The sequence below is a fragment of the Chenopodium album genome, chromosome 13 (genome assembly GCF_948465745.1).
Source record: "Chenopodium album chromosome 13, dcCheAlbu1.1, whole genome shotgun sequence".
Classification (NCBI taxonomy): domain Eukaryota; kingdom Viridiplantae; phylum Streptophyta; class Magnoliopsida; order Caryophyllales; family Amaranthaceae; genus Chenopodium; species Chenopodium album.
The window spans coordinates 14,361,599-14,433,687 of NC_137846.1; the positions used below are offsets into that span (position 1 = coordinate 14,361,599).

The 72,089-nt window shown below is 34.4% G+C and overlaps 5 protein-coding genes across 6 annotated transcripts; 2 read left to right on the forward strand and 3 right to left on the reverse strand.

The window, feature by feature from the left end:
- The first annotated feature begins 5,735 nt into the window (after positions 1 to 5,735).
- LOC145575260 (uncharacterized) lies at positions 5,736 to 6,769 on the forward strand. The gene is made up of 2 exons (XM_081633151.1): positions 5,736 to 6,048; positions 6,306 to 6,769. Exons 1-2 carry the CDS (start codon positions 5,736 to 5,738, stop codon positions 6,767 to 6,769), a joined length of 777 nt encoding a protein of 258 aa, XP_081489277.1.
- A 12,607-nt stretch (positions 6,770 to 19,376) lies between these two features.
- On the forward strand, positions 19,377 to 24,700 carry LOC145576373 (low-specificity L-threonine aldolase 1-like). Its single transcript, XM_081634142.1, has 11 exons — positions 19,377 to 19,393; positions 19,611 to 19,640; positions 21,079 to 21,532; positions 22,051 to 22,162; positions 22,671 to 22,721; positions 22,968 to 23,039; positions 23,140 to 23,272; positions 23,387 to 23,445; positions 23,758 to 23,858; positions 23,952 to 24,018; positions 24,457 to 24,700. Exons 2-11 carry the CDS (start codon positions 19,616 to 19,618, stop codon positions 24,496 to 24,498), a joined length of 1,116 nt encoding a protein of 371 aa, XP_081490268.1. The 5' UTR covers positions 19,377 to 19,393; positions 19,611 to 19,615; the 3' UTR covers positions 24,499 to 24,700.
- Positions 24,701 to 35,089: 10,389 nt separating this feature from the next.
- On the reverse strand, positions 35,090 to 35,848 carry LOC145575261 (uncharacterized). The gene is made up of 2 exons (XM_081633152.1): positions 35,618 to 35,848; positions 35,090 to 35,503 (listed from the first exon to the last, which is right to left on the reverse strand). Exons 1-2 carry the CDS (start codon positions 35,846 to 35,848, stop codon positions 35,090 to 35,092), a joined length of 645 nt encoding a protein of 214 aa, XP_081489278.1.
- Positions 35,849 to 35,913: 65 nt separating this feature from the next.
- LOC145575263 (uncharacterized) lies at positions 35,914 to 38,036 on the reverse strand. Its single transcript, XM_081633153.1, has 3 exons — positions 37,409 to 38,036; positions 37,116 to 37,302; positions 35,914 to 36,379 (listed from the first exon to the last, which is right to left on the reverse strand). Exons 1-3 carry the CDS (start codon positions 38,034 to 38,036, stop codon positions 35,914 to 35,916), a joined length of 1,281 nt encoding a protein of 426 aa, XP_081489279.1.
- Positions 38,037 to 42,414: 4,378 nt separating this feature from the next.
- LOC145574619 (serine/threonine protein phosphatase 2A regulatory subunit B''beta-like) lies at positions 42,415 to 55,259 on the reverse strand. 2 transcript variants are annotated; one of them, XM_081632450.1, is made up of 13 exons: positions 54,634 to 55,259; positions 51,965 to 52,207; positions 51,741 to 51,846; positions 51,565 to 51,664; positions 50,143 to 50,248; positions 48,877 to 48,967; positions 47,340 to 47,481; positions 46,411 to 46,558; positions 46,181 to 46,290; positions 45,651 to 45,807; positions 43,330 to 43,455; positions 43,064 to 43,214; positions 42,415 to 42,896 (listed from the first exon to the last, which is right to left on the reverse strand). In XM_081632450.1, exons 1-12 carry the CDS (start codon positions 54,781 to 54,783, stop codon positions 43,074 to 43,076), a joined length of 1,620 nt encoding a protein of 539 aa, XP_081488576.1. In that variant the 5' UTR covers positions 54,784 to 55,259; the 3' UTR covers positions 42,415 to 42,896; positions 43,064 to 43,073. The 2 variants fall into 2 exon arrangements, with proteins under 2 accessions (XP_081488576.1, XP_081488575.1); XM_081632449.1 differs by having other exon boundaries at positions 51,565 to 51,667.
- Between the last annotated feature and the right edge of the window lie 16,830 nt (positions 55,260 to 72,089).

Here is a 72,089-nt window from a genome sequence, read left to right on the forward strand (position 1 = left end):
GGGATGAGGTGGTTTCGAGGGTTGGGGTTAGTGTTACGGGTGGTTTCGGGGGTGGAAGGAGGAGAGTGGGAGGATTTCGGGGTAGGTTGAGGATTTTGGTTATGAGTGGCGGTTTTAAGGCGGGGGTTTTGGCTATGGCTGGTTCGGGGGTGGAGGGATTACTGCAGAATAATCAAAAGTTGAGATTATTCAAAGTAAATTAAGCGGTAAAGTTAGGATTACTAAAGTGTATTTTTTAAAAAAAAAAAATTAAAGCAAAAGTGTTAACCAAATAGGAAAAAAATATATATATATATTACAAAACAAGCGAATAATCAAGCAGAAGAGGGATAGGGATATTGAGGATAAGAAGGTGCAGTGGAAAGGGAAAAAAAATAATAAGTGGGATGATAGAAATGATGTTACATTATTCGCTTGTTTTGTATGAACTAGGAATTCAATTGGGATACTAGTAAAATTACTTAGCTATCCTTTCTCCTCTCCCCTCCTCTTTCATAAAGGTTAAAATTATCTTTTACATTTCAATTTTTATTCCAATCCTTATATGCTCGCTGCCCCCCTTTGTTATAGAAATGATAAGGCAATGTATGTATAAGCCCCTATTCTATCTCCATCCATTTTATATGAGATAACATGTATTCTCTCAAACAAACAGGGATAATGGAACATGAGAGATTTTAAATCTCTATCCCGTCAATAATCCCCACAAACAAACGGGCTGCTAATATAAAAGAGGAGGGGCGTTGAAGAAGTATTGAAACTTACCTCCCTCATGTCTCTAATTTGTTTTTCATAACGCTACACGATATGGTGCTACGTAATAGTAATACGAAAAACTCTTTTGTTTTGAAAGTTGTTCTTATATTTCACTTTTACATAATTTTTATTACTAAAAAACAAAGATAACTATCTTTAAATATTTACTACTAGCCTTATACACACTTTGTGTGTTAATTTCGAAAATTGACAATTTCAAAATAATGACGGAATAATATTCCCAAATTATGAAAATTGATACACCGCATAAATAAAGAATTTAATTACGTTAGAACTTAAAATAGCTAATCATGCGGTGATCAAATCATATAACTAATATACTACCTCCGATTCTTATTACTCGCAACAAACGAATACTTCATGTCTCACAAATAATACCCCTTTGTTGCAAGTAATAAGAACCGGAGGTAAGAATAAAAAGTAAGAGTCCCTCGCCTAGGGTCTGCTCTCGTCCCTCGACTAGGGCTTTTTCCGTTCAGTCAGTTTTCCGGTGGTTTGCCCTGTTTTTTCGACCCAATTCTGCTGCTTTTCTCGCCTGATTCAATTGATTGCCCTATGGAGTCGAAAATACTAGTGGATTTAGAGAACTTGAGTTTGACGGAGGACGAAAACAAGGTCTTAGGAGACAAAATTGCTGATGGTGTTGACGATGAAACGAAAACCAAAATTTCCTTGACACTAGTAGGGAAGCTATTGAAAGGGAGGCCTTTCAATGTTGAAGCCATGAAACGCACCCTGCTCAACGTGTGGAAAATTCATGATAATGTTGCGATTAGAATGGTGGAAACCAACCTGTTTGTTTTCCAATTCTTCAGCGAAGACGATAAGAACAGAGTTAAGGATGGCTGCCCATGGTTCTTTGACAAAAAATTGCTGATTTTGACTGAAATAGGTGGAGACGAGCAACCCTCTGAGGTCTAATTTTCTTCGTCCCCCTTTTGGATTAGAATCAGGGATGTTCCTTTCAACAAAAGATCAATTGACTTTGCATATGAGATTGGGGAACATTTGGGTGGCTTTCTTGATTTCGATGATGCAGACCCTCTAGGTTGGGATGAATTCATGAGGGTTAAAATCCTTGTGGACATCAGGAAGCCCTTACGCAGAGGAGTCAAGGTCGTTAATGGTAGGGGGTCCTCGAAATGGGGTAGTATTCAATACGAGAGACTCACTAATTTTTGTTATTATTGTGGCCGAATGGATCATACTGATATAGAATGCCAGCATGTAGAGGAGGAGGAGATCAAGAAGGGAGTAGTCTATGAATATGGACCTTGGCTAGGAGCTTCCTCGAAAAAGCCAACTCGATATTCGATCTTTGAGCGCGAGAAGGAGAAGTCATGGCTATCAAAGCTCAAAGTTAACCACCCCACGAAACTGCCAGGATATAGTGATCCTAGAGTCATTCGGAAAAGGCCTCCTAGTGTTGCCCGCAAACTTTTCGATTCGCTAACTATGACTTTGGGTAGTGATTCTCTGGTGAAGACCCCTGCTTTGGTGCATCAGGACATGGAGAGGGTTACTACAAAAGAAGCCGAAGTGAGCACTAAAGCTGCTCTTGCGCCCCTGATTACCTCACAGCAACATAATGAGAGTATTATAGAGGGTCCTGGTACCTCTTCTTTAATTGCAGATCACTTTCCCTCTGTGATCTCTCCTTCAATTCCCTCAGTCTTAGAGGGAGATGACTCTCTAAAGAAAGGAAGAACAGGACCTATGGTGGGTAAAACTTGGAGACGCTATGACAGGGACTTTGATACTACTATGGATGTACTACTTGCTATTTCTGGCAAAAGGAAGCACACAGATCATGCTGATAAGGTGGAGTCGAATGAGACATCTCTTGGGAAGCGACCTAAATCAAACCCTGGGGTGACTGTTCAATCTTTCTAGTCCGGCGAAGGTTGACATGGATCAACCCCGCCCCTCACAATGAGTACTTTATGCTGGAACTGCCGGGGCCTTACTAGTTCTCGTGCAGTTCGAGCACTACGTAAGTGGTGCACGTCTTTAGTCCGTGATATTTTATTTTTGTCTGAAACAAAAATTAATAAAAGTTTGGCTGAAAATAATAAAATTTATTTTGGTTTTTCGTATGCTTTTGGTGTTAGTAGTAATGGTAGGTCGGGTGGTTTATGCATGTATTGGAAGGACAATATTGATTTTTCTCTAGTTTCTTTTTCTAATAATCACATTTGTGGGGATGTGAAGAATAGCTCGGGTGTGTGTTGGCGCTTTGTTGGTTTAGATGGCTGGCCCGAAGCTGGTAATAAAGACAAAACTTGGACCTTAATTAGAAAATTGTGTGACGGTTTTGAAGGACCAATCTTGTTTGGTGGTGACTTTAACGAAATTTTGTCCTATGATGAGAAATTGGGAGGGGTTGACAATGAAAGAAGAGCAATGTCTGGTTTTCGTGACTCTCTCCGAGACTGTGACTTGTGTGACTTAGGTTATGGTGGCCAGTGGTTTACGTGGGAGAGGGGATTGACTCTCAAAACTCTCATCCGGGAAAGACTTGACCGTTTTGTGGCTAATGGTAAATGGTTTGATTTATCTCTTGAAATGACTGTTGAAAACCTTGCTCGAGTCAAATCGGATCACTCACCTATTTTTCTCAGTTTTGGGTCTCATAGGCGGAAAAAAAAGAAAAATAGATTTCGGTTCGAAACTTGCTGGCTTCTAGATGGTGAATGTGAGGCGGTTGTTCATGGAGCCTGGAGGGATTCTTTAGGTAGTGTGGAGGATTGAATAAAGGTGGTTGGTGATCTTCAAGCATGGAGTAAAACTAAGTTTCAAGGCTTAGAGAGGCAAATTGACACTCTAGAATGATCTCTCAAGGAGGCGCATGAAGAGGAGGTGTCAGATGAGTCTTTAGCAAGATGCTCTGAGCTGGAGAAGCAACTTGACAATCTCTATGATAAACAGGAGGCTTATTGGTATTTTCGGTTCCGAGCATCAGAGATCAAGGATGGGGACCGTAACACCAAGTATTTTCATCATAAAGCATCTCAACGGAGGAAGAAGAATGAGATCGTGGGTCTCTTCGATACAGATGGCATTTAGCGAGAAGAGGTAGAGAACATTGAAGAAATCATTCAACATTTCTACCAAAATTTATTCACAGCAGGAACACCCTCAGTCGAAGCCTGCAATTTTGTTCTTGATTCCGTTGAAGAGGTTATTACTCCCGATATCAACGCAGAGCTCATGCGCCCTTTTTCGAAGGATGAGATCTTTGCCGCTCTTTCACAAATGCACCCCTGCAAAGCCCCGAGACCAGACAGTATGCATGCTATATTTTTTCAAAAATTCTGGCATATTGTTGGTAATGATGTTTTCAGGCTCGTTAGTAATATTTTACAGGGTAATGAATCTATGATCTCTGTAAATAATACTAACATTGTTCTTATCCCGAAAGTGAACTCCCCTACTTTGATGACTGAATTTAGGCCTATCGCTCTCTGTAATGTATTGTATAAAATTGCTTCAAAGGTCATTGTGATGAGATTGAAATCGATTCTCCCTGGCATTGTATCGGAGAATCAGAGTGCCTTTATTCCGGGTCGGCTCATTACTGATAATGCTCTTATTGCTCTCGAATTATTTCATACAATGAAGTCGAGAAGTAAAGGTAAAATAGGTACAATCTCTTTGAAGTTAGACATGAGTAAGGCCTATGACAGAGTTGAGTGGAATTTTCTTGAAAAATTACTCCTGAAAATGGGGTTTGCTAGTGGATGGGTGGAGACAATTATGGACTGTGTGACTACAATTAAATATTCCTTTATTGTCAATGGTAATGTGTGTGGGGCAGTCACCCCCTCTAGGGGTCTTCGACAAGGGGACCCTCTTTCCCCGTATCTTTTTATTCTGGTAGCTGATGCTTTCTCAGGACTCTTACGGAAAGCATTAACCGATGGTTTGATTCATGGAGCTAAAGCTAGCCGTAGAGGTCCTATTATTTCCCATCTCTTATTTGCAAACGATAGTCTTCTTTTTGCAAGAGCCAACTGAAGGGAGTGCCAAAAAATTGTTGAAATTCTCAACACATATGAGCATGCCTCCGGTCAGAAAATTAACTATGAAAAATCGGAGGTCTCTTTCAGTAAAGGAGTGGATGTCGTTCTGCAAGAGGAATTACTTGGAATTCTAGATATGCGATGGGTTAACAACCATGACAAATATCTGGGTGTTCCCACTACTATCGGGAAATCGAAAAAATTAATTTTCGCAACTCTCAAGGATAGGATATGGAAAAAGCTCTCCGGGTGGAAGGAAAAATTATTATCGAGAGCCGGGAAAGAAATTTTACTCAAGTCTGTGATTCAGGCCATCCCCACCTACATTATGGGTTTGTATAAAATCCCGGCCGGGGTGATTGATGATATTCACTCTATGATGGCTCGTTTTTGGTGGGGACATGATGCGACTAATAGAAAAGTGCATTGGAAAAGTTGGAGTGATTTGTGTACTCCAAGGTGTTTGGGAGGTTGGGATTCAGGGATTTAAGAGTCTTTAATGATGCCCTCTTGGGACGTCAAGCTTAGAGATTGACTAGCAATCCGAATTCCCTTTTGAGCAGAGTTCTGGGCGCCAAATATTATGCGGGGAAGAGCTTTCTTGAAGCTAATCTGGGAGTGGGAGGAAGCTTCTCTTGGAGAAGTATCTGGTCCTCTAAGTCACTAATTATGGAGGGGTTATTATGGAGAATCGACAATGGAACCTCGGTTAATGTTTGGAACGATCCTTGGGTTGTCTATGGTGATAGCTGGTTCATATCTACCCCAAATAATTCTGGCAATGTTTCTCTTGTTAGTGACTTAATTCTCCACTCCTCTTGTGAATGGGACATACAACGTGTAGAGAGCTTGTTCAACAAAGATGATGTCCGTAGCATTCTTGCAATTCCCCTAAGCTCTACTCCTTGCTCGGACTCCATCTATTAGGCGTTCTCGATGGATGGAAACTACTCTGTCAAAACAGCCTACATGTTGGGGAAATCTTGTAATTTGGACAATTTTCATAAAGCCTGGGTCGAATTATGGAAATTGGATGTTACCCCGAAAGTCCGCCATTTTCTGTGGAGAGTTTGTACTGGCACCCTTCCAACTCGTTCCTACCTGAACTACCGCCACATGACGGAGGAGACGGACTGTCCGTGGTGTACAAGCTGCCCCGAGACAGTAGCTCATGCCTTGTTCGAATGTCCTTCTGTGCGTGAACTATGGATTGAGTGCGATTGTGTCGAAATGTCTTTGTGGCCTTCAGGTATGTCTTTCCTTGATTTAATCGAGTCTTGGGGAAAACTGGACTCGAAAAAGATAGGTAGGGGAGCCATTTTGTTATGGAATATTTGGTGTAGAAGGAATGACATGATCTTTAATGGAAAGGAGACTTACCATCCCGTGCTTATTGACTGAGTTACCTGTCTAGCTGCTGATTGTATCACGTATGCTAGCAGAATATATGGTAGAGTTAGGATGGCTGTCAGCAAGAGCCCACAAATTTGGAAACCCCCCCTGAAGGTATTATCAAGCTTAATTGTGACGCTTCCTTGAGAGAGGATGGGTGGGTTGGACTTGGCGTTGTAGCAAGAGACTCGAGTGGAGATGTTATTTTCACAGCCAATCGTCGCACCAGAGCTTACTGGCCTCCTATTGTAGCAGAAGGGAAGGCGATAGAGCTGGCAGTCAAGCTAGCTAAGCGTTTCGGGTTGACAAACATCATCATCGAATCGGATAATCAAGTGCTTATAAACCGTCTAGGCAAAGGCTCGATCTTCTTCACTGACTTGGATGCCATCTTAAATGATTTTTTATTTTCTTGTAGCTACTTCAAATCTGTTTTTTGGTGCCATGTTAAGTGGGAGGGCAACGTTGTTGCTCATAATCTTGCCCGTTTAATTCCTTATGATGTTGAACAAGTTTGGGAGAACCATTGTCCTTGTGATGTGTCTCCGTATGTGTTGATGGACAAATTATCTATATAAGGCACCGATAACGTTTCCTCAAAAAAAAAAAAAAAAAAAAAAAAAGAACCGGAGGTAGTATAAAGCTAAACTTTTAACCAGGTCACGAGGCAGCGACACTTGGCGTTCCAACTTTTCGCCAAGTGTCACACCACGTTGGATAGATTTAGATAGACTTCATAAGATAAAAAAGTTAGTTTAGAATTCTATTTGGATAGAATTTTAGGATAAAATTGTTAGTTTAGAGTTTTATTTTTGATAAAATACCAATATTTCAGATGTACAAATTGAATTATAATTTTATTCAAAAAAATTATTAGATTATAATTCTTAAAAATTATCATATAAATTTATTTTTTTTATCATAATATTTTTTGGAGCGAAGGAAGTAGTTCAAAACGTAAAACATCCATTCATAATATATACTAATCGGTTAAAATAATATACTTCACAATCTAATAGAATTTTATTACTATGTAGATCTGTCAATTATGGTCGGGTCATGATTCATCTTAGATTGGGTTTCAGGTTAAGAGTCAAGAAATGTTCAACCCTTGCTCAAAGTTTTGGGTTCGAGTCAACCCAACGAAGGACTTTGAACATTTATTTTATTTAATTTATTTTTTGCTAATTTATTTTATTTTTTTAATATATTAAATCAAACATTTCCATCAACATTATTATTAGTCATTACATGCCAACTAGATACCAAATTGTCACAAAAGCACATCAATTCCTAACTAATTTTGTATTAATGATATATTTTAAAATTTGAAATATAGATTAAAAATTTATCTTAAAATTCAATAAACAACCCAAATATCGCACGGGCACAAAACTAGTAAACAAATAGAAGTTAAGGAAAAAAAAACTTTGCTTTAAAAAAAAAAAAAAAAAAGAGAATGTATTCTTCACAAAAAAATAAAAAAATAATAAAAAAAAAGATAGATTGTACCTCTTCATGAGCATTTAAGAAAATAAATTAACAAGTAAAGGGTTTCATAAGAAACTAGTATTCATCCCGTGCGATATGATGCACAACTTAAATTTGTTTGTAATTTTTTTTATGGGAGGATTGATCAAGTTATGTATGTCTTTAAAAATAAAAAGAGAGGAAAAAAAATTAACAACCAATGTATTTATGAAAAATAAGTCCTTAAAAACAGTAACAATAATAATAATAATAATAAAATTATATCAAATACAAATATTTTCTTGTAGAGTAGAATATTAAATTTAGAAAACATAATTATTGGAAAAAAAAAAATCAAACCAAGATTAAAAAAATATATATATATAGATTATTGGAAAAAAAAAATAAAGCGAAGTCAAACAACAAAAGTTTGGATTAGAAAAGTTTGGATTAGATCTTAACAAAAAACACTCAATAAAATTTTCAAAACCATAAACTAATAAAAAAAACTAATTAAAAATTATTTTTTTTTTTCAAAATTCATAAAAATAGTTTGTTGACCTAATTCAAAATAAAACATAACAATATTACGCGTTAAAAAAAATTCTGAAACGAAAATAACAAACAAAGTTTTTTTTTATGATTTTTTTATTTTTTTATACAGTCCTAGGTAAGAAAACAATAAGCCATAAAAATTTATTTTAAGGAAAACCATATAAAAATTACAATATTAACCTAGATTTTCGAAAAAGCAAAACGAAATTATAGAAGAAATTTAGAATTGAAAATAAAAAACAAATAGCAAATCTTTAAACTTAGAAAATCTAATACAATATATATAAATAAACTAGGAATTTTTCAGGAGCATTCGGCGCACCACATAATTCAGTAAGGTATTATTACGACCAATTAAAAATTAGATTGTATTTTTGTTTTAGAATCAAAAAATTCACTCGACACCTAAGCAAAAGTGACTAATGAGAATTAAATTTTTTTTCCACATAGGTAGTAACAATTAATTTATTAGGATTTAAATTAATTAAACTTTTTTTAAAAAAAACTAAAAATTATTGTTAGATATTAAGATTTAAGTTATTTAAAAAACTATTAAATAAATTATATTTTAATATTAGATTTTAAATTATTAAAATAACTAAAAATTATGTTTTGATATTAATGAATGAGATGATATATTCATAAAAAACTTAAAACTCATAATGCAAGAAAAAACTTTACCTTCTTTAAATGAGTTAAGTATAATACAAGAACCTCACTTTTACAATTTTTCACCTTTAAGGATCTCTCACTTTTTTTTTCACCTTTAAGGACTTAACATTTGGTTTCCGGTGATGATTTATATTTGTTAATCCAAGTTGAGTTAAACAAGAGTTTAGCTAACATAAATCATAATGAGGCGGCTGAGGTGGCATGGGTAAGCGTACAAGTTATAAAGAAAATACCCCATCTTCAATTCTTCCTCCCCTATTTATTTCACCATTGTTTGAAGAAAAACCATGGCTCCAAAATTTACTCATTCAATTCTCAACTCCTATAAGTGTATCACCTTCTACTCAAATCCCCATTTCTTTTGAAACATAATTGGCTAATTCTATCTCTTCATTTTCCACTTCTTGACCTCTAATTTCCTATTTATGCTATTGTTGCAATTATTCCTCTAATTCTTTTTCATCGTTGTCACTGTTGCAGCAATTTTTGGTGGTTGCTGCTCAATAGGTTGTAGATTAATTTTTTTTTCCGACTTCATTGTTTTCGACGTATTTTTCATGGACAAGGATGCTATATTTCTCTATTAACTTTCAATCCACTATTTTTTTCCCCAAATTTCGATTGATTTTATTCCTAAAAATTTGATTTGTGGGTATATTTTGAGAATTATTGTTGATAAGATGAATAATGTGAGTTTATGTAAATCATCTTGTTCCTCGGTTATTTGCATCTTGTTCTTACTCACGAGGAAAATTATACATTTCCATCATCCATGGGAAAATCATCCCCTATTCCTCGTTTTTTGGTAATGCACTAATTTATTTATTTATTTATTATTATTATTATTATTTTAATATTAAATACTCTGAAGGACTTAAGATTTCATAATGAAGGGATTAACATTTTGGTCGGAGCTCAAGTGAGTTAAGTTGCCGGAATGTTAATGTAACACCCTAGAAATTCCTTCCTTTTAAAATACCTGATTTGCCCTATTTAAAACTTTAAATAGAAAAATCTAAGACATTACCGCCACCGTGAAAACAGCTAAGGCAACTATCAAAGGCACACAACAGAAGACTCTCCTTTAAAATATTTGAAACGACTCAACTTAAAAAGTCCACCAGCAAAAGTAAAGTCAAACCAAAGTAAAACAAAGTCAAACCTACAACTTGGAACCATTATAGGCCCTTAACAAAACCAAACAAATTTCAAAACCTTTACGTTAGTCTTGCAACAATAATATTATAATATAATTAAAGCAATAACACATCATAAACTTATGGAAACTAGCATGATCCGCTCTTCACTCATACCCATCATGAAATATGCTTCATCACCTGAAAAGCTTCCCTCTACTTGTTTCCACTACTCTCCATTAAAAATGGGTCATCATAGGGCCAAGGTAAAGATAAGGCTGTAGACACCCAAATGTGTCTCCCTAAAACCAAACCCAGTGATGAATACCTTTCACGTCATTTGATTATCGAACGAGGTGAAAAGTGTGAAAAGCCTAGTGATATGGATGTTTTTATTAAAATATCTTGCTTTCTGTTTTTGAAAACATTTTTTTTCTTACTCTATTTATGAAAATAGCCAGTACAATTAAGTTTGGTCCATGATAAGGGTCCAATAATGGTGTTGTTGGGTTGGTCTTGAAAAGACCTTTCCAACGATATATTATAAGCCCAATTCCAATGAATAATGAGGAAGTTATGGCCGAAATACTAAACTAGGCCAAAACCAGATTTTACCTACGACCCAATGATCATGTGGAGGGTCTAAAGGTTTAATCCTATACCTAAACTAATTAAGATTTATTAGAAGCTTCTATGAGTTTCTAAAAGATCTTAATTATCCTTTTTGAAAAGATAAAATCAAAGAATTTGAAATTGAATAAAACTTTCCTTTTTTAAATCCTAATTCTATTCGAATTTAAAGATGTTCAAAGACAGTCAGATATTATTTTTGTGTCTCATAATATTTATCCGAATCTTATATTTTTGGATAGATCTTGAAATTATCTTTCCAATGATATATTATAATATTAATTCCGAGCTATAACGAAAAAGATATGAATGGAATACGAAACTCTATCCAAAACTGACACCCTTCCACTATTTCGGCCATATCTTTTAACATACAAAATATTTTAATCTGATTCTAATTGGGTTGGAAATTAGATTTCAAGAGCTTTCCAAAAACATATTATATGATTTATTTGGACTTCTGGATCAAAAGATATGATAAAAACAAAATCCGCAAAAAGTTGTCCTAGCGCCAAACGTCTGTCGCCTGGCGTTGCTACCTGTCGCCTGGTGCTGCTCCTGTCGTCTGGCGCTAAATCCTGTCGTTGACGACATGAGGTTTTTTATTCCAAATGGGACTCGGACTCTTTTCTTTCGATTTTCGGGCTATTTTTCTATAAATATGGGTCGTATCTCCCCGTTTTTATTCAATTCACAACAATCATCTCTTCTCTCTCTAAAAAAGCTAGAAGCTTCCTCTTTCTATTCTTTTTCTAAACCTTCCCTTTTACAAAATTCCACATACATTAGTTCTAGACACACCTAGCCAAGTTCGAGGTTGCCTTCGCCCTAGCCGTGAAAGGTTGAATATTTCTGAGGGTTTGGTCCCAAATTCCTATTTCAATTATTTAATTTAATTGTTTGATTTTATTATTTTTCCTTGAAGTTACTAACGTGTGTATTTTGTTATTAGAAAGAGATACGAGGCATCCAAGTAAGTAATTTAATTGTTATTCTTTTGATATAGAAAGCATGCTTTGATTATTTTGTTGATTCCTAGTATCATGTTAGGATGTTATATTGCTTCCTAGTATCATGTTTAGGGTAATAACTAAAATTTCTAATATCATGTATATTATTATGATGCTTCCTATTTCTTTTCTAATAGCATGTTAGTGTCATGTTAGGGCTTTGATCTTTATTGTTTAGTGACATGCTAGGGTTTGTTATTAATCTTATTAGTATCATGCCTAGGATCTTGCTAATATTATTATGCTTTGAGATTGAGAATATTATTATTATGATGATGATTGTTGTTATTATTGTTGCTTGATATTATTATTGTTATTGCTTGATCACGCCCTCTCTTGTAGGTTTAAAGGGAATTTGTACTTGTAATCATGCTTAATAAGATAATTAATAATCTTTTTTAGGCTAATATGATTATAATTCAAGTGATCGCCAATAATAGCTTTGTTTGTGCATTTTAATATTCAACCAACATAGATAAACAGGTTTAGGGTTAACTTATTGGTTGCATGTTAGTCAGAAAGCGCACATGAATACGAGAAGAATAAAGTAGAGGCCTATTTTTAGGGCAGGTTCAATCTCTTTTAGGTTGGATTTGTACCTTCATCCCCGAACTTCCAGTCATGGTTCCAGACCTATTGGAGTAAACGATCTCATGGATCGTTAAGAGGTGTAACCTTCATCATGTGAACGGTTTACAAGTTCCTAAAACTTGTTGGCGACTCTTTTACTCTAGCTTCCTTCCCTTTGGACGCCACCATGCTTAAGTGTATGATCACAGTGGGGCTCAAGTGTGAGATGCTTGAAATATTCCCTACGAAGGCCAACAAACACACAAACACACAATCAGCAAAGCTGAGTATATAAGCGTAATTAAACACACTAACATGCTTTTACCTATCAACACACAATTTACCTTGTTGCACCTGTTTTCAAGCACACGACATACAATAAAACTTCTCAACTAAGTAACTAAATAATTTATTTAGTATTGATTACGCATCGAACGGGTTTTCCCCCCTAACTTGCCCCAATAAAGGGGTACTAACACGGGAGCTAACCGTGCCAGTATAAAAAAACCACTCGTAAGTGGCGGAATTCCTGCGCATAATAATAAAAGGAAAATACAGCATCCTGTACTCCCATTAGAAGTTATGGTTAAATATAAAACCCCATAACTCCCCCCATATGTTCATACTCAAGGTATATATGTTCCAAGAGTTTTGGTGCGTAATCTCTTTCACTTTACGTTATTTACATATTATTAAACTTGGTGATGACTCTCAAACCATAATCATACAATCATAATAATTATTCAAACAATTAAACACTCCAATTTAATTCTTGAATAATTAGTGACCACATAATATTTAATGTTGAACCATTTTAAATCTACCTCGATGTCAAAGACATCTTAAACGCTTAATGCGCCAAAAATCCTATCCCTCGGTGTTAAAAACACCTTAAATGCACTAAGACACCAACATACAATTTATTCCTCGTGTACATAGACACTTACATAGCTCCTTTCCCATTCTTATAGCATCAATAAAAATTATATGAACCATAATAAAATTCCTTTTTAATATTCCAAACCAAATTAAACATTTAGTTTAATTAAATATGCTTTCTATCATGCCATAAATAAAAGTGTGGTTCATATTCAACATGCCAAACGATTATTTCCAAATCAATAATCCATCACCAATAAATCATGCTTCATAATTCAATCACCAATAACAACCAAACCACAACTTCCAATCATAATCTAGCATGATACTATTTGGAATTAATTAATCACATCTAGCATGGTACTACATCATCAAAAATATGCTAAGTACGCGAACGCACCTCGAATACGATCTTAATATCACCACGACTAATAGAAATCATTCACTTCAAAGTCTCCTACAAATAAAAATCATAATAGAGCATTAAAATCCACTCTACACAAATTTCCAGCAATATATACTCTTATTAAACCACTCATAAGTTAATTAAAATAAGCTAAAATTTTATTTAAAACCTCATACTTTAATCCCAATTAATGGGTAATTAAAATTCTTTCAAGAAACTTGATTTTTAACATACTACCAAAAAATTCCAGCAATATATATTAATAAAAACTTGCTGTAATTATGTTTTAAAACCCTTAAATTAAAGGTTTAACCCACCCTAAATCATATTCCTTCAATAATCAATTATTTATGAATCTAGGGTTTCAAAATTGGGGCTTTTTATTAGAATTAAAATCTGAAAATTTATTTGCACCATACTTAATATCAATCATCATAAAATTAACACAAAACCCATAATTTATGATTAGATCTAAGGTTTAAACAAAAATAAAAACAAAAGATTAATTTTTTTTTTTCGAAGAGGAGGTGGCCTGACAGCAGACCGGCGCCACTGCCGGCTGCTGCCAGCCTGTTGGTGGTCGCCGCTGTTGCCGGCTAGTGCTGGTGGTGGCTGGCAATCCACCGTGGGTGGTGGTGGCCGGCGGTGGTGAACCGAAAAAGGGGAAGGGGATAAAGAAAGAAAAAGAGAGAAAAAAAATAAAGGAGAAGGGAGAGAAAGTTTACCTTGGGTTTTCTCCACTCTAGCCAAAGTTTAATTTGCCCAAGTGTTGAATATTTATATCCCTTTCTCTAGAAACCCTTCTTACCTAAACTTTCCCTTTTTTATCTTTCCTAATCCCTTTTCTAATTAAACTTTACTAAAATAAAACTTTCCTAAATTAAATTCCATCTTAATAAAATAATTAATTAAATAAAACTTTTCTTTTTATAAAATATTTCCAAACTTGTTTAAAATAAATAATTAAAATATCATAAATAATTCATTTCAAATTATTTATATACCCCACAAAATACTTATTTTAAATAAAATACGTATAAAAATACGGGGTATTACAGTTAACCCCAGGTCCTTAAAGGTGAAAAAAATGGGAGGTCCTTATAGGTGAAAAATTGTAAAAGTGAGGTCCTTGTATTATACTTAACTCTTCTTTAAATACAAAATGAAGCCCGTGTGATGGACGGTCTGTTTGTATTTTTTTCGAATAAAATATTTTACTAATATATATTTATCTAATAAACTTTGTGATATTCACTTGCTTACTACTTGAATTTTTTTTATTATAAAATGAATTATTAATTTTTTTTATTTTATTTAGATGAAATTCATAATATAAAAAAATAATATTTTATTTGACAAAGTTTCGTATATGGCTGATCACACCATGTGGTCAGGAGTACTTGGTCGGGAGTTACTTGGTCGTCAAGGATTACTCAATTGATCAGGGGGTACTCAGACGGTTAAGGGTTACTCGGTCAGTGTTTGACTGTTTGGGTGTGTCTCAGTCGACTACACGATATGGCAATCCACACAAAAAATGCGCTGAATTATTTTTATAATTAATATAAAATTTTTGATCTAAAATAAATTTCAATTATTTTCTTTTATTGGCTAAATATAACATTTCTCTATGTGACACTTTAAAATTAATCATACGTGGCATAATCCTATTTTAGCATTTTAAAATTATTAATCCTACGTGACGATTTTTTTTTATTATAATCCTATGTAGCGCTTTAAAAAAACTATCTTACGTGGCAAAATCATATTGTAGCGTTTTAAAAATATCAATCTTAAGTGGCGTTCTAAAAACTCGGGAAAAAACTCCCATATATATATATATTAGTTTATTTTTGTTGGAGGGGATTGAAATAAAAAATAAATAAATAACTATACTTCAAAAAGGTATGATTTTTGTCAAAAAAAAAAGGTATGATTAACATATATGGGAATTGGAATGGAAAAGATATTTAATTGAATTTTTGTAAGAAAAAAATAATAATAATAATAATAATAAATTACTCCATATTTGAAAACAAGAAAAATACGAAAAGGACTAGTGTCCTTCCAACTTCTTGTTTTAATTAAAATATAAGTATTGTTTAATGAGTTTTTGTTTTCTTCTTTTATCCCCTTCGTTTTTAAAAATGCTTTAGTTTGACTTTTGCACTCTTTAACATGTTATGTTTGACTTTATTTTTTTTGTTATCATAAGATAAATAAATATTATCATGAGATTCGTCACAATATTTACTTTCATAATATAATTTTGTTACAATTTTTTTTTACTAATAGACAATTAAAGATATTAATGGTCAAAGTTACTCTTGACAAATATGTCGGTCAAAGTGGTGCATTTAAAAAAACATAGTGGGAGTACGAAATTGTAAGAAAATTTATATACATACAGGATGTAAGTGGGAGTACAAAATTGTTAAGAAAATTTATATACATATAGGGTGTAAGGTGCACCCAAGTAGTTTTTTTTTTTTTTTTTAACTCATTTTTTTTTTTTAATTTTTGGTGTAAAATTTGCCCTTGAATGTACCTACCTCTACGTACACCCACCAGGATTTTATATAAAAGGTGTTGTTGAATTGTCAATCATCGCAACACCACTCCTATACTTTTGAACACTCGGTAAAAAAAATGAACAACTACAAATTTCGAACATTTAGTAAAAAAAATCCGAACATCATAAATTTTTAACATTTAGTAAAAAAATCTGAAGCGCAAATTTTGAACATGTAGTATATCAAATGAGATTTACCCATATTAAAAATAACTCTATATAATAAACATCAATTTTTGTAAAGAAGTTTGTTTGACTCGTAATAATTCAATAGTTTTGTAATAATATAAACTGTACATTTACAGCATATAAAATGAGCATTTCTTTATAAAATATGACATATAAAATTGGATGTTTATATTCGTTTTTTGTTACGTGTTCATAATTTTTTTTATTAAAGGTTCAAAAGTATAGACATTATAGGTGCACCATGTTGCACATAATAACTATTGATCAATCATACTTATTTTTTCTATTTGATTCAGATCATACCTCTAAATTTTCTTGCATGATGTCATTTTGAAATGAAAATTAATTCAATAATTTTAAATATCATTATTTGATTTATTCGTTTTGCATCAATTGTTCCCTTATTAATCAAACCCACAATTAGATTAGGTCAAAAAATAATTAAATACAGTTGATAATTCAACCTTACAATAAAATTTAATTAAATTTGGATTAGAATTGAGTCAAATTCAAGTCAGATACTAAACTTTCATCCCTACATTAAGGAAAATTTGCAAATTACAGCCATTTAAAGTTTATATTTTGCAAATTGCAGGCATTTAAAAAAAAAATTGCAAATTGCAGCCCAAATGTTCACATAAATTGTAAATTGCAGCCCGATTCAACTTTTTCATCGGTTTACATGTCGAAAAATCTTTGATTAAGGTTTTAGAGGCTATTTTAGGCCTTAGGGATCCGAATTGAGCTCGGAATCAGCAAAAAAATAACGCAAGTGCCTCATTTTGGTAACAAAAATATATCGATTTGTGGGAAACTGTAAAAATGACACTTACGTTATTTTTTTGCTAATTTCAAGCTCAATTCGGACTCCTAAGCCCTTAAATGACCCCTAAAACCTTAACCGAAGATTTTTCGACAAGTAAACCGATGAAAAAGTTGAATCGGGCTGCAATTTACAATTTATACGAACTTTTGGGCTGCAATTTGCAATTTTTTTTTAAATGACTGCAATTTGCAAAATACGAACTTTAAATAGCTGCAATTTGCAAATTTTCCCCACACTAAAATAGGATTATTCCGTACAATTCAAACTTTTAGCATCCCAACCATAACCTTTCCCAATTTGCAAAATAATTGTCAAGTTACGTGGTAGATAACAACTTTGCTTTTCCCAACTTTATTTTCCTGGTCATCAATGACTCGCACAATGAATCTTCTCCTAATTGGCATTCTTACCCAAATAACATTGGCCATTTTATACTTATATTTCTTAATTGGCATTCTTACCCAAATAACATTGGCCATTTTATACTTATATTTCTTACTTTTTTCTTAAAGAACATGAAACTACGTTTATGAAATAAAATACATTCATCCATTTCGTCCATTTTCTATGGTTTAAGAATTTATTTTTACTTGTGAAAAGAGTGTTTACTAATTTGAATTTGTTCAATTTACTTACTAATTTAAATTTGTGTTCAATTTATTTGATTGATTCAAATTTAATTAATTGGAGAAGTTCAGCAGACAAGAAAGAGTACTCTTCCTTGTTGATTCAAATGGGTACGTATTTTACCTCCTTCACCTTTATTCCATTGTTTGAGAATATAATTGTACTACTATGTAATTGAGTGAATATGGATACATTTATTCATTGATCTAGTTTAATTGTGTTGATGTTTTAACGACTAAGGGCCTCTTCACTTCAGCTTAATTTCAGTTCAGTTCACTTCAGCTCCAATCAGTTCAGTTCAATTCAATTCAGCTCCAATCAGTTCAGTTCAGCTCAGGTCCTAATTTCTTTCTCTCATAAAATATTCATTTCATTTTAGTTCAATTCAGCTCCAATCAATTCAGTTCAGTTCAGTTCCAATCAGTTCAATTCAGTTCAGCTCATTTCAGTAAATGTCAACAAGCCCTAAGGTCCTGTTCACTTCACCTTAAAAAAATAATATTCAGTAAAAATAATTTCAGTTCAATAAAAATAAGTTCAATTCAGCAAACATAATTTCAGTTTAGTAAAAAATAATTTCAATTTAGTAAAAATCAGTAAATATAAAGAAGAAATATAATAGAGATTCAGTAAAAATAATTGCAGTTCAGCAAAAATAATTTCAATTCAGTAAATTAATTTTAGTTCAGTAAAAATAATTTAAGTTCAGCAAAAATAAATTCATTTTTGTAAAAATAATTTTAGTTCAGCAAAAATAATGTGAAGTGAACAGGACCTAAATCAATTGGTATGATTGATAATTTAAACTACATATTATTTGTTGCTTTGGAGTTCATGTTCATTCCTTTTAACTTTAAACAATATTCTTTTAGGATTTATGTTCATTTGTGTAAGCCTTTATTTTGACACTAATACCCAAGTCCACGTAATATAGCTTGAGGCACGACTACTAATGGGATGAGACATGACATAAAGACTCAACTTAATTAGTGGGCTATGAGCCCCAAAAATTGCATTTTGGGAAGCATTGTTAGATAAAATCTCTAATCAATCAATTTTTTGAAAAAAAAAAAGAATCTAACAATTTCCTAAATGCTTCATTTTTTCCCCCTTATATATAGAGTATCAATGAATACTCATTGTCAATGTTTTTCACTCTAAATTGAAATATATTCTAAATTATATGATAACGATCAAAATGAAATGGATAGAATGTACGACAACGACTAATGAGACACTTTTACAAGTGGGTATCCCATTCCGATCATAGGATAAAAAAAAATTAAAAAAAAAATGAAAAAAAAAATAAAATCTCATGCAATTGAGTGTGACAAATCATAATTTTAAGGTTGTTAATTAAGATAAAAACACATGTTTGGTGCATGCAGAAATCAATTAATACCATAACCATACGTGGAATCCTTACCACTTTTAGAATTTTTAGACCAAAATTGAATGAAATTCAATTGAAAGGTGGGGAATTTGAATTTGTCCAAAGTAGTTTGATCCTTTTATTTTGGGCTCACCAAATTTATTTGTTTGTTTGTTTTGATTTGTTTGTTTTCTACTTTTTCACTGTCACACAAAACTTCTGTTTTTGATGTGGCATCCAATTTGTCCACATTTCTTTTTCATTAAATTTACGTGTCTTCTTATTTTGGTAACGCCTTTGTTCTCTCTTCCTTACTTCATAATTTCACTTGCATAAATTCTTGGTTTTTTGTGTTTTTTCATATTGCTCAAAAAAAAAAAAAAAAAAAAAAAAAAAGAGATCAAGAAATCAAATTTAAGGGTTTTTCAAGAATTTAATCTTGAAATAAAACCCACAAATTTGTTTTGAAAATTTTGAAATTTTATATTTTTGTGTGAAATTTCAGGTGAAATGGGTGAAGTTGCATCTCAAAACGGTAATTCTTTCTTTCTTTGATCGATTTTTTTTCATAAATTTTTGCATGCGTGATTATTAAGGTTGTTTTAAATTATTGTACTGTTATAAATGTGTGATCCTCGAATCATAATCCTTTGGTTGGACGTAGAAAGTTGTTGGAAGTTGATTTTCCTTTGTAGTTTTATTTCTTAGGAAGTGAATAACGTTGTTTGGTTGATCGTGGGAAGTAACGAGAAGTTCTATATAGAATTCTCTATTTTGTGGGACATTTTTCTTGTTTTTATCAACCAAATTAGCTACACTGTTTCTGCTTCTCATGAAACTTCTCATGTATATTTATGTATACCAAAAAGCATTAAGTAGGGTTAATTTGCAAATTATGGGGTTAATTCCTTTATAAAATTTTTAGGGGAGATTTCTTCTTATTTCATCGGTTTGATTGATAGTAAAATTTGTAGTGAAAAACAGAATTGCTATTTTTATCTATTACTCTATATTAAGCTTTGAGAATATTGTCAATTCTCTGAAATTGATGATTCTGTCAAGGAAAGTTAGATTCTATAATGTGTAATACTAATTCAAAAGACAATGATATAGACGAGATTTCATCAAATTTCATGTGTTGTATAGATCCGATAAACTCCTAACGTCTTGTTTAATAGCCAGTAATAAATTGTGGTAATGGGAATGGATTTTCATTGTAATTTAATATGGGAAACAACCTCCATGGGAACATAATCTCATCCTCCAAACTAGTGTTTTTTCTTCATGTTTTTCCATTACCATCCATTACCATCTGAGAGAGGTGGTATTAGGTGGGAATGGAAATATTTGAAGAAAAATAGACAATTGGGAGTTGTCTTGAGTGATCATGGGAATAAGCATGGATTTTCTTTCCAAATTAACATACAAATCCATTCCCAGTTATAATCAGTTACCTAAGGGCAGTAAAAATCGTTCCATGCATCCGTTAAGTTAGTTAACATCTGCACTAACTCTGCATGTTTAACACTATGAATCATAACTTATCTTTGTCAATAAAACTTTCCTTTTGTTTCTTTTTCTTGCCTTTCTTTTGGGTAGTATTTAGACTTTTATGTACATAACGTGGAACGCCAATAAGAAATCTATGAAGCAGAATAAACAGAAGAAAAATGAACAAGTCACAAACATTGCAACTCTTCATAGTTTCTCAAGCTATGTTGATAAAATCAATATTGACAGATTATAGAAGTTGTGTTATGAGTAAAGTGGTAAGAAAGATGAATCTTGATCATCAGATATTCTTAGAGTGCTTTTTTGTCTAAGATGCTTAAAGTTGGGATTATATAGTCCACTTCAAATAATTTTCTTGTAGATAGATACAAGTGAAAGTAACTGTTGTATGTTAAAAGAAACAAAATCTCTATGAAAAATATAGTAGTGAGTTTACTAAATATTCTTTCTGTTTTCTTTAGATAATGCCGAGATGGTAAAAAGGGTGGTGGACATGAGATCAGATACAGTTACCAAGCCCACCGAAGCAATGCGTGTAGCAATGGCAAATGCTGAGGTTGATGATGATGTATTGGGTAACGATCCAACTGCTCTCCGCCTCGAAACAGAGATGGCAAGAATCATGGGCAAAGAGGCAGCGCTGTTTGTTCCTTCTGGGACTATGGGTAATCTCATTAGTGTGCTTGTGCATTGTGATGTTAGGGGAAGTGAAGTCATTCTTGGAGATATCTCTCATATCCACATTTATGAGAATGGTGGTATTTCAACTCTCGGAGGGGTCCATCCGAGAACGGTTAAGAATAACAAGGATGGGACAATGGATTTGGATTTGGTTGAGGCTGCCATCAGAGATCCTAAAGGAGAGCTTGTGTTTCCCATCACTAGACTTATTTGTATTGAAAACTCACATGCAAAGTAAGTATTCTTCTTTGATACATTTGCTATGCTTTCTTAATTATTTGCATAGATTGGGTGTTTTAGTTTTGTTATACCTTTTCTGTTCTAGTTTTGTTATAGATATTTTCTTTAACAAAAGGACTTCTGAAACCTGAACCAGGGCTAAGTGCTTGCTTTACTTTGTTAGAATAGGAATAGGCTGGATTGTGCGTAGTTGTTACACTACAGAATTACAGTATGTATAAACTTGTATCCTCCCAGTATTATAGTTTTACATCCCTTAAAATTTAAATTCACACAAGTGAACCTTGCTTCTCTTGCTAGCTGCAATAGCAGCCTATACTCTCTTCTATGTTTCCAGAAAATGACTTATCTTCTAAGGCAACTTTTACTGGATGGTTAATCTAGTAAATTATGTCCGTTAACTAGAGAAGTAGTGTTTTTCATAATGCAGTTTGGTAAATTGATAAGTAGTGTACTACCCTTCACTCTAACTTCTGTAACAACCAATAACCATTATTGATGTTGCATCGCAGCTCTGGTGGTCGATGCCTGTCCGTAGAGTACACAGACAAGATTGGAGAGTTGGCAAAGAAGCATGGTTTGAAGCTTCATATAGATGGGGCTCGAATCTTCAATGCTGCAACAGTAAGTGGAAACTTCTAAAACATAATTTTGAATCATGGAATCATGGCTATACTTTATGTCCTCTCGACCAAATGAAACTGTGATTTGATTCCAGGAAGTTAAGCATTCATAATAGAGTAGTAATTAGGACATAGGAGACAGTAAGCTACAACGAAATGTAAAAAATAATAGAAAGGGTAATGCATACTCAGTAGTAATTGTACCTAGTACTGTTCTCTGATGGCGAAAGTGGAGTATGTCATCTGCTTTCTGTAGGAGTACTGACATATGGCTAATTGTGTGTATTATTAAGTGATATAAAATATTGAATGATAACGGCTCAGTAATGAGTAAAATTTGTCTTACCAACAGCAAACTTGTTAGTGTTTCATTCTTCCTTTGACCCTTGGTTATATCAAGAGTTATCCATCCAAGTTGCTGGTTGACGCCCATTCTAGTATCACTGTAATAATGATTTTTAGTTGCATATGTTGCTGGACTAAATAATTCCATATACATTGGTTGGCAGGCACTTGGGGTTCCTGTTGATAGACTGGTGCAAGCAGCTGACTCAGTTTCGGTAATTATGACCTTAACCAAAGAGGCATTCTTAGTCATAAGAATTTACTTTTAACAGATACGGAGCGAATTTTAAGCATCAATCCAAAAGCAAAATTTTCAAGGGGAATACCAACTTCTGCCTGACATAAACTTAGGCCTATTATTGTTTCAAAAAAAAAAAAAACTTAGGCCTATTATTATTTCTTTAAAACATTTTCTACATGTCATCCTTACATTTTTTTCATGACACACTGAACTACTTCAGGTATGCCTGTCAAAAGGTCTTGGAGCGCCTGTAGGAACTGTGATTGTAGGATCAAAAGGCTTTATATCAAAGGTACTGCTTAAGCTTCTAACCGCATGCATATATTTTTGCCTTTATATAATTATATATCAACTCTAATTAGATTTGGCCTTCTCGGCATTTAAATGATTAGGCAAAGATTATGAGGAAAGCTTTAGGTGGTGGGATGAGACAGGTTGGTATATTGTGTGCTGCTGCCTTGGTTGCATTGCAGGACAATGTACGAAAGCTTGAGGATGACCATAAGAACACTAAGCTATTAGCAGGTTATTAATCTTACCTCTGGAACTGTTTCCTTATTTGGCCTACATTCATGCTTCAGAGTGCCCGCAAAATTTTCCCTTGTTTGATATAGTTTGTGGTTTTACATTGTCTGACAGATGGATTGAACAGGATTACAGGGCTAAAAGTTGATATTAGTTCAGTTGAGACGAATATTGTGAGTAACAATCTTTTCTTCTACCCCCTTCCCCTAGTCTGCAGCATAACTTATAGCATTGGGTTTTGTTGATCCACATTATACTGAATTGAACTCATTGCAATGAACAATGGTTATACTTAAAACCCAAAATCTCTTCCTACTGCATTTATATGTGACCCAAGTCATATAGAGACTAGAGTGTCATGATTATCACAAAGCCATGAAGATAATTTGATTAAACTAAATGCTATTCATTTCTCAAAGAATTAGTCATTGCACTCAAAAGATAAAAACATCGATCTTACTGTTCCTGCTTTCCCTTATCATCAGGTGTTTGTCAATGTGTCTGAGAATTTGAACACAACTGCACCAAAACTTTGCAAGCGCTTGGAGGAGCATGGTGTATTGGTCATGCTAGAAAACAAATTCAGGTGATTATCTCCAATCTTCTTGACATCATCAAGGTTTGCTGACATGCATTTCTCTTCGTTTCTGGTACTGACGTATGTCTACAATCTTTTCAGATTTAGGGTTGTTATTCACCATCAAATCACAACAAGTGATGTGCAATTTGCTTTGTCATGCATTCAGGTAATATTAGACTTCTAGTCCATTCTTTGACAGTTTCTACTTAATTTTCTTTCTACTTTTCTCTAAGTAAATTTGTAAGACATTTAGCACAAATCCCAGTACTTTTTTTGCCCATGTGCTCATAAGGTACAATTACATGCGCAAAGGAATAGCGCTATTATATAATGTAAGGTACAATTAGTTGAAATTGCGAATATATTATTTGTGGAACCATGAACAAGTCATATTGTGAAATTAACATGGGTTAAGGCTTTTAGGGGTAGACTCTTTTCTCCAAAGGTCACATTTTATTAAACAAACTTTAAATTTCAGTTTATTTTTTTAACTCAGGTAATACTTTGGATTAATATTTGTCAATGTTCCCTGTTTTTTCTTTCTTTAAAGAAACATGTTCTATCAATATTTGATTTAAGAATCTTCATCAATTGAACATGACAGAAAGCAGTAACTGGAGAATCAATTGAACACATTGAGGAGTAAGAGACGTCAAACTGCACTTCAGTACTTACTGATTCGGTGATTGATCTGTAGGCTGTTAAATCTTGACTCTTTATGATCATTCAAGAAGCTTGTCACGTTTAATAAAATTCTGTGAATTATAAATATTATCTTATCTTACATTTTGTAAGTTGTAAATCAACTCTTTAATTTTCATCTATATGCTTCAATGAGCTATTCCATGTACGAGTCCAACATTTTTATGATTTCTATGGTACTTCTGCATGATGATGCCGTTGAAAACATACAGGATTATATAACATATTGGGGACATATTAACAAGAGATGAAATCACCCATTTACATCTACCAGTTGGGATATTAATAATAATTGGTATGGTAAATGTCAACTAATTTAGTTGGTTTAAATCTTGAATGGTTGATAGCAACAAGACTTCGGATTGAATTTTGTCCTTATCAGTGTCTCGGCTTTCTCTGCACCAAAAAAGATATAAATAAATGTAAACTTTATAAGGCATTTGGTACGAGGGATAGAGGGTGTTTGATTTGCATTATTTTGGAATAAGGTTTGTAATAGGTATTAACTATTAATAATCAAACTCCAACCTCAAAGTATGTTAGGATGAGAGTGCTAACGGAAACGTAATTATTCGAGAAATGAGAACTTTATAACTGGCAATTATTCTGTGTATCCCTGAGGTTTTGAAATATGCACCGTGTACCCCTTGAAAACTTTTAAATGCACCGTGTACCTTTGAGGTTTGTAGAGTTAAGCTAAAATACGGTCCTTGAACTTTGGTATTTGTAGCATTTTAGTCCCTCAACTTTCAAATAAGGCAAAATGGTCCCTCAACCACCAATGATTCACTTTTCAGGTATAAATTATCTGACTAAGCATAGTTTAGGGACCTTGGTTCACATGTGGCAATAAATTTAATGATTTTAAATGCAAAGTTTAGGGACCTTTAGCTGATGAGTTGACATTAATTAAATTAGAAATGAAAGTTTAGGGACAATTATAGGGTGAGGTGGCTAATGTAATTATTATAAGCCAAAGTTTAGGGACCTTAAAGGGACACATGATGCTCCCATACAAGAGTGATTATAAGTTTTAACCCTTAAGTGTAATTTAGTTCAATTAAACAAATTTCTTTTCAACTAAACCAATTTAATTTTAGTAAAAATTATTTACTTTTTTAAAATATATAAGTGAGATAATTTAAGCGTGTGAATGTATGGTCGTCGCCATTTACTTCAGTTAAACACATTTAGTTAATGATCTAAGGAAATTATTATTTTCTCCTAGAAATTAACACAAGAAAAAAAAAAGAAAAAAAAAAAAGAAAACCCTTAAAATTGTCTCACATAAAACCCAAAAAAATTGAAAATCATTTAGAACACAAAATAAATAGAAAAAAAAAACCTTGAAATTGACACACAAAAACCAAAAATTGAAAACCTTTTAGAACATAAACTCATGAAAAAATAAATTGTCAATTAATGAGAAAAGTGGGGTGGTATTATTTTTATTCTAGTTTCATAAATTTATTTAGTTTTATACTATAAAGTTTGGGTTTGTCTTACTCACTCACTTCGAAAACACATTATATTTTTTGGTTTTATTTATTTTTATTTAAATTTATTTTGGTGTGTTAAATGTATAAGGGGTTAGGAGTTAGGATTTGAGGATGTGTGGTTAATGAGTTTCATAAATTTATTCTTATTAATGAGAAAAGTGGGGTGGTATTATTTTTATTCTAGTTTCATAAATTTATTCTAGTTTTATATTACAAAGTTTGGGTTTGTCTTACTCACTCACTTCGAAAACACATTATATTTTTTGGTTTTATTTATTTTTATTTAAATTTATTATGGTGTGTTAAATGTATAAGGGGTTAGGAGTTAAGATTTGAGGATGAGTGGTTATTGAGTTTAGGTGGGATATATTGTATAAAATTTGATTACTAAAAAATGGTAGGAAGTAAAGGAATGAAAAAGAAATATATATATATAAAATATATCATGATTATCAAATTTTATTAGCAATTTTTATTCTTGCCAACTCACTTTATAAATATTTGGTTAAAAAAACTCACTTTATGAATTCCTAAGCTTTTGTTTATATTGTTTCAAAAGAAATAAAATAAAATAAAAACTTTTGTTTGTATTTAATTTAATTAATTGACTATGATCTAACAAGTTCCTAAACTTTTGCTTGAAAAAAAATAAGTACAGTCCCTAAACTTTGCTAACTCATCGCTGGAAGTCCTTGAACTTTCGTTTTGTTGGCATTGACATCCCTAAACTCTGCTGACTAGGAAGTTCCTCCACTAGAAATGGTAAGGCAAGGGTGGTTGAGGAACCTTTTTGCCTCATTTTAAAGATGAGGGACCAAATATGCTACTAATGGCAAAGTTGAAGGACAGTATTTTAGCTTAACTCGAGGTTTGTAAAAAAATGCACCAAATACCGTAATCTATTAACTATTACTAAAATAAAACGTTGCTGATGTCATCACTGTCCACATGTCACTCTCATGATAAAAATTTTCCCGCCTAGATGTAAAGATGATGTCATTTTTACTCTTTTTTTTTTTTTTTTTTGGACCTACCATATTTAACAATTTTGAAATTTGAATATTAGAAGCTTTGACATTATAACTACAACCTATCAATTTATCCTAAAAAGTTAAACAATTAAAAATAGCACACTAATAAATAGACTCCTACATTGAAATATATATTAGGTGAAGTTGAACAGATAAATATATCATAATTTTGATAAAAATCTAAAATTTTAAAATTACAAATAATTTTGTATAAGGTGCATAATTCTTATTTATATTTATCCATTTTTTAAGCGTACATATTATAAAAAATTACCTTTGATTTTTTTTTTTTTATTTATAACTTTATAATATTTTATATCTTTTAAATAATTCCCCAAAATTACAACTAAAAAAATCGGAGGTAGTAAGATTTTATATAAATCGTACATTGCACGTGTTCTAATGTAGTTATCATACAAATGCACGTATCATTTAAATCTTAATATGGAGTACTTTTAAGCTTTTCTTCTTCATTATTGTTTCCAGAATTAGATGAACATGATCAGGTCCATATCTGTTAATGTTGGAGAAGCTTTTGTTCGTCCTTGTTTTCATGGCGGCACTTTAATCAAGTTTCGTCCTCTTCATTTTCATGGCAGATCCTCAAGTAAGCTTCTCCATTTCTCTATTCCTTTTCCCCTTTTCGATTTCACTTTTCCCCTGCTCAATTCGCCCTCTTTTCACCTTTCTTTTCGATATTACACCAATTACGCTACTCAGGACTTTGATTCTGATTATGATGACCCCAAATTGTTTCTGAAATTTGTTAGACAACAATCCAAATTAGGGTTTACTAATGTTGAAATCCCCCTTTCCCATTTCCACCATATGAAATCGATTGATTTCTGTATTTTATTGAGTGCTATGCGTAAGATTAAACCCCACCCCCCTTTCTCCACTGTCATTTCTCTTTCTAGGCACCTCCATTTCTTAGGTCTTCGTCCAAATATTTACTCTCTTACCATCAGTTCGGGTTCTCTATTCTCGCAAACATTATTAAACTTGGTTTTAAACCTAATATTGTCACCTTTAATACCCTCATTAACGGCTTCGTTCATACTCATTAAATGCTCACTGAGATGTTGAGGAACAACATAACTCCTCTTACTTAGAGGTGTCAATTCGGATAACCGGATGGAGTTTGGATCGGGTCTGTTCGGGTCGGGTATGTTCGGATCAAAATTATCCTTTTAACTTGGATCGGGTCGGGTCGGGTCAAATTCGGGTCGGGTCAAATTCAGGTCATGGTCTATCGAGTCCGGGTCGGATATGGGTCAGGTCAACTCCAGATCGGTTCACTTTCGGTTCGGATAAAATTGGATCGGGTTTAAAACGGGTTTAACCGGATAACTTCGGGTCGGATGAATTTGGGTCGGGTTGATATCGGTTCGGATGATTTCGGTTCGGTCAAGTTCAGTTTGATTAAGATAAGGTTGATCCGTTGATTCATTAAATGGTCAGTTTCGATTAAATTCCTTTTTGTGTTTGGTTGGATTTTGGTCGAGCTGACCAAATCGATATCCAAATAAGGTTATTTTTAATCTAGAGATATTATTGAGTTTTTACCTTATTATTGGTTCAATATGACTATTAATTACGAAGCATGAAGTTTTATTTTCTCATTTGATCAATTCAGTTATGTATAATTTTTATCTTAAAGGAAATTTAAGATTGAATAATTATCGATAACTTTATATACCTATATAAGTGAGACCGAGCTAGTGATATATTGACGACTAATAGTTACATATGGTGCTATATACAAAAAAGAATATCAATTTTTTAAGGTTATTACAAGGTTACAACTCTTCATCAATTGTACAATCTTACGAGGTTATGAGTTCTGTACTATTAGTTTAGTTTATTACTAATTCAATTTGTATAAGATATTTGTTAGAGTTGTTAGAATTACTTTATTACTAATTCAATTTTTATATTAGAAACTTGACATTATACATATTGATAGTTAATTGTTACTATGTACATTCTTTTTATTTGAGCATAAATTATTGCATATGTATGTAGTGTGTATATAACCGTACGATGTATAATGCCTATAATTCTAGGTTAATGCACAGTTGTAGAGGAAGTAGTAATGAAAGAATGTTATGTATTTGTAAATACATAACAATGATTAAAATATTATAAAAATACATGGTAGAGAGAAAAAAAAAAGAAGAGAGATAGGAAGAGAGAGATCTTCATATGGACCCCACCTACGTTTTGGTTAGATTGTCTCACGTGATGGGTTGTGGTAAACTTAAGACTCCAGACTATTTCTTTGTAGTAAAAAAGTTAACTTATTAATATTTAGTAAATATATAGTATAAGAACTTGAATAAAAAGGTCAATAATCAATTATGGTCGGGTTAAATTCGAATCGGGTAAAAATCAAATCGAGTTAAAATCGCGTCGGGTTAATATCAGTTATGGTCAAAACAGATCGGATCTGATCGGTTATTTGTCGGGTCAATTTCGGATCGGGTTGAGCTCGGGTCGGGTCAAATCGGTTCGGTTTAAGTTTAGGTCGGGTCAAATCCGATTCGGGTTGAATTCAGGTCGGATAAAATCGGTGCCGGGTTGAGTTCAGATCGGGTCAAGTTCGGATCCGGGTTGAGTTCAGTTCGGTTACAGATCGGGTTTGGGTCTTGAATTTCTCGGATCAAATCGGATCGGTTACAGTTCGAAACGGATAACTTTTTTCGGGTCGGTTCGGGTTTGACACCTCTACTCTTACTTAGACGTACAACATGTTGATTGATATGTATTGTAAAGATGGCAAGGTTAGTCAAGCACGGGACATATTTGTTCACATGACTCAGAGTGGATTTGTTCCCGATGTCATCACTTACAATGCTTTGTTAGATGGATATTGTTTACGTGGTGAGATGGATGACGCAGAAAAGCTTATGGATTTGATGGTTGAAAATGGTTGCAAACCTGATGTAGTTACTTACAACATCTTAATCAATGGCTATTGTAAGTCTAAAAAGATTGACAGAGCTCTTTGTCTGCTACAAGAGATGCATTTTAACAGATTAACTCCTGATGTTATCACGTACAACATTCTTATAGATGCCTTGTGCAAAGACAGTCAGCTCAAGCGTGCACGCCAGTTTTTAAACGAAATGGAAGCTCATGGACTAAAGCCAGATGTAGTAACTTGGAATTCATTGCTTGATGGCATGTGTAAGAATGCACAAATTGACGAGGCAATTGCAACAATGAAGGAAATGGAGAGTACTGGAGTCGTCCCTAATATTGTTTCATACAGTATCCTGATGGATAGTTTGTATAAAGCTAATCGCCTTAAAGAAGCGGTGGACATCTTTTCCTTTCTCACAACTAAAGGGTTGCATGATGTGCGTGCTTTCTCCATAATGATAAAAGGGTTTTGTAAAGAAGGGTTGCTAGCAAAAGCCGATGAATTGGAGGACAATGGATTCTTTCCAGATGAATGCACTTTCAATACAATTATAAGAGGATTTATAGATGGAAAGGATGTTAGGAGAGCTTTAGAGCTTATCAGCTTAATGAGAAACAAAGAGTTTGCTGCTGATAATCACACTATATCGTCATTTGTGAGCTTACTTAATGATCCAAATATTGGTGATGAAGACAAGGAATTACTGAAAAAGTTTCTGGAAAACTGAGCGAGCGATAATTTGGAAAAGTGGAAGGAGCTATGACTAAAACATATATAATCAGACAAATCAGCAAGTCAATGTGTAACTTTTGATTGATTGTAGGAAAAAGCATTAACATTTGTGATTTGGAACATTTGATATTACTTCTTTTTGGGTTTGCTTTTACTTGAATGGTGCTCATGGAAGTAGATGTGGATTGACCTATTGTATTAATTTGTGTGTGTTTACTTGGTATCTGCCAACGAGTTGCATTTGTTTTCTTATTAGCCTTTGAATATTAATGGATCTAGAGCTCAAGTTTAGCTATATCTTACTATCTAAGCCATGATGAGTAATCATATTTGATAGAATGGAAGAGTATAGTTAGCTGCTAGAATTTGTCTTGGACTTTTAGGTTCTTGGAGGTGATTGTGTGTTACTAGCAATACGATCTATAGCAGCAAGATTTGTTTTTAGTACTTCTTTGAGCCAAGGATCGGCGATTCCAATGGCAGTGACTTGCATTATGTCAGATAGCTAGGATAAAATAGCAGTCCCAAGCCTCCAATGCCCAGGCTAGGTTTATGTACTCACTGTGCAGCACAATTATTGACATACTCCGTGTTCAATCAGGTAATTTTACTTATATTTTCTGCATTTTGATCCTTTTTTTATTCATCGTTTGACTTTTGCATTTCATTATTGCTTGTTTATTTGATCGGATTGGATTGTTGTTTATTTCTATCAATCGTTTTTCTGTTTAATGCTGCATTTTTTTTCTTCTTTTTTTTCAATTCTTTGTTTATGTAGTATTTAAGAATTGGTGATTGCCGTTAGTTAAAATTAAGTGTTGCGAGTGATTAGGGTTTTTTTTTTACAGAATTAGTTGAAGTGGTGTAATTGTTAGGCTGTTTTCTGTTATTCTCAAAAAGTTACCAAACCCCAAAGAAATTGAAAAAAGAAAAAAAAAATCACATTTGAACCCAAATCAATAGGCTAAATTGGTTGGAGTACTTGACGACTTACTTTAATTCTTTATAATGCTTATATTCATTTCGATTCTGTAGTGAATTGGTACTTTCAGCTTAGGTTGGTTGATTTAGGGATGATATGACTGTTATATGTAGTTGAATTGGGGAATATGTGGACTATATTTTGGGAATGCATTAAACACTTATTTCCAAGTTTAACTTATTTTCTATTTGCCCACCTCCTGTAATCGATAAAGTTGATTCTGTTTGTGTGTGTATTTGTTTTCTGCTATATGAAAAGCAATGGTGCATGTTTTATTTTCTTCTCTTGTAAATAGTATGAGTTCTGCCTTTTTAATCGTGCTCAAAGTTTATCAAGCCAATTGCTTTATCAATCTGTTTATAAACACCAACAGCATGACCTCTTTTTGAGTTGTGCCTAAGTATCAAGTTCAGATTGCAATCATTTTAGTATTATCTGATCTAAATCAATGAAGGTTTTTTTTTTTTTTTTTTTTTTTTTTTTTTTTTTTTTTTACAGAACTATAACATAGGAAATGGATAGCTTCAAAATGAAGTATGATGATGATGATGATGATGATGATGTGTATGTTTGCAAATTACAAGCATCATGAATATGCTCACTGTGTATACGAATATGGTGAGATATTAAAGTGACTGAAGAAGAGTGAAATTGGGTTATTGGCTTTGTTTTTTGTTAGATTACAAGCTTTTTTTGTACTATATTCTGTGAATGCTGGAGAATAAACCAATGGACTCTTTTGTATGAACACAGTGGTGCTTTCATTGGTTTAAATTTCTTTAAAAGGTTAAAAATAACTAAAGGGGTAAAATGTACACGCAGTACACCTATAAGATTGTTAATTTGAAGGTAAAGAACATGTGTATTCATAAGAATTTGGGGATCTTTTTTTCTGATCATTTCCCAAATATATGCTCATCAGATTTTATGAACTATTTTGAGATGATTGATTAATTTGCTTAATCTGCCCCCTTCACAGGTTCCATAGTGATGTTTTCACCATGTATACAATGATATCCTTCAGCAAAGGAAGGAAACTTCTCTGAAATCCAGCAGATTGGCGTGGCTTGCTTTTGCTGGTCTGGAACTTGGAGGAAAAGAGGGATTGGACTTAAAATATAAAATGGCGTTGAACATTGGAAAAATGGCGTTGATTGAAGCTCTACTTTGGCTTTTGGCTCCTAAAAAAGTGTTTGGTGATGATAAGTTGATCAAGAATGATGCTTTTTTGTTATCCTTCAGGATTTACACGAGTGAAGATATTCGTGAGAAACTGTAGTTTTTTTTGTATTTCTGGATGCCCGGTTATTTTTTAAATTTTAAGATAAATTTTTAATCTATATGTCAAATTTTAAAATATATCATTGATATAAAATTAGTTAGAAATTGATGTGCTTTTGTAACGATTTGCTATCTAATAGGCATGTAATGATTAATAATAATGTTGGTGGAAATGTTTGATTTAATACATTAAAAAAAAATAAAAAATGATAAAAATAAAATAAAATAAAATAAATGTTCAAAGCTCGTTGGGTCAACCTGAACCCAAACTTTGGGCAAGGGTTAAACATTTCTTGACTCGTAATCTGAAGTGATCTAATCTGAGATGACTCATGACCCCACTTTAATTGACAGGTCTACACAGTAATAACATTCTATTATATTGTGAAGTATATTATTTTAACCGACTATTATATATTATGAATCGACGCTTTACACTTTGAACTACTTCTTTCGCTCCAAAAAATATTATGATATAAAAAATAAATTTTATAAATCATAATTCAATTTGTACATCTGAAATACTGGTATTTTATCGAAAATAAAACTCTAAACTAACAATTTTATCCTAAAATTCTATCCAAATAGAATTCTAAACTAACTTTTTTATCTTATGAAGCCTATTTAAATCTATCCAACGTGGCGTGACTTGGCGAAAAGTTAGAACGTCAAGTGTTGCTGCCTCGTGACCTGACTAAAAGATTAGCTTTATATATTAGTTATATATCCTAAAATTCTATCCAAATAGAATTCTAAACTAACTTTTTTTTTTATCTTATGAAGTCTATTTAAATATATCCAACGTGGCGCGACACTTGGCTAAAAGTTGGGACGCCAAGTGTCGATGTCTCGTGACCTAGATAAAAGTTTAGCTTTATATACTGTTTTATTTATATGATTGAGAATACCTGAATGATTTTGGCGTCTATCTGACTATCTTTCCCCAACTCTATTCCTAAGTAATTAATAAACAATCTAATGCTATATTTAGTGTTTTTATAATCATGATATAAAGGCCTACAAATATAAAGGCCTGTTCTTTTCAACTTAATTTCAGTTCAGTTCAGCTCCAATTAGTTCAGTTATGTTCCTAATTTCCTTCTCTTATAAACAATTCATTTCAGTTCAGTTCATTTTCAATCAGTTTAGTTCAGTAAATCAGAACATGGCCTAAGTATTATGGTTTTTGTCAAGTGGTTTTAAGATTTTACGTCAAGATCTATTAGATGTATTCGTAGTGTTGAAAGGGAGGGGTTATTAGCGACTGCGACCGGATATAGTGGAGAAAGGGTTATTAGCGACCGGATATAGTGGAGAAAGGGTTATTAGCGACTGCGACCACTCACAAATATCAAATTAAATTTTCAGCTACACAATCCTAAACATCGTACTAAAACAACACTAGCTACGGAATATCATTTAGCCACTACAAATCAGTAACTTTTGATTTGCAATCCTTATTACATATTATATTCAACAAAAATAACCGTGATAATAAATTCTCGAGATTAATTAGGTCAGATTGGAGGGGCATGTGCTCCCACAACCAGTACTGAAACATTAAAAGAAAGAAAAGGGAATATGTTAATAGACTAAGAGCACCCACAATGGTGAGATGGCTCACTACTTTCTTTTCCCTACTTTCCCCCTCCACATCATATTCCACTATTTTGAGTCACTCCCTTATTTTTCCTACAATGATGAGTAACCCCACCACACTCTCTCCTACTTTTATCAATACCCCACCATGTTTTCTCTCTCCTACCAATAGAGTTTATGTTTAATTATTCTTCTAATAAACATATTAGTCGAACTAATGACATCTATAAGTTCTTGAATTTGTCATTAATTTAGTCTATGTAATAATTATTTGTACTAATTATCAAATTATTCGTAATAATGACATGATTAATTTAAATATTATTAAAAAAAAAAATATTGAAGACTTAACTATTATTACTCTTAAAATAACAATATCACATTTAATTCATAGATGTAATTGAAAAGAGGTTTCACAACACGGGAAAACATTACAATGAAAAAAACATTACATAAGAAAATAATTATCCGACTACTTGATATTGTCATTCATTACCAAAACGACTCCATACGTGCTCAACCAAGTCTTTTTTCAATGACACATGAGTCTCCCTGTCTCGGACATTATTTCTGTTTTCCATGTAACCCGCTAAACTGAGATTATGTAGTCGTCCTTCTCTCACAGTGAATGGTTGGTTAATATCTTGGTTTGAAGATCCGGCTATATTTTGAGGTTCATCAGTGATAAATTCAGATGCATTGTAATGCAAATGGTTTTCTCGCTCATCTTCAACAATCGTATTGTGCATGATAATGCATGGCATTATAATTTTCCATAGGATTTCCGTCGACCATGCAAGAGCTGGTTGCCGTATTATTACGAATCGAGCTTGTAACACTCCGGAGGCACGTTCAACATCTTTTCGATAACTTTCTTGCTTCTTCGTAAATAATCTTTGCTTAGAGGTTTGTGGAAGCTTGATGACTAGGATAAATGCTGCTCATTTTGGATATATGCCATCTATAAGGTAGTATCCCATATTGTATCTATTTCCATTCACATTAAAACTCACCTCTGGGACTCGACCTTCACAGATATCATCGAACATTGGTGACTGTTGGAGGACATTTATATCATTCAGTGAACCAGGTGTGCCAAAAAAAGCATGCCATATCCACAAGTCTTTGGAAGCAACAACTTCTAAAATTATGGTCGCAGTTTTACTTCTTCCTTGGTACATTCCTTTCCATGCACGAGGAAAATTTTTCCACTCCCAATGCATGCAGTCAATGCTCCCCAACATACCAGGGAATCCATGAACATTACTTTCACGAAGAAGTTGCTCTACATCCGCGGGTGTTGCCCTCCTCAGGTACTCTTGTCCAAATTTAGAGATAACCTCTTTAACAAAGTGTTGGAGACAATCTCTTGCTGTACTTGCCGCGATTTGGGGTATTCGTCAACTGCATCAGCTGCTGTACCATAAGCCAACATCCTCATTGCCGCAGTACATTTTTGGAATGCGGAAGCACCAAGTCTTCCAGTGGCATCAGGCCTTTGTCGAAAGTATTCGTTACTTTCTCTTAGCTCCTGAACAATGCGCATGAAAACGTGTTTACGCATGCGAAATATTCGACGAAACATATCGTTATTATAAAGTGGTTTGGGACTGAAGTAGTCATTATATAACCGTGTATCAGCATCTTCACGATCTCTTGGTACGTACCACCTTTGCTTCTCAGGACCGGGAGTGAATGGGACCTGAAAAGTAGAGGTGACAAGGGGGACAAGAGCTGAATTGATCGCTTCCTCAATCAATTCCTCTTCCTTACGCCTATGAGTAATTAATTTGTGTCACTCAACATAGTCGTTCACCATATAATCGAAAATACAAGAACTTGATGAACTAGATGAATTTGAATCAGAATTCATTTTTGGGTATATATGGTAAGAGTAGTGTTTAGTGTGAGACTGTTTTTGTGATGAAGGGTATTTTTGTTTGTGTGTTGAACTACAAAGTGAAAAGGCCTTATATAGAAATTTTTAAATGATTTAAAAACGATTATGGATGATATAATGTATAGGCACAAAACTGTAGAAGATGAGATTTTTTATAAGGTTTGCAGATTTCCATCCAATTACAAAACAATGCATGTATTGGCACACAACTCTAGATGATGAGATTTCTAATGATATATCCAGATTTCTATCCAATTACGAATTATTTATGGGCACGCAACTCTAGAAGAAGTGATTTCTGATAAGGTTTGCAGATTTTCATCCAATTGCAAACCAATGTTTGTGCACACATCTCTAGAAGATGAGATTTATAATGAGGTTTAAAGAGTTTCTTCATTGACAAGTCAATGACTTCAATTATATTTAAGCAACATTAATTAAAACAAGTTTAACATATGCTCTGAAAACAATTGTAAAAGCATACCAAAGGAACAACAACATAAATTAAGGCAAACGTTGAAGAAGCTTAAACTAACTTAGAATAATATCAAACTAACAACATAAATAACTAGCCTAAAAGGTGGCTGAACTCCTCTTTCAATTTCCGAAACAGTTGTTGGTCGTCTTCGGAGAGGTTTGGTTTTGCAAGTAGAACACTAAATAACTTGAACCTCTTTTCCTCCTCTTTCCTCTGTCTCTTGATGACATCTCGCTCCTTTTGATAATCCAACATTTGTTTCGCTAAATCAGCTCGCTTCTCATCAACAGTTTTGTATTGCTCCTTCATCACATTCATCTCTAATAGGGTTTAAGTAAACGAATCTAAACTATTAATTCCAGAATTAGCTACAGATTTACCTTTTTTTTTTTTGCCTTTTCACCCAATCTGGACGCCCACGCCTACCTACTTTCGTTGGAGTATCTGACTCTGATCTTTTGGAGCTATCACTTTTACTGGTATTCGGCACTTGCTTGTTTGTTGGCCTCCATTTATTAGATTTTCTCAACACTTCCCATATACTGATTAAAGTGAACCGGGCTCCGTTACATGATGCACTATACATTTCTTGAGCTTCAGTCATGACATTATAAGTGTTGGTACCACTTGCATTTCTATGTTGTGTCGCAGCATAGCACCCAACCCATAGGTTCACATCTTTGTTTATTCTACCCCAACGACCTTTCATAGCTCTCAAGGTTCTAGGGCGGAAAGTGGAAGGATTGTCTTCCCTGGCTTGCTCATACAACTCATATATGGATTTCCACATCATAGCCAAACTCTGATTAGTTGCTGTCTCCGGATCTTCAATCGCACATTCTATCCAAGCTGAGACAAGTGCGTCGTCTTTTTGTGCACCCCACTTTGCATTTGATGAGGTGGTGTTGCTATCTTGCATATCTTCACCATCAACGTCATCATCGTCATTTTCATCATCATTGGCATTTCTTTCAGGAGGAGTTTTGTTACTACTTCCATCTCCCTCGGGAGTTGTTGGACTATTCTCCACTTGGTTTCCAATGTGTTGAGACATTGGGAACATTAAACCAGAAGAAAATTTTTAGGGAATTTGATTCATGAATTGTTGTTGGAATTGGTTAGGAAACTATTGTTGAAACTAGTTAGGAAACTGCTGATTAAGATTTATTACTGGGCGGTTAGGAATGTTATAATATAACATTTGTTGAACATTTGGATTAGGAAGACCATTTGGATCAAATTGGAGATTAGCTTGAAAATTTGGAGAATTGGAATTAATTTGGTAATTTGGGTTATGTGGGGAGTAGAAATTATTTCCTTGATTATTAGGAATATTAGGATCCATAATTAGGACTAATATTATTTTTTTGGGTTTAGATAATATATAACTTAGCTTTTGTAGGTTAGTAGAGGGATGGTGAAAAATTTAAGTGTGAAAAACATTGGCAATATTGGTCTCTTTTTATAGGCAAAAATATAAAAAAGCCGTTGGTAATTTTTTTTAAAAAAAATTCATAGCAGATTTTTTATTTTTTATTATTTTTTTTTTAATACCGTTGAAAGATATTTGAGAGACAAAAATCAAGTGAAAAATAAATCCCCAACAGCTATAAAATCAAGCCCAAAATGAATTAACACTCCATTTAGTGGGACACATGGCGAAAATCTGTTGGGCCGCGTCCTCCTTGACGCACGTCAGACTTCCTGTCAATTTTTTTTATATTTTTTTAAATCAAAACGGTACCATTTTAACTCACAATATGGCAAAAAAAATAAAACGATGAGTTGAGCTTCACGTGGGCCGAGGCGTCGGTGACCCGCCAGAGAGGGCATCCCCAACCTATGGGTTACCCATGAGTCACCTCCTACAATGATGAGGTAGCTCAAATGGAGGAGAGAGAGAGTTGTGGGGAGAGTGCTCCCCACCATTGTGGGTGATCTAATAGAGGCATAGAGCATGTACTATCAAAATTTTCTCTTCATTTAATAAGTAACTAGTAATTTATGCACGCCGATATCTTCATATAATTTAATCAATAATGATAAGATGGAAAAACTTTCATGGTCTATTACTTACTAAATATTTTTTAAATATCGGGTTTCAAAGAAAAATACTAAATATTTTTTTTCCTTCAAAAAAAAAAAAAAATTCTAAATATTTTTAAATACCTAAATCATTTTTTAATTTTGTTTTTGATTAAAAATAATATAGGAAATTCAATAATTTTTGGGATTTCTATTTTGTTACTGGATTTCCACTCCTAATTTAGTCCTTTGTATAATTGAAATACAATTAAGTTAAAAAAAAGCTCATCAAATTATAAGTAATTTCGATCATTATATGTAATTATAAGCTTTAAAATTGGATATAATATGGAACATTAAAAAAAATTATCTTTTTATCTGATTGTCTTTTTAAATTATTTTTCACCACCTGTAATCAGAATACGAAGTGCAGAGGTTAGAGGAGAAGCAATTACCTTTGCAATGGTTGTTAGGAGAAAGGGTATAAAGGACATTTGGAACACTAATCAGCTACCCTTTCTTTCAGAACGTTGCTCAAAGCAATGTTTTCAAATTTTGTAAGCCAAACCCCAATATTAGCTGGTTTGTTTTTCTTTTCAAAACGCTTCTTGCCAAATTATTATTATTATTATTATTATTATTATTATTATTATTATTATTGAATTAAGTTTATGTCTACTTAGGCCCCATTCACTCCACCTTATTTTTGTTGAACTGTAATTATATTTATCGGTTTTTTAATTATATTTCTTCTTTAAGTTTACTAATTTTTATTGAACTGAAATTATTTTTACTAAATTAAAATAATTTTTGCTGAATTGAACTTATTTTTAAAGAACTAAAATTATTTTTCTGAATATTATTATTTATTTATTTATTTTAAAATAATATTATTATTTATTTAAGGTGAAGTGAATAAGGCGTTAACTAATGTTTTTTAAAAAAATTTCACCATCTTTATACCTTTTATTGTTGCAGAGCCAACAATATGGACAGGTATTCTTCCCTGAGAAGCGAGAGTGTGTGAGAAGTGAGAGTGAACGATGATGATGAACAAAGCTTTGCTTTCAGTTGGTTCTGCTTCTTCGGCATTGTTAGGTAATCTTCTTCATCTTCCTTCTTTTTCCCCTCTTTCTTCCTGCATTCCTTTTATTATTTCTCCTCTTCCTTTTCTATTTCATTCCCGATTTTACTCTTATTATCGTTCCAAACAATCCAATTATTTTCATTTTGATGTTGATGACCCCAAATTGTTCCTTAAATTTGTTAGACAACAATCCAAATTAGGGGTTTACTGATGTTGAAACCCCACTTTCTCTTTTCTATCATATGAAATTGATTCGCCCTCTTCCTGGTATTATCGATTTCAATCATCCATTTGTAAGATTAAACCCAACCATATTTGAATCCATGATAAGTCAAGGTCAGATTCCCGATAATATAGTTGTCAAAGGACTTTGTGAAAATGGTTTTCAATATGACGCCATTGAATTGGTGAGGAGAATGGATGTCCTCCAGATGAATGTACTGTGTACATACAATCTAATTATCAGGGGGTTTTTGAAAGGCAAGGACATCAGCAAGGCTTTGGAACTTGTCAGTAGTCACCGCTATGAGAAGCAGAGGATTTGCAGCTGATGCTCACATCGCTTCCTTATTTATTAGCTTACTCACTGATCATAACTGTAAGTGATTCAGACAAGGCTTTACTTCAAAACTTTTTCAAGTGCTGAATAAACTTGTCAGTTTGTCACCGCTATTAGAAACAGAACTTGCTGCTGATAATCACGCTATATTGTCATTTGTGTGTTGCATTTGTTTTCTTATTAGCCTTTGAATATTAATGGAGCCAGAGCTCAGGTTAGCTATATCTTACTATCTAAGCCATGATACAACCATGGCCGGAACACCAGTCGTGTCAACTTTGCTAAGGGTACAATTTCACTATTTTACGTAAGTAGGGTAATATACAATGAAATTATTGCACACGGATCTACTCGTACTTAGTTTTAACTCGTTTACTTGAGATGTGTTGAATGAATTACCTTAGGTGTGGTTCAGCTTTCTGCAGAATAACTACACATTGAAATCACTGTTGTTGAAGATTTTGCTTCTTCAGGACGTTAGGAACTTGCTGGACTAAATTTGTGATTTGATCACATATCATAGTTATAAGTTCAGAATCGTCATTTTCACCCATTCTTTTAATTTTTTTTTCTCTTTTTCCCATTCTCGAGTTTGAAGATCAATTGGAGCTGGTTAAGCTGTTATTTCATATAAAAGTAGATCCATGCGGCCCGGTTTATAAGAACGTCGCTTAATCTCATTGGAGCTCTAATATATAGCAAAGTCTGTAGAATTGTGATATGCAAGTATATCAGTAAATTTTACTAGGCTTTCCTACTGATTTAAATCTTTTATCTCCTTTTGTTTTGTATCTTCTTTCAAGTGCAAGGATGCACATCTTACAATTGCTATTCACTGCCCAGCTATTCACCGTCAATCCATCAGCAATGGCTTCCCTCGTTCCTTTAAGTAGTGCAGTAAGCTCATCAACTTCTGTAATAGAAGTGTCTGGATGTTCAAACTGTACGCCTGTAAATTATTTTGTCCTGCAATTTTACGCCTGTAAATCCGAACATCAAGCAGATATGCTACGATATCCTCAATTCCTCGTCAAGATCAGGGTCGATAAGAGCTACATGATCATTGCATACAACATTATTTCAAAGACTAAGTGGCTCCTTATCAACATGCAGAACCAACGTCCTTTAGGATTTCTTTCAAAAAAAGATGTAGGCTTTCTTCAAGTTTTCTTTATTGCATTTCTTTTTTTAACTACACAGATAGTTCTTTATGTTAGCTAACCGCAAATCATTATGGGACTAAAACTTTTGTCGATGTTATTTGAACTTCTAAATTGAAGTCATTAAAAATCAATCTAAAGACGATAAATAGAAATCAAAACTATCAGTCAAGGACCAAGGTTTCAAGGGGAAATGGAGAACCGTTGGAGCCAATTAATTTTGGAGTGTATCCAATATCCCAAACGAGCAACACACCAAATGGCTAACTTACTCCTTTATCAAATATAATTCCGATTCATTTCCTATTAAGCGGCTAAACCAAACTTAACCATACAATTCATCAGGAAACTAAATTTCAAAAACACCACAAAAATCTATATCCCCAAACCATAAAATTAACTTCATTAGACCAACTTCTCAATGGCTCACGTCACTACTTATTACAGTCCTCACACATTGATGAAAATTTGAATCCTATGAGTGTTCGCTTAGTGAATAAGTCCCTAGTCTGTGCAACAGAATGTCTTGCCATTGTTCTCATTTAACCTTGCCACTTCCAGAACATAACATTAAACTAATAGCTCAGTATATCACAAGAGATAAACTGTCCAAGTAACCCAGCCATTTGCATAACAAGGGACATCTTTGATACATATAAAAAAAATCCTCCTTAAAAAGATACGAGTACTTGAGAAAAATATTTAAATTGAAAGAATAGATGAGAAAAAAAAGGGAAAGAAAAAGACCAAACGACATCTTACAGCGAAGACCCAAAAGAATTGCCAAATGTTCTAACACTACCATTTCCTGGTTTCAACTAATCACCTGTCAGCAAACGACCACTCCTCTTCCCCAAAGAGGCCAGCAGCAGGATCCGATATGGAGCCGACAAAATAAGCACTGCTTGTTATCAGATAAAATCTTCGAGGCATCTTATATTTAAGGTATACATCAATAACCCAGCTTAGGCATCCGTGACTGATGAAGATGAGTGTCGTTAACTAGGCCAACTCCATTAAATTGACAATGCTCCCATCCGATGGCCTGCTTTATGAAAGAACTCGCATCTTGTGGTGAAGCAACTGCCATAGAGACGTAATAAATCTTGAGATACAAATTAGGTATAGTAGTAAGACAGAATATAGCAATATTACAAAACCACAAACACATGTAAATATGGCTGCACAACCACAAACATATGCTCACAACATCAGACAATTTAACCCAAATAATTGAAAGGTTAAATTACCATATCCAACTCAAAAGGGAGCCTCAAGAGATTCATCCCATACTTCTGCACTTCCATTAGAAGCATCTTCAACATCTTCTTCCATAGAAAGTCTAATATACTCTCTATGTGCAAACCGATCCCAATCTGTCAAGGTTGGATTCTCCCTCTCCTGTTTAAAACATAAACATATTTACATGTCTAACAAGAAAAATAGCAGAGAAGCTACCATGACACCTAACTTATATCCACAATATCTATAAAAGCAATTGATCAGTTTGACGTACCTGGCGAATAAGGAACGGGTCACGAGTTTCAAAGGCCATAAACTTATTTAGATTAAAGAGGATATTAAACACACTTCCTGAAAGTTTACTTCCTTTCAGATCACGAATGGTGAAATAACTCTCGTTCTGCAAACAAAATATGGGATACATCACATATTGGAATCATGCATTGGCAACTATGATACAAAGCATTACGAATTGGTCATGCAAACAACCTGAGAGGATTTTAATTTAAAAATTATAAGTACAGTGTACACATAATATGAGCACTGTTTCAAGCCTTAAAAAGGTTTCTTCTCAGGAGACTTTAAGTGTCACTGTCTCACTTTGTGTCCAGTGACAGGCTTTTTTTTCACCTTTATGTATTGTTCTCTTCATCTTGTTCTTGTTAACATCAGAACAGACGAGAAAAATTCAGACTAGATAACACAATATATTAAGGACAATGGATTCAAACCCATAAATATAAATCAGACCAGACTAAATTCAGATTAAAGGCACATTAAATAAGGTGAAGAAAATAACTCCTAATACACCCTGTAAGGACAAAATAAGCCACCTGAAATAGCCTGTAGGTCATTTCCATAAATTTGCTTCTGTATTTAATTAGAAGTGATCAATAGGCAATAGCCACAAGTATCTCTGATCTTCTAATAATAATCCTAGCTGTGTGTTATTCTAGAATAATCCCAACTATATAGTTTACCTTCCCAAAATCATCCAGTGTGAGTTGGAAGTTGCAACCCAAAGCATATAATATTCTTGCATTATTCTTACTTCCCTCCTACCCAACCCCTCCCTAACTCACTTTATTATACAATAACAGAGAAGGTTTGACAAGGCCCTGTGCTTTTTTTTTTTTCCCCATCATTTTACCTTTTCTTCTCATTCAATCACCAAAGCAATGTTACATTGTTAGACCATTTCTTGTGCATAAATGTCTGCAGACCACAAAACCAAAGCTAAGTTCATCCGCCCTTGTAATTTTAAAATTTCAATGCACCTATGTTTTAATTTTAAGGTATAGGCGACTATACCATGCTTGGTACAGACAAAAAACGCGGAATGAACATGTAGCTGTTTTGTAAAGAACATACAACTGTTTTGTAAAGAACATATAGTTATTTTGTAAAGGATATCCAGTTTTTTTTTTTTTTTTTTTTTTAAATCTAAAAAACATCTGTAATATTAATAAAGAACATGACAATATTATGTAATGAACATTATTTATATGTACCCACCATAATTTGAAGACAAAATTCAAAAAACATTAAACAATAAGCAAATGAGTGTTATGTCAACAATAAAATCACATTATACTGATAATCAAAGAACATGAACAGATGTTCTTTTCACTCTGTTTTGGTGTAAATAAGTTCTTTTCACTCTGGGTATATGTTCATTGCATTTTATTAGTATGTTCTTTTCATTATAGTTATATGTTCTTCACTTTTCTATATTATGTTCTTTCATGCAAAACGGCTGTACGATGCAGCGTACCAGCGCGCCTGCAAAAACCAATGATTGTGAAAAACAAAGCTCTAGCAGTCTTTACTTTGCTAAACTTTCCACCACTGCTATAAACCTATAACCCAAATCCCCTTGTTACCTAATCACATGAAAGTGAGCCAACTCTCAACAAACTTCATGTATCCAATTTCACCCAAAATTCAACCAAATTTCCTTCCCAAGCAATTTTACCCATCACATTTTGTAAATAAACTCCAACCTTTCTCTCATTCTCCGCTCCCCTCCCCTTAAAAGCTTTTAAGCCTGGCAGGCTGCTAAGAATACTTATAGGCCTATCAATTTGTAGAAATCTTAATATAAATAAGCAGCAAGAGACCAATTTTACTAAAATTTAAGGACACCCTCCCAAGGACAGGTGATTGAAGATAGCAGATAGCAGAGAGAAGGGATGGTGGAGCGGGCAGTGGGGGTATCAGGGTGGTCACCGGTGTTGCTTTCTAAGAGGGAAAGGCCAATCAGAGCTCCAAAAAACACCATTTAACATGCTTAACCGCTTTCTATATGAGATTATTTTGGATTACATAATTTGAAATATTGTGGGAGCACCCTACATAGTTGGGAATATACCTTAAAAATTTTCATATTTATTACCAAAGATAGGGATTATAAATTTTCCCTTCAAGTGTGAACTGTGAAGTTAAATATAAGGCACTCAAAAAATTGAGGAAATTGAAAAATAGGAAGTACCAAAGGGAAAATAATCAGACGTGTATGACAAGCTCACCACAATTCACAATCCAATATAATAAAAAAAATTATAATTATGTATCAAGTTTTGCAAAAAGACAAACCTCAGGTCCAACCATATCAATGATCTGACATAATATATCTTCAAAAAGCACTGGTTCTTGAGCCATGCACTCCATTCGATGCAACTGCTCTTCATAAAAAAATTGCATTTCATTCCTTGTGATGATTCCATTTCCATCGAGGTCTATGCATTTAAACCTGTCAATGGAAAAAAGTCAGAAACCCAGAGAAGCAACAAAGACAATACTTGGATCCAGGAAAAGAAAAAAAAAAACCCTAATAACTACAATCATTATTTCATGTAATGTTCTGTTTTACAGAAAATGAATTCCTGATTGATGACATCTCTCAGGATCCAAAGCTAAACAACTGCCCCCTCCCCCTAATTTTTCCCACATCAACCTTGTGACCATTGGAACCCCAACTCCAAACCACTGGAATAGAATATAAAGTTGCTAACCAATACTCAACTTGAACGTCTTCCAAACCCATAGGTCATAAATTTAAGACCAAAAATTCTGCCAACCAAAACTGTAAAAGATGCATGAAAAATATGTTTGACTAGACATACCAATATTCAAGACTGGGTTCTGAAGATTTATCTTCCTCTGCCAATATGAAATAAACAAAATCTTCATATCCCATCTTGCCCTCAACAGTACTAGTGAACTTTCTCGGAACCTAGTAGAAGATTACGCAAGGGGAAAGATATTATTAGTTTGTAAAAGTGTACACAGATAAAAGCCTTCTCTGGGGAAAGGTTTTGTACACAGAGAACAAAGAACTACTGAGACAATATACCTGGGAAAATATTCTATCAACAATCCTGTAAGTAAGTGCATGGTTCCCATATCTGATAAGGTTCTCTTTATCAATGAAGAAATCGTGATCTGTGTCCAACTCCCAAAATTTGCAATATATCACATAGAAGTGCTCATAGGAGAAGTACCTACAATGCAATAGTTAGAAAGTGCAGAAATGAGAAAGCTCCCTAACTGGAACAAACCATGAGAGCTCAAAAAGGGGTACAAACTACATTGGGATGGAAAGTTTAAAAAACCAACAGTAGTGACAAAATATGATCAAACAAGTCACCTAAAGATAACCACACATTTCCCTTCCCCACCCCCAACAAGAAAATGACAAAAATAATTACGACCCATATCTTTCAGACTATGAAATTGCATAGAACCTAAAATGGGGTCTTTAGATTCTATATATTAATTGCTACTGTTTCAACAGAACAAAGAACCCAAGAAAGCAAGGACTCCAAAATAAGTCATCATCTAGAACATAAGTTAAAACCTTCTACAGCTTGCACCCAATAACAAAATACCTCTTAGAGATCACATAACAGCCTTGTGTGTAATTACGATGGGCACCGTCACACATGCCATAAAAGACACCATAATTCACTATCAAATTTTGAAGATAAAACTACCATCTACAAGTGCAGTAAAACATACTTCCTCTGTTTTTATTAACTTGCAACACACCACTTCGGCACGCACTATAAGGAAGATACTAACTAGGTAAATGGACAAATTAATAATATATTTTGCCACCAATAAGAAGAAAGCGGTAAGTTGTTAGAGTTTAAACTTTATAACTTAATCAGTCCGTTTATCTTTTCTAATCACTTCTTCGAATAGTGTGCCAAAAAAGTGTGTTGCAAGTGTGGAAAAAACAAAGGAAGTAGCTTGTATAAAGAAAATTCAGCTCAACTCTACCTCAGAACTTTGTTAATGTCCTCTTCTTCATCAGCTTGTTGCATAGCCGCAATTAAATTTCCACGCTTCAGCTCTCTGAGGGTTAGTTGACCATTTCCGGCTCTATTAATGTAGTAAAAAATTCTGTATATAACAGTTTCCGCTGTCCCATCACCAAATGAAAAGAAATTACAAACTAAAAGACATATAATAAAACTCTAATATATACCATGATACCAAGGGGAAAAGAGAAAAAAGTCAAGAGGATCCGATTAAAAAAGAAGCCTAGTTACATCTAATCAAATTTTTGGTTAATTTGATTATTAGTTTTGTAGATGTTATATTGATTGGTTTGAATAAATTAATACAAAAATAGTTTTTTTTTTTTCATAAAATTAAGAACCTTTCACATATAGACTTGTCAACAAATCTCAAAAAGTCAACTGGCCAGATATATTTTAAGGGTAGAAGACATCATATCAAGCTCTAATCAACACGCTCAAAACATACAAGGTCTACAGATACATCAGCCCTAGACAATAATAGTTAAAAAAAAAAAAAAAAAAAAAAAAAAAAAAAAAAAAAAAAAAACTTTGACAAAGAAATACAAAAAAAAAAAAAATGAAATATGAAGAATTGAGGCTTGAAACACAAACAATACACCATTCAACCCAGAAACTGATAGAAACACTTACAATATTCCATGGGTTAGTCAATTATCACTTACTCTTCATTTTAACTCAAGTACCTATGTCAAATACTCTACACTTAAAAATAGGTCTCACACTTTCACTTAGACACTCACCCAATCAACACATTCAGCTCATACAAGGTCTACACAGACATCAGCCTAGACCATACCTGCCAGGATATGTTGGATAAAGCATGCCAGGATCAGGAAATCTACATTTCAGCTTATAAAGAAACCAGATGAAGCCATTTGACATGTATATATACAACACCTGGACTTTCTAACAGGTTGAAATTTGCTGATATATTTGGCATTCACATCTTGTGTATGACCCAGACATATATTTCCATATGACAATGGTGTACGTTGAAGAAAATATTATGGTTAACCAAAAAAAAAGGGGGGGGTCAAATTAGGAGGTTTTCTGAAGAAGCTGTACAGATTGGAGAAACCGAGTAGTGTAATTATAATCCTCACAATCAGCCTCAAGATCTCAACTAAAAATAGAATTTAAGTATTCTAATCAAACATCCCCAAAATATCTTATAGATCCTCAAATGCTACTACTTGCAACTAAAACACTATCGGAGTGTAGCTTCATTTTTCACCTTTTCAACAAAGCACCAGCAGCCGAGAATTAAACAAGCTAAATTGATAACTTCCAAACCGACCTAATCCAAAAACATGAGCAGAAAAACAAAAAGGTTTTGCCAGCTTACCTCACTTCAGATTCCCAATTCATGAAGCAAAATGAACGATACAAAGGTGAAAGCATTTTGAAAGGTAAAATGCAAAAAAATGAATCTAAAAAGTTCATCCTGAATACTACATGAAGCATATACTAGGAGAATGAAATCAAGAAAATACCATATCTTTCCTGAAACTCTGGCGTACTCTGCAAGAATTCCAGTCCTGGATGAGTTGACAAAAGCTCTCGAAGTACAGGCTTAAAGTCATCCTACAGTAAGAATTCAATCATGTTAATCCGTAAACAAGAAATTAATTCTAGAACATTGTACATTTTAACCATATTAATACAACAATCAGGACTCAATAGCTTTACATATATTACTATGGAACTCTAGACCTCCATTGTGGGTCACAAGTAAAAAATGTGGCATATAAAAGAGTTAACCAGGTATTTGGGTTTTCTTTCCCTTACTTTTGATACTTGATTTACAAACAATAAGATGCAATTAATTTTTGAAAAAAAAACACCTTATTCTGCTTTCAATGTATTTAATATTTATTTATGAACCTGTGAGCTATCATCCCTTGGCATATTGTCTCTCATTCAATTTTGAAAAGAAAATCAACAATGACTCAAAATACACCCTACGGAGAGCAAATCATTTTCAGCATCAAGAGAATTTTCCAGAATCTTTTTAAAAAGCAGGCAACTACAATACGAATTACCCAAAAATTCTCATTTCTGATATTTTTAAGAAAATCATCTTTAAATCACATATACAAGAGCATATATACAATAAAAGATGCACTCAGAATTCTTTTTCCAAGATTAAGAAGTTAACAATGAAAAAACCAGCATTTTTTTTTCTTCCAGTTCTTTTCATTTCACTGTTCTCACGAAAATAAGGAAAATCTGGGCAGCAACTCAGAGAAAAGTCTTTATATTCCTACAAGCAAAGTTGACCAATTTATGCAGAAAATACAGGAGATTCTGATTAATGATTAATCGATTTGCGTCTTCACAATTGCTGGACCTGCTCTATCATTCTTCCCACTTCCTCTGTTCTCAGTGTCAAAGTGACCATTAGTGATATTACATGTGGAAATAAAAATATCAGGGTTATGACCATGGGTAAATTGAGAAAAATAAGATTTATAAGCAAAGCCTGCCACTTAATTTACAAGGGAAAATACTCAAAATGCAAACATTCAAAAGACAAGAAAATGTGAACTTCAAATGAAAACTTAAGCCAGATCCTTACAGGCTTAAACCACAAGTTAGAAACTTTGAAACCTGAAACCTAAACTAATATCTATGTCCTGAATGTTATGCATCCCCACTTTTATTAATACAGAAACAACTTCAAGAGAAATAGTGCTCGTTCAACATACTAGGGGGAAGAAAAAGAGAAAGAAAAAATGAAAAAGAATCATCAAACTCACCTGGGTCAAAAATTTGCAGTCCGGTTGCTTCATGATAGTATATATTTGAGTAGCTATGTCCATGGTCAGCATATTACCGTTGACCCAATAATCAACAAAAGCATCCCTACAAAGATATCCTTAGGTTAAAACAAATTACCTCCAATGGAAATTGAAAGAGACCTCAAATTCCACATTTCAAGCAGCCTATACAAGAAAGGCTGGGAACTGACCAATCCAGAAGAGAACGCAGAGGTAATGTTTTAATGGTAAGCACTAAGGTAAAAAAAAATAATTAAATAAATAAGCTAAAATAAAAATAAAAAGAGCAAAAGGAAAACATTCAATCCATATGATTGATGCAGTGTTCTTTATAAAATCCCAGTATTTTTCTTTATTTTTCATTTACACTGGCATATTCTTTCATTGTAAGGAAACATGAGAGTGGGTAGCAAATCCTGCAAGAAAATAATAAGGTAAACACATCACTGAATGATAGCCACAAGACTCACATGTACCCATCTTCACTGTCTGAAATATGCCTTCTTCCTTTTTCACAATTCTTTTAATTTATTCTAGATAAATTTATACGGTACCTCTGGGAGAATGCAGAAATCCAGAACATAACAATCAATACAAATTTACACATTAGACAGAGATGTTGTAGTATACTCCCTTAGGCATCAGCTAAAACATTACTAAAATAAAAAGTTTGAAGGCTCATAATGCCAAATACTGCCGTTTAAGGTCTCGGCCTTTAAAAAAATACTTGAAACAAAAAATGACTAGGCATCAACCAAAAACTAGATAAGTGACATGCATGGTAAACATAAATCATATGGCGACAAAGGCAAAAATAATCTTTAAAGAAAAACCTAATAATCCTTTGTCATGGGACACTTTAACAGCAAAAAAAAAAAAGAATTATTCCATCAAGTTCCAAAGTTCTAGGCCTTCTAGATGCATGAAGCACATGTATGAAAAGCCCATAATAATATTTCTTTACCAAAACTTTCAGTTAATAAGCAGTTATTAATTCCATTTAACCACCATATATCTAGGCCACAGCCGATCCAACAAATACCAATAGCATCAGCAAAAAAAAAAAAAAAAAATAAATAAATAAACAAATACTTGACACGTGGAATTGAAATTCAAAGTCAAATTCTCTTTCCAAAATGATAAGGCGCCACTACAAATATCCAAAATCTAAACAAATACTAAAGCCTCAAACTTGGTTGTCTCGAATACATGCAAGAACTGCTGATCAATAAGGGGTAACAAGTTCATTGTTGTGCAAACAATATGGAATTGGAAAGGAGAGTGAAAAGGAGTCACATAGCTGTTAAATGACAACTGATCACATCATATCTGACAAAAATAATACCCACCAAAAGGAACAAAAGGATCTGCAATAACCTAAATTAGGATTTAGTTGTATACCTGGTGACAAATCCAGTGCTACTGCTATCAATCTTTTGAAAGAGGACAGTAGAGAAGAAGGACGGGAGCTTGCATATTTCTTTCGTAACAGCTTTGAACTCTGCTACAGAAGATTAAAAATGAGCATGTCGGATCTCTTACAAAATTTTCAACCACATTTAGTTTAAGTTTCTCACCATGCATTGGAAGGCCTTCTGTATGACCGTAAAAAAACTGATTTATTCTAAACAGGCACCGCTCCTTCAGTTCCTTTGGTGCTGGACGGCCGTTCTGGAAGTAAAACTGCAATGTATGCATAGAAGTCACAATAAAGACCCTCACATTTAATGGAAAGCTCTTTCGAACAACAAAGGCTAAGTTAGAATCAACAAAATAAAAGATGGAGACAAAGACAACAAACCGGTGGTATCAGCTCTTTCACTGGCTCGCTCAATACTTTAAGTGGGCTTCCTAAGGAAGAAGGACCGGCCCTCTGTTTCATAATACGAGGTGAACCTGATGAGCTTCTCGGTGAGAGTGGAGGCGCACTCCCAGCAGGAAACATGGATGGTATTGAATTGCTAGCAGCAGCATTTGTACTAGAAGCATTTCCGGCAACATTTAAAGGATTCCCAGCTTTTGCGTCATTAACTAGTGATTTTACCTGCAGCCAGACCAGCGTTTATATGCAAAAAGCAAAGCACTTTAAAACACACACCACTAAAAAAATGCAACATGCCACAGTTCAGGAATTTAAGAGCAGTAAAAGAAATCAAATGAAAATCGCATAGAATAATTTAGCTATTAAACATGAAGGGCCAAAGTTGGTAAAATTGAAGAAAAAGGTAGCAACTTCATGCGAAGACATCAAAGCATACTACTACAATATTCAAATTGTTTAGCATTCACCATAAATAAACTCCCAGAACAACCTACTGACCTAACTAAAATATAGATGGATAGAGAAGCCACATTAATCTGACACCAAAACATAGCTCCCACATACAGACCAAACAGAAATGTACTGTCAGCAATTGACATAGCTGGAAATCCCCCATAAACCAAAAAAAAAAATTACAAACAAATTGAAGATTAGATATAAAGTTTGCAGTATTAGACAGACTGTTGCACATGACTTATTTTTCCTTTAATAAAAAACATATAAAAGGGGGTTCAGTGCATCGCCCATATAAAGGGGGATTTTTTTTTTTTTTTTTTTTTTTTTTTTTGTGGGGGGGGGGGGGGGGGGGGGGGGGGGGGGGGGGATGGGTTACATCACACCCCTAGTCTATATCTTAATCAACAGAATATATTCTCCCAAAACTCTCAATCAAGCAAAACTTTCCTGTTTTGTCGGTCACTCTTCTTCGCAACAACCAGAAGCAAAATTTTCCAACATTAATACATACCCCTAGTCCATATCATAATTAAGAAATATTCTCCCAAATCCCTCAATCAAACAAAACTTTCCTGTTTTCATGGTCACTCTTCTTGACAATCTGAAGCAAGTTTATCCAACAATAATGACCTCATCATGAATGCCAACATCTAATAGATTATTAAGACGCTTGCTTGGATGATGAACAATTTCATTTTAAAGCAGCATTCAAATCCAGAATGTTGTTACTTAAAATAATACAACTCAGTTACAAGACTTCAAACTAGGAAAGAAAAGTTTGCTTGAAATTCTCATAACAAGCAAAGGCATTCCATTTTTCCAAGTTAAAACTGAAATCTCAGAAGCCGACCTAATATAATTGAGCTATTCATTGACCCTTCCACAGCTCATCATAGAATGAGAGAACCTGGAATTGAATGAGACAACCTGGAAAAGGGCAAAAATTGACTTATGCAACTAGGTCTAGTCAATGTTTAGACTCCAAAGCTTACAAGACCTTGCACCAATTAAAAGCGATGGCGCAATGCCATTACCAAAGAGTCCATCAGAAATATGTCCCCCACATTTTGCCCATGCTCCTTATAGATCAATTACAACGAAATAGCCGATGTTGATGAGAGTGTCAAGCACCAAAACTCCCTCATTCCATAAAAGGCTCTTCACATATACCAAGGTATCGAGAAAGTCATTCATCGTACATTTGCACACCCCAGATATATTAACTGTATTTACTTCAGCACCAATGAAGTAGGCTGTAAATGACATCTCACAGAAACCAACTTTCATAAACTCATAAAACAATATCTTAAAAACAAACAGCTAATTTCTGCAGCTGAAATGCAAATTGCAAAAGTATGTTGTTCTTGATCAAATCTAAACCAAAACTGACCTTCAACCACTCAAGGTACACGAATTGCCAATCCCAAGAGTTTAGTAAGCATGTAGCAACCACTAGTGTTAAGCTGGCTTTTGCAAGTACAGCTTCCATCATCTTTAGATGAAAATATCTTAGTCCTAGAAATTACAAAGGAAGATCAATAAAATGAATCATGACCATCCCAAATCATATCAATTACTGCCCCTGGTGTGCACTGATCAACCATAGCTCCAATATAGAGATGACGGTTCCAATAGCAATCGAACGTCTATAAACATAAATTTACTTAACCATAGGAAGGAAAGCCATTTCATTTCTTGTATCTTTGGAAACCCACAAGTGTTAATTTACTTCTTGTCTCTTAACACATCAAGAACTGCTCAACAAACAAGTGATTTGCCCTCAAAATGAAAATGACCAGCTGTTAAGATCCTTCGGCAGGTGAATTTCCCAATACATAAATAACAAAGAGAAGATATGCGTACATGATACTTCCCATTTGTGTGAGGCATACATTTCAGATGATAAACTTATTTTCCACAACATTTCGAAACAAAAATTCTCACCACCAGATGATACTTCCAACATAATTCCAGTGTACACGATACCCTCCAATAGAACATTTCAATAACGAATTTTCGAGCTGGTAATCTTAATGAAAGAAACAAACCTACCTAGAATCTAATTTCCGCAATTTAACAAAACACAAGTAAATGCAAGCATTTAACAAGCAAGATTCATACTCTCACACAACACCAAGAAAAACCTAAAAACAGCAGCAAATTAAAGAAACAAAAATTTGAGAAATGCTTACCAAACGATTGGTTTCGGGGAGCGAAAGCCATTGCTCAAAGAGGTCTTGGGCAATATATGGATTCGCTTTAAGCGCCAACGGCGAAACCTCAGGCAATTGCAAGAGCTCAGCATCAAGAGCTACCAAATCTCCATTAAAATCCATATCCATTAACAAAATTATCAAGAATCAGGGATCAATCTCTGAATAAAACTACGTAACAACATGCAAAACGATGAAATCGCCAAACCCTAGACGATGAACAACAGCTACAACAACAATAGCGAGGAACCACAAATCGCTTCACAATTTTGAATATCAACCCAACAAATCAACGATTGATTCACGAGCATTAAAACCCCCAAAATCAAAACAAATTCCAAATCAAGATTCAGTTCCGCGGTACTCAACGAAAAATGAATTCGCGAAAAACAAGAAATCAACAGATCTTGAATGAAGCGCGAATCGAAAGCAGCAGATTACAGAGAAAGAGATCGGAAAATGGTGCGATTCGAGGCCTCGAAATCAGAGCCCTCGGAGAAGATGAAGAAGAAGAACGAAGGAGGAGGAGGAGAGAGAATGATAGAGAGAGAAAAAGGAGAAAGAGGGGGTTTCAGAAGAGGGCGCCTGAATGAAAGGAAGGGACACGTCGAATGCTAAAAGGCTTTTTTTAAGTCTTTTTTTTCTCTTACAAAATGAAAATTAGCATATGAGGGAGTAGTACTATGGTCCATGACTTCATGGTACTTGGTTCCAGACATCGTATCCCGTATTCAAGCTGGTTGATTGCATTAAAATGGATATGAATACAGAGATGGATATGGACGGATATTAATCTGTTGTATGGTTTGTGGTGCTTAGTTTGGGATATCATATCTCGTATTCAGGCTGGTTGTAGTAAAATAGGTGTGGATATGAAGATAGATATGGTGACGGATATTGATACGTCGTATGATTCATGGTACTTGGTTGGGACATCGTATCCCGTAATTAAGCTGGTTGCAGTAAAAGGGATACGGAAGTGGATATGGTGATTGATATTGATCTGATGTATATCCTTATAGAAGGTACATCATATCTCGTATTCAAGATGGTTGCTGTAAAATGGATATTAATGTGAATATGGCAACAGATATGGATACAGTGACGGATATTGATATGCCGTACATCCTTACAGAATGTTGCGGTAACATGGATACATATATGGATACGATTAGGCTTTTGCCAATACTATTCAAGATGGTTTCTGTAAAATGGATATGGATGCGAATATGGCGACAGATATGGATACAGTGACGGATATTGATATGCCATACATCCTTACAAAATGTTGCGATAACATGAATACAGATATGGATACAACTAGTCTTTTGCCAATACAACGTACGGACTTATTATTGGTTTTTTTTTTTTTTTTTGGTTTGTGTGATTTTAAATATTAAGTGCGATGTGTATTTGGAAAGGAAAGGATAAATGGTGTAAGACACTTTGCTGAATGTAGTGAGTACTTCCTCTGTTTTTTTTTTAGTTGATACCTTTCTATTATCACACTTGTCCACGGATGTTTTTTAACAATTAATATCTCTAATTATCAACATTTTAAAATTATAAAAACTGGATATTAATAAAATATACATTGAAACGATTCAAACAAGATCCCACATAAATATGTTTTATCAAATCTATAAACCACAAAAGCAAGTCAAAGCGTGTTGTCAAATGGTGTCAACTAAAAAAATGGAGGAAGTATTAAATAGTAGCATGGACACATGACTGATTATTGATCACTAGTTATTTGTAAGCATTATTCTTAATTTTGCATCTCATACAATCGATGTGTTCATTAGACTGTGACTCTTTAACAATAGTTTGTTTCTGTTTCATTCTTTCTTATGTAAAGTAATAGTAACATTTTTATGTTGATATTCATGGGATAGAACACCAATCGATAATTAAGAAGATAGATTAGAATAGTATTATTGATTACGTGTTTAAGGTAACTATTCGAAATCATATTATTTGGAATATAGCATCCACATCTTCATGTAAGATTTTTTTGTTTTATTTTTGAACTCCTTCATCTCTCATGGCATGGTGCATGGTGTTTTACTATTGAGAAATTTTTGGGAATTTAATTCAAAAAGAGGATTTAAAAAGTGGATGGACTAAAATTAAAGAGGGAAAGAGAAGAAAAGGTTGAATTGAAGGGGAGATAAAGATGAAATGTGCGTGGAAGATGAAGTATAGTTGATTTGGATTATTGTGGATTTTCTGAAGTTAAAAATGTAACGTGGCACATTGGATTAAAAAAGGAGAAGATTGGAAAGTGTAATAGGATGGGGACATGCATCATTCATGGTTTGAGTTTTTAAATATAAAGTATAGAAGTATAGAAGAATAGATATGTTATAGTTGTATTTTGTCTATTTTATCTTTATATAAAAGTGTAGTGAAATTATTGTGCATCGCACAAACCTAACCTAGTAGAAACATCATTTTGAGACGCATGAAGTAAAAGACCAGTAGGTATGGCAAACAGTGATAAATACTACTTTTTATTTTGTAAGGTCTTTCACTTAGACTATCACAAAAATGCATATTGATGAATCAAAGTCATTGTAACTTTTCTTTAATAACAAGTTGACTACACTACCCAACTACGTATTACTAACTTTCCAATGTGCTATTCCCTACATTAGTTTCCATTGTAAACTTAAACTCGTCATTTGTGCTTGAGTCCTTTTCTCTATCCTTTAAACACCATGCACTATTACCAATCTCTGTGCTTAAGTGCTTTTCTCTATCCTTCCTTCTGCCACACAGTATTATCTCTCATCTTTCTTTGCTTCTCCAATTCCTATCCATGGAAGTTCAAATTCAGTCAAAGACAAAGTATTGATTAAAAATGTACAACATCCGCAAATCTATCAACGAAGGAGAGATTAATTTTAGGTCTATGCATGCGTTAAATTCAATGGTGATGTCAAAATTGTTCACGAGAAGAGAAAGGTTACAATCATGGGTGTAGGATCAATGGTTGAAGCTATGATTGTAAAGCTGAGTATATACATTTTCTAATTGAACTTTGAATGCGCTTTTTTTAGCTAAGTTTGAGGCTTAAGGAAGCAGATTTGACGGTACAGTGCAGTGATGCTTGGGAATGAATTTTCATGGTTAGGGGTTAATATTTTTGTTGGCATAGTAAAGGAGTGTAAATTTGATGATCATTGAGAATTACTTCTTTCTCAAGGTACTCAATTGATTATTTAAGTTTACTTGAACATTTTCCTCTTGATTTCAGTTGTTTATCAAAGGATATTAAATTCTTTTTTGAAAATAGATTCTCATAGATTTTAGGTTGTTTAAAGGCTAGTTAAATTGCATGCTGATAAAGTTATATATCACCCCTAGCTAATTGTTCCATTAGCCTTCCATTAAGTAGGTTTTCAAATGATGGTACTATTAAAACATAAAATAACAACAATTAAATTTCTAAATAAATTATATATGTGCAACCACCATTTTCTAGCTCCAACGAGGGTTTTTTATTTATTTATTTATTTATTTATTTTTGTTGATTATATTTTTGGTGTTTAAAGAGCCACAAGGGTGGGGGTGAGAATTCCCAGGATCTCTTGGAACCGGGAGGGAAGCTCTAACCACTTGAGCTATCCTTCACTCTCTATTTTTGTTGATTATAGCAAAGCTTTAAATATTCTTATGAGATTGATCTGACATATGTGTTTGTATTTGATTTTTCATTCACCAGCCATTTCAAAATTGTATGTTGTAGACACCCATTTGTGTCTCCCCAAAACCAAACCCAGTGATGAATGCCTTGCACGTTGTGTTATTATCGAATTAGGTGAAAGTGATTCGAAAGCCAAGTGTTGCGGTTTAGTTTTAATTAAATTCTTTTCTTTCTGTTTTCGAAAACCCACTCTATTTTATTTGAAAACGTCCATTTCAGTTTATTTTGGTCCATGATAAGGGTCCAATAATGGTGTAGATGGATGGGGCTCGAAGAGACCTTTCCAACGATATATTATAAGCCCGATTCCGATGAATATTGAGGAAGTTATGGCCGAAATACTAAACTGGGCCCAGTTATTTATTTTAATGCGGCCCAATGATCTAGAGGAGGGCCCAATATTAATTATTATTCCTAAAATTATTAGGATTAATTATAGTTTTCTAGAAGTTTCTAGAAAGTTCCTTTTAATTCTAATATTGTTAGATTTAATAATTAATTATCTTAAAAGATTTTTATTTGGAATAAAATATTGTTTTGTTATCTTAAAAATATGTATTTTATCTTCTGTACGGATTCCGTAGATCAAGTTGATTAAAGATCGGATTCCGCGTGAAGAAAAACGCGCTAATACAGGCTGTCGCCAAACGACAAGTCTGTCGCCGCGCGACAGACATTGTCGCGTCGCGACAGAGTTAGTTCCTGGCGACATCGTGGAGTTTTATTCCTTATCAAATTCTATGTTTTTCCGGATTATTTTCATTATAAATAGCGTCCGAATCCCTGTTTTCAAAAATCATTCATCATTCACAATCATCAACTCTTTCTCAATTTTCTCTATTCTCTCATCAAGAATTGCTTAATTCTTCTTTTCTCCCTCTCTTTCTAAACTAGCTTTTTTTCACATACAATATTCCGCATTCACAAGGCTTAGAGTCTCTTAGCCAAGTTCGAAGTTGCCTTCGCCCTAGACGTGAAAGGTTGATAATTTCTGAGGGTTTGGTCCAAAACTAGTCAAAACTTTATTTAATTTGATTCTAATTTAATTCTTTAATTGTTCTTTATTATTTTCATTGAAGTTACTAACTTGTGTATTTTGTTATTAGAAAGAGGTACGAGGCTTCAAAGTATGTAATCTTATTACTCTCTTTCAATGTAGATTGCATGTTTATTAATGTTTAATTCCTAGTATCATGTTAGGATGTTATTTATTGCTTTCTAGTATCATGTTTAGGGTGCCTTTTATCCTATTCTAATATCATGTTAGTACCATGTTAGGTTTAAAGCTTTGATCTTTATTGTTTAGTGACATGCTAGGGTTTGTTATTAATCTTGTTAGTATCATGCCTAGGATCTTGCTATTATTATTAAGCTTTATTATGCCTTATCATGCTATTATCATCGTTATTGTTATTATGATTATTATTTATGTTTTATTGATTATTGCTTGATCACGCCTTTTATGCAGGTTTAAAGGGAATTTGTACTTGAAATCACGCTTAATAAGATAATTAATAATTTGGTTTAGGCTAATGTGATTTTAACTCAAGTGATCGCCAATAATAGTATTGTTTGTGCATTAATATTCAACCAACATAGATAAACAGGGTAGGTTTAATATAATGTTTGTATGTTATTCAAAAAGCGCACATGAATACGAGTAGAACAAAGTAGAGGCCTATTTTATAGGGCGGGTCCTTTCTTTTGTAGATTGGATTCGTACCTTCATCCCTGGACCCTGTTTGGTTCAAGACCTTATGGAGTAGTTGATGGTCCTTTTGGATTGTCTTTTGGGTTTACAAGTTCCTAAAACTTGTTGGCGACTCTTTTTGCTCTTTGTTTTTCCCTTTGGAACGCCACCGTAATTTAGTGTATGATCACAGTGGGGTTCAAGTTTGGGGTTATCGTAATGCTTGAAATATTCCCTACAGTTTTTGGCGACTCCACTGGGGAGGATTTCTATTTATATTCCTGAAATTTATTTAATTTTGGCAATTATTTAGGATGAGCGGATGAGACTTGAAAAATTCTAAGTATTTCATGTGCGTGATTTGATTAACATTATTGTCATATGCATTAAAAGGTCCTCATGGGAGCACCCCATGAGTCAATCCATAGGAATTTTACACGTAGGAAATTTGGGAAATATCTTTCATGACTAGAATCGAAAAGATAATACGAAATCTGGAAAATTCGAAGAACACAGAAACTTGCCAAGGCATGTAGGAACTAGCGTCTAGAAAACAGGGCTTGTCGCCCGTAAAAAGTTTCTGTCGCTTGGCGACAGTTCTGTCGCTTGGCGACAAAAGCTTTTTTGCGGCGACAGTCCCTGTAGTCTGGCGCCAAGTTCTTCCAATACCGAGCCAGGGGTCTGCCTTCTTGCTTTGACCATTTCTAGTGTTGTTGGCTCGATTTTGCTTATTGATTGAGTTATTTTCTCACTTTTCTGAACCCATATGTGTTCTACATATGGATATAACCCTCTGGGGGTTCCTGCTTCACCTGCCCAATGGAATATCCCACTATCATGTGCAAAGTTCAGATTTGGGTACGTGTAATGTTTGTGAATCCACCAAACCATGGAGTCGAGTCCGATTTCATCTCGCACTCGCGGAATCCTGTCCATTCGCTCCAACCCTCCCGGTAGGCTTGTGTGCAATGCATATGGATTCTTAACCATGGACCTTTTTGACTTAACCCACATCCTCGAACTTTAGAGAACTAGAGCCATGGTTAGGTTGCAAACTCATCTTGTGACTATGTGAACTACTTGTGCACCCTTGCTTGAATTTATTATATATGTGCTAACCGTTTGTTTGACTTGTGTTAAAGACTAAATAAATTGACTAATGACTAAAAGGACTTTGTCTAATTAATTAATTAATTTTGAATTAATTAAAGGCTAATAATTTAATCAAATCGACTTAGTACGACTTTAGGCATGTCCATTTAGAGTAAAATTACTGGAAACAGTCCAGATTAATGTTCCAGCAATGGCGCAGGAATTTGGACTGTGGCGCTGCAGTCTAGTGTCTGTCGCCTGGCGACAATTTTGTCGTCTGGCGACAGACTCTAAACCGTAGCGACAGTCCTGTTGTTTTAGCGACAGTCTAGTTCTTTTGCTCGAGTCATCACGACGAGTCTAATTAACAGTCTACTAATCGGATTAATCAGTTTGTTAATGGTTCAAACCATGTTTAAATCTTTAATTGAGCATTAGGCACTTAAAGTCCCATGGTCATACACTAGTAGTCAAAGCATGTCACTCACATACACATAAAGCACACACATAACATGTTTGTCACATTATGACCATGTCTAGAGAGTCTTGAATGCGTGTTTTCCGTCATTTTTTTTAGGGGGGTAAGTCGGATATTAATCCTCCAATTTTTAAATTCCCTTAAAATATATACCCCAATTTTTAAATTCCCTTAAAATATATACCCCATTTTTTTCACTTTTTCTTTTAAGTCTTTTAAACATAAAGTCAAGTCAATTAGAGTCAAATATTAAAACAAATATGGTTTAAATTACAGCGCGTGGTTAAGAAAGGAAGGGCGTTTAATCAAAGACAACACTTTTGTTCAAGTTTTACTTTTCGACAAACCAATCGGTAGGAAAAGGAAAGTTAAGAAGGCAATGGCTAGTCAAGAAGAACTTAATGAAGTCAAGGGACAGGTAGCCAACTTGGCTGAAATGCTGCAAAACCTATCGCTGCAAATAAGTAATCCTGAAAAACAAAAACAAATGGACCTAATCCAGGAAAGCTTGGGCAAATTGTCCAGCGACTTTAGATTTCAAGAGATTAGCTCCCAAGGGGTCTCGGTGGATAAGGACCTTCTTCCACAAAAGTTCAATCCCAATGACATCCCTAAGTTCAAGGCTATGGATAATCCCTATTTTCATTTAAGAGCTTTTGAAACTGTAATGGGTATTAAGGGGATAGATAGAAAGGCATTTCATTCTGTATTTTCATTATCCTTAGAAGCTGTATGTCAACAGTGGTACTTTTCACTTGATAAAGAAAAGACCTCTAGTTGGGAATCTATTGTGAGCGCTTTCATTGAAAGGTATAAATGCAATATACAAGTTGAAACCGATCATAGAGAATTAGAAATGCTGAAACAAAAAGAAAACGAGGGTTTCACCTCCTTCTTCAATAAATGGAGGGAAACCACTGCAAAAATGGTTGAAGTGCCTAGTGAAAAGGAATCCGTTAGGATGTTCATTAAAAACCTCCAAGAAAATATTCTAAGCATCTCAAATATCAAAGCAACTTAAATACTTTCAAAGCGGTATATGACATTGGAATTAACATTGAAGATGACCTTGCTAAACAGAAAATTGCTAATAACAACTCAAGTGGTGGCTGGAAAAATAAGAAGAACGACAATCCTTCTTCATCCAAATCTACCCACTCAAATAATGTTAGCACTTTTCCTCTTAATGAAGTATTGGCAATGAATAATAATCAAGGACAAAAGAAACCATTTAGAAAGAATTATACTCCTATTGGTATGAGTTATGACACCGCATTTGATCGCTTACATGCAAAAGGTCTTATAACTCCTATTGGACCATTTGGGGACCCACCTGTCGAAAGGAGAACGGCTAGCTGGAACCCAAATGAACATTGCAAATATCACCAAGGTAGGGGTCATCCTACAGAGAATTGTTGGAGATTAAAGGAAGCCATTCAAGATTTGATTGATAGTAACAAGCTCCCATTACCTCCTGCAAGTAAGAAACCAAGTATCAATACCGCACCGCTGTCGGATTCCTTAGTTATTTCCGATGAAGAAAACCAAGAGGATCCATCTAGTCTCATAGAACCTATCGAAACCATTGAAGAAGAAATCTTTGAAGATGCTCTCGAATTCTCCGGTCAGGAACCCGCAACTAAGCAAGAAGTAGTGGCATTGACATTAATATTGACAGAATTGAAAAAATTAATCTCACAAACCTTCGAGGCCATAAAAGAGAAAAATGAGTTGCTTAAAAGTAAACCTTCTCTTAAGCAAAAGAAACCATTTTCTCTCCAAGTAATTGACACTCCCAAAAAGAACAATAGGAAATATACTTCAATTGGGACATCATACACAAACATGTTCAAAATGCTCTTCGAGAATGGAAAAGTTCAACCTCTCGAACCAAGACCATTTGAATCACTGAAAAGGACAGACAAATATTATTGTGCATATCATCAATCAGGAGGACATACAATAGAGCAATGCTTCAAGTTTAAGGACTTGGTTCAACGTTTGATTGATGAGAAAAAGTTAGTTCGACTTCCACAAGATGCCATAATTAATGGAGTATGGGACAGTGATGATGAGGATGTTTACCTTAAAGACATTGAAGAAACTCCTCTATCAACAATATACCCAGTAAGTGACATTTGGGACGAGGAGGACTCACCCATAGATGTCCTCACTAGGTCCGGGAGAATACAACCTCCCATTTCAACACAACCCATACCTTCTATTCAGCAAATTCCCGTGCCTATTATAGAAGACAACGATGTTGTCAAACAGCTAAAAAAGACTAAAGTAGAAATGAATGTATGGAAACTTTTAGCCACATCTCGAGAACATAGAGTCGTAGTCATGGATGCACTGGCTAAGGTAGGCATAGATTCGGACACCACTCCTGAGGGACTTGCAAACTTCCTCACGAGCGATCTCCCAAGTCCAATTAATTTGGTCACTTTTTCGGATAAAGATCTACCACCGGAAGGTGACAAACACAATAAAGCTCTAAACCTCACAGTCATATGCAAAAGAATGAATGTCCCTATGACTCTTGTGGATAACGGTTCAGCAATTAATGTGTGCCCACTTAGAACCGCAAGAATGTTAGGAATAAGAGATGAGGATTTATCCCCGTCAACCCAAGGAATAAGAGCCTATGATAATTCACGTCGTCAAGCATTAGGGACGATCACTATGAACGTAACGGCAGGCGCAATTGAACATGCTACTACATTTCAAGTAGTAGATATCAAAGCATCTTTTAACTTGCTATTAGGACGCCCTTGGCTTCATGATTTAAAGGCCGTCCCTTCGTCTCTCCATCAACAAGTAAAGGCTATAGTTGGAGGCATTCCAATAACCATTGATGCTTCATCTATGAGGATTAAAACAGTAGAAAATCCACTAATTAATGTGGAACACGACGAAAACGATGAAGATTTGTGGGGCTTTAGCGAAGAGGTCTCCTTAATAGAGGAAGATGAAAGGACCCCTCTTCATTATGACCTCCACTCAAACATGATAACAAATGCTATCCTAAGAAAACAAGGACACTTTCCTGGAATGACTTTAGGAAAGAAGAAAGGAGTAGCTAAACACATGGGCTTACCTGGCCTCCCTAAATTGGATACTTTCGGACTTGGTTTTGAACCAACTCGCGAAGACTTTAAGCGGGCCCAGGAAAAATCAAAAGCACGAAGAAATGCCCGCATACAAAAAAAGGAAATACCCATGGATCAATATTCTCTCACTTTAAACGGGCAATTTATAAGAGAAGGAGAGGATTACCCCTGTCATGAATTTCCTGAACCTTTTGTTGTGAATGGTATAAGACAGCCTGGATTCGAAATCTTTTTGGATTGTTGTTTCCTAGACGAGATCCCAGCTCCAACATATAAGGAAAAGGCACCCCCTTGTTTCGACTTTAATGTCATGGGACTCCTCTTTGGAAGGGAAAAGAACAAATCAAGATATGCGGAAGATGATTCTTCACTTATCCAAGCAGTTCTCCAAAGCGAAAATTTCGATCCCTCCGAACTTATCACTCCAATAGAAGATCAAGAACGTGGATGGCGCAAGACAGTGAAGATAGTTACTATAAATGGAAAGAAGATTTCAATAACTACAGGGCAAGGACCAATATTCGAAGAGTCGTCTGAGTCAGAGTCTGAGTTAGAGTCTTCCTTCATCGAGTCTTCTAAGTCTTTAGTTGTAGCACCCTCACCTTCTTTTTCTACTCCTAGGATAGTTAGCAATCAAGTCCCGACGGACATCTCTTTATTTGATGTAATGACTTCTGAGTTTAATAATATGTCTTCTTCCCCTTATTCCTCTTGTTTTTCTTTATCTAAAGATGACGAGCATTGCTTAACTAATGATGAAAATGACAAAGAAATAATTAAAGCAATGGAAACACTTGAAAATAAGACACCAATAATTGAGGATACAGAAACGGTTGATATCTCAAAAGATTCAACCATTAAAAGAGAAGTTAAAATCGGACTGACGCTAAACAAAGAAGAAAGAATCGATTTAATTAATCTACTTAAAGAATTTATCGATGTATTTGCTTGGTCATACGAAGATATGCCAGGCATTAATAGAGAAATAGCTCAACACACTATACCATTAATTCCAGGAATGAAACCTGTAAAACAAAAGTTACGTCGAATGAAACCCGACGTGGCCCTTAAAATAAAAGAAGAAGTACAAAAACAAATAACTGCAGGTTTTATCCGGGTATCCAAATACCCCAAATGGGTCGCCAATGTTGTCCCGGTTCCGAAAAAAGATGGTAGAGTTCGAATGTGTGTCGACTATCGAGATTTAAACAAGGCAAGTCGAAAGGACGACTTCCCTTTGCCACACATCGATATTTTGGTAGATAACACAGCAAACCATGCACTTCTCTCATTTATGGATGGATACGCAGGATACAATCAAATACTCATGGCCGAAGAAGATATGGAGAAAACAACATTCATAACGCCTTGGGGTACTTATTGCTATACGGTAATGCCATTCGGGTTAAAAAACGCGGGTGCTACTTACCAACGAGCAGCAACTGCCCTACTCCATGATATGATGCATAAAGAAGTGGAGGTCTATGTGGATGACATGATTGTAAAATCAAAAGACCGCCAAGGACACCCAGTAGCCTTAAAGAAATTCTTTGAAAGATTAAGAAAATACAACATGAGGTTAAACCCCTCTAAATGTGCTTTTGGAGTTACCTCAGGGAAACTCTTGGGTTATGTCATAAGCTCTAGAGGAATAGAGATAGATGCCACCAAAATTAAAGCAATCATGTCCATGCCACCGCCCAAAACCGAAAAGCAAATTCGAGGATTTATTGGCCGGTTGCAATACATAAGTAGGTTCATATCCAAGTTAACCACGATATGCGAACCAATATTCAAAAAGCTTAAGAAAAATATACCAATCATATGGGACAATGAGTGTCAAAAAGCCTTTGAGAAGATAAAGCCTATCTTGTGAATCCTCCCGTATTAGCCCCAGCACTCCCCGGAATACCCTTAAGACTATACTTAACCGTCACAAAGGAAACAATGGGAGCTATGCTCGCACAAGAGGTAGAAAGCAAAGAAAATACTATTTACTACTTAAGTAAGAAAATGCTCGAGTATGAAACACGCTACACACCATTGGAAAAGCTGTGCCTCGCGTTGGTGTGGGCCACAACTAAATTGAGACATTATATGCTCGTGCATACCGTTTACATAATCTCACGAATGGATCCCCTAAAATATCTATTCGAAAGATCTACACTTAATGGACGAATCTCAAGATGGATAGTAAATTTGGCCCAATTTGACATAAGGTTTATGCCTCAAAAAGCAATTAAAGGATCAGTGGTCTCGGATTTTCTAGCAGATTTCCCAATAGAAGATTCAATACCCTTAGAAGAGAATGAATTCCCGGACGAAAATTTAATGATGACAGAGGATGACACATGGACTCTATATTTTGATGGAGCCTCAAACCAAAAGGGGTGCGGCGTAGGAGTCTTATTAGTATCACCTAAGGAAGAACATGTCCCTATATCCATCAAATTAGATTTCGACGTCACCAACAACGCAGCTGAATATGAAGCGTGCGTGGTAGGCCTCGAAACCGCTTTAGCCCTAGGTGTAAAGAAACTCCGGATATTTGGAGATTCATCCCTAATTATTAATCAAATCTCCAAAAGATGGAAGGTTAGGAGTGAAAGTCTAGCTCCTTACCAAACATATTGGGAAACTCTCACCGATCAATTGGAAAAAGTGGAATACACTTACCTACCTAGAGAGGAAAACCAATTCGCCGACGCCTTGGCAAGGCTAGCCTCAATGGTTAGAATACCTAAGGAAATTGAGAAAATGCCTTTAACCATAGAAAAAAGGCATAAACCAGCATACATTCAGGCCATAGAAGACGACGAAGTAATTCAAGAAGAAGAACCAGAGGAGGAACCATGGTTCGCAGATATATTGAATTATGTCACCAAAGGAGAATATCCTCCTCATGCTGACAAAAGAGCGAAAAGAGCATTAAGACTCTTAGCTTCCCAGTTTGTACTCATAGGAAATGAACTACACAAAAGGGTACCTAAGGGACGAGCTCTATTATGTGTAGGCAAAAAAGATGCTCAAAGGGCTATGAGAGTAATCCATGAGGGTATATGCGGAACACATGTTAACGGCAAAATGCTAGTCCAAAAGATAATGCGAGAAGGATATTACTGGACTACCATGAATAAAGATTGTCATCAATATGTAAAAAGATGCCCAAAATGTCAAATTTATGCAAATTTGCAACATATCCCACCATCTCTTCTCTACACCTACACTTCACCATGGCCTTTCTCTACATGGGGAATAAACATAATTGGAAAGATTACACCTCCCGGAACAGGAGGCCATGAATACATCTTGGTTGCAATAGATTACTTCACAAAGTGGGTGGAAGCACAATCATATGCTAAACTCACTGCCAAGCATGTAGCACTCTTTATCGAAAGAAACATAATTTGTCGATACGGAGTCCCACATGAAATGATAAGTGACAATGGAACTCACTTTCAAGCAGAATGTGAAGAATTACTACAAAAGTATGGTATTCAACATCACCATTCTTCCCCGTATAGACCTCAAGCAAATGGAGCAGTTGAGGCCGCTAATAAGAATTTGAAAACGATCACTGAGAAAATGACTGAAAATTATAAAGATTGGCCTGACAAACTTCACTTCGCACTGTGGGGTTATCGCACGTCAATCCGAACATCAACAAGAAATACGCCATTCAATTTAGTATATGGAATGGATGCCGTACAACCTGTAGAGTTAGAAATACCTTCTTTACGCATTGCGTTAGAAAGTAAACTCGATGAAGTCGAGTGGACTAGAGCACGATATGAAGAGCTAATCCTACTCGATGAAAAACGACTAGAAGCTCTACATCATACCCAATGTTATCAAACCCGCATGGCTAGACATTTCAACAAAAAGGTCAAAACTAGAAATATCAAGGTTGGGGACTTGGTATTAAAAGCATTAAGGAAAAATGTCTTAGATCCAAGAGGCAAATTCCGGCCTAATTGGTCTGGACCATATATTGTCAAAACAATCCTGTCAGGAGGCACGGCTAAATTAACTGATATGGATGGCAATGAATTTTCAAACATGACAAACCTTGACCAACTGAAGAAATACTACCCATAAGTACTTGAGTGAAACGCTCAAGAGAGCTACGCTCGGCCTGATTCCTTAAATAAAGGATACGTAGGCAACCCGTACAGGGTGCGGCCACTTTAATTCCTTCAAATTCTGTATCCCCGAAGTAAAAAATGCACGTCCGCAAAATTTCAAAACTGGCGCCAGACGATAGCCTCTGTCGCCAGACGACAATTTTGTCGCCAGGCGACAGAGCTAAATCGTCAGCAACAGTGCATCAGATAGCGGCGCCATTCTTCTGCGAGTGTCTAGACCAGTTTCGCATGTTCTGGAAATTTATTCGATTCCGTACTCGAATTAATTCTCCGAAAAATAAATGTTGTAATTGTTTTCATTGCTCTAATTGAAAGTTAATTAAAATAAAAGCTGAAACTTTATTGATTAATAAAGAAAGTACATTATTGATAAAATAAAAGCTGAAAAATTAACTAAAATAAATTAACTTTGTCTAATAAATCAAAAGAAAAGCAATGTTCTAATCCTTTTTCTCCTTCTTCATTCTTTTCCAATTTGTGTCTTCATTCTCTTCCTCTTGATCCATAACCTTCGCTAGGAGACAACCGTTAGAAGATCTACACTCTATTTTAGTATAGATAGTTTCTCCTTCCGCTAGGACTCCATGTTTCTTCTCTACCCAAGCTTCCTTCTTAGTAGAGTCGACTTTTCTTTTTCCTTGATTCTTCTTGGCACTCTTCTTTCTAGGCATAATAGGAGTCTGGAATTCAATTCTTTCCCCTAGGCGTTCTTTAGCAGGGACCTTCTTGTCACCTAGACGATCCTTAACATTGGTCTTTTCAATTGTAACTTGAGGTTTTTGGAATCTTCCATCAAGCCATTGCTTCACTTTATTTGACAAGCAAGGTGGTTCCTTATGGGTAATCACCTCCCATAAAGGCCTACCACTCCAGTATCCATCAAAGCGCTCAATCTCTTGTGACACAGGAAACTCATAAGGACGGCGAAGATCTCCTGTAGGGATGGTTTGTGCGAGACCATATTGTCTCATGACTCTACAAGGAAAGTAAAAGGTTAGTCTCGACAAGCTCGGGAGACGACAATATGCTTGGTTACTACAACCAATCATCGCCTCAATCCTCCACCAAGGAACAATCCAGTTTATGGTAAAGTCACCGGCAGCGAACACCTTGCTCCACTCACGGCGACCGATTTTCAAAAATCGTTTCTTTCGGCGGACTATGCAATTTGGAACATATGTGTGAATATCATCAGGAGGATTAATAAGCTTCAGCCTCTCCATGAGCCATATCTGCAAATATGTATTTAATTAATATTACAGTGTAAAATAATATTCTTTAGTTCTTGATAAATTAATAATAATATTATTTTATACCTGTAATGAAATTGGAGAACCTCTTAAAGGTGCTCCTGAATTCTTTCTTAGTGCATCTAACCACAGCATAGTCTCTCCAACAATTAATGGCATTGGATTTCTCCCAGATTCAACTTGTTCTATAACAGATATAATTATCGACTGCCCTTCATTATCTTTACCACTCACTAAGAGCAATTGGTTAAATAAACAATAAAGGAAAGCCCTTCTTTTATAGACACGGAAATCGGGATTGGGATTATCATAAAAATAATGTGCAAATTCTGTCAAATTAACTATGTTACCATGCACTATGTGTTTTAAAGCCGTCCCCCTCAAATAAAAAAAGTGTTCGAAATCTTTATAGTAATATTCATTGATTCTAGGCATTACCGCAAGGTCTGTGGAATAATAACCTATGATGGCCCCAAATTCTTCCGGTAAAGGACATATTTCATCATGAAAAAAATCTAAAACAATGAGTATCAATATTCCAATAGTCTATGGCAGAATAAATAAAGTCAATATCAAGACTCATCCCCTTGACTCCAAACATACCCCCCATATGAGAAAGATCTAATGCTTTTTTATCTTTAGCAGTTAAGTGACGACACCATTCATCCATGTACCCACAAAAGGTTCTTTTAGCTAAAGGCATGATTACTAGTTAATTAACTATTTAATAAGCTGGTTAAATTATGCAGTAAACGGATGATTCGGGGGCTATTTATAACTTTTTCTGCACGACAGACTTCAATTCCTGTAAGAAACAGGAAAGCGCGTCTGTCGCCAGGTGACAAAATTGTCGCGTGGCGACAGAGCCTGTCGCGTGGCGACAGGATGGTTTACGCGGCGCCAGTTTATTCCTTAGCAGCGTCACCTATTGCGCGTAGGAAACCGTGTTTTTACGTATTTGATTTCGACTTTGACTTGACTTACTGTTCTATTCCTCTTCTCATACCCTCAATATTTTGATTTTTATTTTTATTATTATTATTATTAGGAAAATTTGTCAAAAACAACCTTTTAAAGTGTCCACTTTATTTAAAACAACCTTTTAAATTTTTTTTTGCAATTTCAAACCACATTATAAATTTTTTTTATCAAAGACAACCAAATGTTACTTTTCGGCGTTAATTCTATTTTTCCCGATGTTGACCACGAGGGTGCGAATCACGTGACCTCCTATTTTGCTTAATACACCCTCTTTTCCCTCCAATTAACTCTTATTAAAACCCCTGCTTCTCTTTCATCCCTATTTTAGTACGAGTAAATTGGAGGGAAAATTAGTGTATTAAGCAATATACGAGGTCATGTGCGTTGCACACTAGTGGTCAACATCGGAAAAAATAGAATCAACGCCAGAAAGTAGCATTTGGTTGTCTTTGATAAAAATTTTTTATAATGTGGTCTGAAGTTGCAAAAAAAAATTTAAAAGGTTGTTTTAAATAAAGTGGGTACTTTAAAAGGTTGTTTCTGACAAATTTTCCTTATTATTATTACTCCTATTATTATTATTATTATTATTATTATTATTATTATTATTATTATTATTATTATTATTATTATTATTATTATAGTAACGCTTAATTAATTTTAAGCTTGCCTTCATTTTCTTCTTTTTTTTTTTTTTTTTTTTTTTTTTTTTTTTTTGGGGGGGAGAGAGTCGGTACCCTCCATTAATATTAAAAATGACGGAAAAATTTTGCGCAAAAATTACACTTTCTCACACACTTACATACACAATGCATTCATTATAAAGTAACAAACTAAATAAAATGTTCAATAAATAATAAAATGCATATATATATACAAGTGTCTGGTACATGAGTCATATAAATACAATAGGCAAAGTCCTACAAAAGTCAAACATAAAACAAACACAGGTACAACTATGGCGCTGGAGGTCGCAA

Coding starts and splice junctions, on each gene's coding strand:
- LOC145575260 (XM_081633151.1), top strand. CDS start 5,736: ATGGATGGAAACTACTCTGTCAAAACAGCCTACATGTTGGGGAAATCT. Junction 6,049..6,305: donor AATGTCTTTGTGGCCTTCAG/GTATGTCTTTCC, acceptor CCCCCCCTGAAG/GTATTATCAAGCTTAATTGT.
- LOC145576373 (XM_081634142.1), top strand. CDS start 19,616: ATGGGTGAAGTTGCATCTCAAAACG. Junction 22,722..22,967: donor AAGCAGCTGACTCAGTTTCG/GTAATTATGACC, acceptor GAACTACTTCAG/GTATGCCTGTCAAAAGGTCT. Junction 24,019..24,456: donor TTGCTTTGTCATGCATTCAG/GTAATATTAGAC, acceptor TGAACATGACAG/AAAGCAGTAACTGGAGAATC.
- LOC145575261 (XM_081633152.1), bottom strand. CDS start 35,848: ATGTTGGGGAGCATTGACTGCATGCATTGGGAGTGGAAAAATTTTCCT. Junction 35,504..35,617: donor GTGAAGGTCGAGTCCCAGAG/GTGAGTTTTAAT, acceptor CAAACCTCTAAG/CAAAGATTATTTACGAAGAA.
- LOC145575263 (XM_081633153.1), bottom strand. CDS start 38,036: ATGTCTCAACACATTGGAAACCAAGTGGAGAATAGTCCAACAACTCCC. Junction 37,303..37,408: donor AGATACTCCAACGAAAGTAG/GTAGGCGTGGGC, acceptor AAACCCTATTAG/AGATGAATGTGATGAAGGAG. Junction 36,380..37,115: donor TCCGAAGACGACCAACAACT/GTTTCGGAAATT, acceptor AATTACTCATAG/GCGTAAGGAAGAGGAATTGA.
- LOC145574619 (XM_081632449.1), bottom strand. CDS start 54,783: ATGGATATGGATTTTAATGGAGATTTGGTAGCTCTTGATGCTGAGCTC. Junction 51,668..51,740: donor AGAAGGCCTTCCAATGCATG/GTGAGAAACTTA, acceptor AATCTTCTGTAG/CAGAGTTCAAAGCTGTTACG. Junction 43,215..43,329: donor ACCCGTTCCTTATTCGCCAG/GTACGTCAAACT, acceptor TGTTTTAAACAG/GAGAGGGAGAATCCAACCTT.